At 35.5% G+C, this 72,089-nt stretch overlaps 4 protein-coding genes across 6 annotated transcripts; all 4 read right to left on the reverse strand.

The window, feature by feature from the left end:
• Positions 1 to 14,504: 14,504 nt before the first annotated feature.
• On the reverse strand, positions 14,505 to 16,421 carry LOC141706995 (septum-promoting GTP-binding protein 1-like). Its single transcript, XM_074509930.1, has 6 exons — positions 15,997 to 16,421; positions 15,786 to 15,894; positions 15,330 to 15,426; positions 15,187 to 15,226; positions 14,984 to 15,067; positions 14,505 to 14,900 (listed from the first exon to the last, which is right to left on the reverse strand). The coding sequence occupies exons 1-6, from the start codon at positions 16,321 to 16,323 to the stop codon at positions 14,736 to 14,738; spliced, it is 822 nt and encodes a 273-aa protein (XP_074366031.1). The 5' UTR covers positions 16,324 to 16,421; the 3' UTR covers positions 14,505 to 14,735.
• A 1,150-nt stretch (positions 16,422 to 17,571) lies between these two features.
• On the reverse strand, positions 17,572 to 22,997 carry LOC141706994 (glutamate receptor 3.5-like). 2 transcript variants are annotated; one of them, XM_074509929.1, is made up of 7 exons: positions 22,745 to 22,997; positions 22,004 to 22,349; positions 19,760 to 21,099; positions 19,003 to 19,280; positions 18,878 to 18,909; positions 18,352 to 18,761; positions 17,572 to 18,152 (listed from the first exon to the last, which is right to left on the reverse strand). In XM_074509929.1, exons 2-7 carry the CDS (start codon positions 22,281 to 22,283, stop codon positions 17,661 to 17,663), a joined length of 2,832 nt encoding a protein of 943 aa, XP_074366030.1. In that variant the 5' UTR covers positions 22,284 to 22,349; positions 22,745 to 22,997; the 3' UTR covers positions 17,572 to 17,660. The 2 variants fall into 2 exon arrangements, with proteins under 2 accessions (XP_074366030.1, XP_074366029.1); XM_074509928.1 differs by having other exon boundaries at positions 22,004 to 22,366.
• A 1,440-nt stretch (positions 22,998 to 24,437) lies between these two features.
• Positions 24,438 to 29,648, reverse strand: LOC141706996 (glutamate receptor 3.7). Of its 2 annotated transcripts, none has more exons than XM_074509931.1 (6): positions 29,261 to 29,648; positions 27,021 to 28,363; positions 26,436 to 26,713; positions 26,156 to 26,187; positions 25,319 to 25,725; positions 24,438 to 25,092 (listed from the first exon to the last, which is right to left on the reverse strand). In XM_074509931.1, the coding sequence occupies exons 1-6, from the start codon at positions 29,508 to 29,510 to the stop codon at positions 24,676 to 24,678; spliced, it is 2,727 nt and encodes a 908-aa protein (XP_074366032.1). In that variant the 5' UTR covers positions 29,511 to 29,648; the 3' UTR covers positions 24,438 to 24,675. The 2 variants fall into 2 exon arrangements, with proteins under 2 accessions (XP_074366032.1, XP_074366033.1); XM_074509932.1 differs by having other exon boundaries at positions 27,021 to 28,355; positions 29,261 to 29,397.
• A 2,665-nt stretch (positions 29,649 to 32,313) lies between these two features.
• On the reverse strand, positions 32,314 to 35,612 carry LOC141705819 (putative GPI-anchored protein At1g61900). Its single transcript, XM_074508708.1, has 8 exons — positions 35,317 to 35,612; positions 34,875 to 35,054; positions 33,923 to 34,528; positions 33,554 to 33,799; positions 33,402 to 33,413; positions 33,177 to 33,320; positions 33,020 to 33,067; positions 32,314 to 32,655 (listed from the first exon to the last, which is right to left on the reverse strand). The coding sequence occupies exons 1-8, from the start codon at positions 35,375 to 35,377 to the stop codon at positions 32,576 to 32,578; spliced, it is 1,377 nt and encodes a 458-aa protein (XP_074364809.1). The 5' UTR covers positions 35,378 to 35,612; the 3' UTR covers positions 32,314 to 32,575.
• Between the last annotated feature and the right edge of the window lie 36,477 nt (positions 35,613 to 72,089).

Genomic DNA, 72,089 nt, shown 5'->3' on the forward strand with positions numbered 1-72,089 from the left:
AAGAAAAGGGAAAAGGAAACCAGGGGTGGTATCTCCCTAGTCGCCACACAAAGTGTGGAGTTTGTTTTTATTTACCAAGTACATTTATATGTACTAGCTAGTAGTATAGTCGCCACATCTTTTTCCCCTCCCCCTGTCGCCACACAACCCTCCTAGTACTCCTGGTCACCACAGAACAATATAATTGGTCGCCACAGAAGTGCCTCTCCTCAGCCACACAATTATATTGGATATAAAGTCTACACAATTGCAGCAGAAGGATTCAGCCATTCATTTTTTGGATCAAGTTTTGTTCATCTTCTCTCCCAAAAGAGAAGTGAAAATGGCAGCATTGATTTACAGAGAAGCTCAAGCTTTTTGTATATCCGTTTAACTTCTCACTAGAGTAACGTTATAATGCCCGATTTAATTCTTGTATATTCATAGGGACATTATAATCGTTACCCAGTAATTAAATCCTAGACAAACAAAAGCTAGATCATTGTATAGAATTTGATTTGTAAATCTTTGTAGAAGCTAGGAACTTTATTGTTCTTAGATTGTAGCCGGTTAATTTATTTACCAGAGTGTAGCAACACCCCTCGAGGATTTATATACGAATATATATTTCCCCGAATATCTTGTGTTCCTTGTTTTTATCGTTCCAAACACTATTCCCCTCAAGAATACGAAACCACTAACCGAGCACTAAATATTTTATCCGCTAAAGATTCGAAAGAATTTTTAATTTAGTGATTATCGTATTCAACCCCCCCCCCCTCTTCTACGATAATTCGGGACCTAACATGCCCCCTGTGGCGATTTGAGGACCAGCCCAAATCCCGTTCCATTCACATACGAGGCTCCATCAGTATATAGCGTCCATGGTTCCATATCTATTCTTAAAAAGGCCTGTTGGAATTCTTGCTCAGTTGTGGTCATTCGGATTGGAGTAAAATCAGCCACAAAATAAGCTAAGGCTTGTGATTTTATAGTCGTCCTGGTATCATACATGATGTCGTAGGTGCTCAGACGTATTGCCCACTTTGCCATCCTTCCCGTCAAGTCGGGTTTGCTCAATACATTTCTCAAATGAAAGTTTTTCATGACATGTATTTTGTGTGATTCGAAATAATGCCTCAATTTGGTGGAAGTCATGGCTAATGCAAGCACTAATTTTTCGAGAGACGTGTACCTTATCTCCGCATCTATCAAGCTTTTGATAACATAGTAGACATGTGACTAGACACACTCATTTTATTTCACGAGCACTCCACTTACCGCATGATCTGTTACAGATAGGTAAACAACAAGGTCTTCACCTTGTAGGGGCTTGGACAGGAGTGGTGGCGTAGTGAGATAACTTTTTAAATCATTCAAGGCAGCTTCGTGTTTGTCCGTCCATAAAAATCCTTTATTCTTCCTTAATACATCGTAAAAAAGTTTACATCTGTTAGATGATCGTGAAATGAACCTATTCAAGGCTGCAACTCTTCCTGTCATCTTCTGGACTTCCTTGACATTTGTTGGGCTTTTTAATTCAAAGATCGCTTTGATTTGTTCTGGACTTGCCTCAATTCCTCTCCTGGTCACCATATGCCCGAAAAAGTTTCCTGACGACACAGCAAAATTATATTTGGAGGGATTCAGCTTCATGTTGTATAACCTCAATATGTCAAACACTTCTTGAAGATCGCGAACATGATTCTCAGCGTCAACAGACTTGACAACCATGTCGTGAATGTAGACTTCCATTTTCTGGCCTATTTGGTCCTTGAAAATTTTGTTGACAAGCCTTTGAAATGTTGCCCCAACATTTCGTAATCCAAAAGGCATGGCCAAATAGCAGTATATCCCCATGTCCGTTATGAAGACAGTCTTCTCACATTCAGACGGCTCCATTTGAATTTGATTAAAACCACTTGATGCAGCAATTCATGTCCAGCCATTGAGTCCACCATGGTGTCAATGTGAGGTAGTGGATAGGGGTCCTTGGGACATGCTTTATTCAGGTCTATGTAGTCGACACAAACCCTCCATTTCCCATTCTTCTTATGTACTATCACGACGTTTTCCAGCCATTTGAGATAATCAACTTCTTTAATCATTCCAGCCTTCATGAGCCTTTCCACCTCATCATTAATTATTTTGTTTCTTTCTGCTACGAATTTCCTTCATTTTTATTGAATAGGTGCATGACTGGGATCAACGTTCAACTTATGTATGATGACACTTGGATCTATCCCCGTTATGACATCATGTTCCCACGTGAATGCATCTAATCTTGTGGTCAGGAAACTTACCAAGTTTGCCTCAATTGTTGGGGAGAGATCTTCTCCTATTAGTACCTTCTTGTCTCCAGTCTTAAGATCGACTTTAGCTAACCGTTCAGGTTCGGTGACCGTAGCTACAGGTGTCTCATTCCCAAGATGTTGGATAGTAGGTTTCAGACAAGTTTTGTAACATTCACGTGCCATATCTTGGTCCCCTCGTATCTCTTGAGCTCCTCATGGTGTTGAAAATTTGAGAACTTGATGATATGTCAACGGTACGGCTTTCAAATTGTGAATCCAAGGCCTTCCCATGTTTATGTTGTACGTCGAGTCAACGTCTATTATGCAGAATTTCTCCAAAATATTGACTCCTTATGCATAAGTAGGCAATGTAATCTCTCTCAACGTCCATTTGGTTTCTCCACTGAATCCCACCAATATTGTCGATTTTTTAATCATATCACTTTCTGCCAGGCCCATTTGTTTCAAAGTGCTCAACATCATGATATTAGAAGCACTCCCATTGTCAACTAGAATCCTCTTGATCAGGCAATTCCCCACAGGTAGTGAGATGACAAGTCCATCTTGTTGTGGTTCTCGAATACTTCTCTTATCCGACTCATCAAACATCAAAAATGGTAGAGTGTTATTATTGACTCCCACTTGAGTAACTCGTATGTCTATATCTCTAGCTGCCCTTTTAGCTTGTGAATACATGGATACACATACTTCAGAACCACTGTAATGAAGTTAATTACTTTATGATGTGGTGGTGGTGGTTGCCTCATTGGTGTCACGTTGTCTCTTTTGGGAGACCCGTCTCTCCTGACATAAGCTGTCTTCTTCGATGTCATGAACTCTGTTAGGTATCCCTTCTTAGTTAAAAATTGTATTCTTTTCTTAAAGCCACACAATCATAAGTTTATGTCCGTAATCTCCATGATAGTCACACCATAGCTTAGAATCTGGATTCGCCTTAGGCTTGTTGCTTTTTACTGGCCACTTGACTATACCTCCCAACTTGGTGAACTGCTTCATTATGGCTGAAGGTGTTATCGTGAAGCTGTAACTATTATAATTTGGTGGCAGGTCAGGGTCCTTCCTCCAGTCACTGCGTTCCTCTTTTTTCCATTCATTAGACTCATGTGTCGAGTTAACATATACTTCATCCCTGAACGGCCTTGCATATGGCTTGTATTCCCTAGATCTTGGTGTCGTAATCTTTCTTGATGGATTATAATACTTCTCTTCTTCCTCCATCCTGTCTTCTTCCAACCTCACTTGTGCCATAGCTTTGGCTTGCACGTCATCCATTGTTCTGCAAGGATATTTTGTCAACTCTTCATATAGCGGAGATTCCCATTCTAATCCCCTTCTGAATGCTTCAATAGCCGTAGGGACATCACAGTTGGTGATGGTAACTTTTTCTCTGTTAAATCATGTCAAGTAATCACGCAATGGCTCTCTGTATCGTTGCACAATTTTGTATAAGTCACTGGTGGTTTTCTCGAAAACTCGGCTACTAGCAAATTGCATATTGAATGTGTCTACCAAGTCGGCAAACGTCTTGATGCTCCTATGTGGGAGGTTTACGAACCATTGCAAGGCTGGTCCCGACAGTGTGGAACCAAAATCTTTGCACATACAAGCTTCCTTCAGATTACACGTAATTGGCACCGTAAACATTCGTTGTTTGTATAGTGCAATATGTTCCAATGGATCACTAGTTCCATCGTATGGTCTCATTTGTGGCACCGTGAAACGTTTGGTATCTCAACCAAAGCGATGTTGTCATGAAAAGGCGAGTCTGCATAGCATGTGGGAGTCACCTTCTCCAACGGTATTGGGAAGCCAGAAATGCTTTTAATTAAATCCCTTACTTCTTTCAGTTCTTTTTTGAATTCCTCCGCAATTTGGTTTTGAGGTCTCGTAATTCTGTGGAAAGACCTTCTTCTGTCAGTATCTCCTTGTCGATCATCATATCGTTACTCATCACATTGCCTTCCCATGTCATCATCGTTATTTGGCACGTCCTCTATGTCTTCTATCTCAATGATATCATATGTCCTGTTTGTTGGCCCTTCATGTTGATCGTACTCCTCTGCGTCATCCATGTCCAAATATATAACTACACTCGGGATTATCTTTTTTGTCGCTATCTTGGTCCTGGATTTGGCCGTAGTTAATTCTTTCTTCAATTTTTCATTTTCGGAACGTATCTTTTCCATCTCCTCTTGTAATCTCTTCAACATTTTTTTGCCATCTCCTTGTTTCCCTCATATTCAATTTCTTGATTAGTAACTTGTTCCTCCAAGTTGTCACCCGCCATCGTGATGTAATAACCAAGTTCTTAGCAAGTTTCCCACAGACGGCGCCAATTGTTTTTACCAAAATTAGTGGGTTAAATGCTAAGTATGATTGATTGTATCGAATATGTAGTAAGACTAAACTAAAAGCAATATAAGTAGAATGGACACAAAGAATTGTTGACGCGAAAAACCCGTAAATGGGAAAAAACCGCGGGTGGGATTGGTTACCCAACCTAAATGTGTTTCACTAGACATAAGAAGACGGTTACAAAGTGATTTGCACGATACATCATATTGATCTAATGTTATTATAATAGAGACAGGCTTTGTTCTCGGCTAATGCATTTTTCTTATATCTTATAAGTTGTGTTCTCTGATGTAGAGGCAGACCAACTCAAGTTGTATGATTTTGTGTGTTTTTCTTTGTGTAGTGTTCTTCCTCCTCTTATCTTCTAGTTTGTTTCCTTGTTTTTCTCCAACTCCCCCTCTTTTCTCTCCCATTTGGAATTATGGTTATCTTGTTGCATTGTTTCACTGGTTCTCCTTCAAAATCGGAGCTTGGCTTGACGGAGTATACTGGCTCTTCACGCTGTTGTCATCATGTTTGTTATCTTGCAAGACACCTCCTTACTCCTTTTGTCTTGACTTGTCCCCAGCTAGCTTCTTGTCAACACGTCGATTTCGTCTTGTCATGATAGAAAAATCCTCACATAACACATTCTGGTCTATAATTCGGAGTAAAGTGATGGGTTTCAGTTCTAGATAGACAATGTCAATGTCTAGCTGCTGCAATATTGTCCAATGTTCCATCAACTACTGATTTCAACAATCTATGTAAGTAAATATGATTTGTATTATGTAAGTAAATAATTACTAACTAGTACTAAGGCAACTTCATAGTAGCTTCAATAAAATATGGTTCATTTAAAGTGATGTCAAGCCCAGATTGGAGAGGAGGAATAGAAAAATTTGTTGGGAGAATGGTGAACTTCTTTTCTGGGATTACTGGTCCAAAGGGTGGAAGATGGACTAAATTGAATTGGAATTTTGGTGACGATGTTAGCTTAATGATGGATGATCCTGGATTAAACCTTAGTAGTTTGCTAAGTGTTTCTACTTCCTTTTTGTTGTCAGATTCACCAAAGACGGTGTTTGATTTTTTGCGTGATAACAAAAGTAGAGGGCACTTCGGCTTTTAATTTATACTTTATATAATTTGTATGGAAATTTCTGAAAGAGTATGCATTACACAAAATAGTGTAATCATCTCACATTGAATAACTATATAATATGGTATAGATGTAATATCCGAGGATTTCGCCACTTGTATAAAGTAAAGATGTGACCGATAAAAGATATTGGATTTTTGTGTATATATATCGAAGATGGAAAATTGAGAATATTTAAGATTTAATATGAAAATTAAGTGAAAGTATGAGGTTTAGTCGTGGAATGTGTGATTACGTGATATATGAATTGTACGTGTGTGATTATGTGGTCGATGCATTTTTAAATGATTTTAAATATTTTATTATGTGAAAATATGAGAATATGAGCTTTTAAATATTTTTATAAAATAATTGGGAACATATAAAATTATGAGATTTGTTGTATCATTTCTAGAATATCCCAAAAGACTTTATAAAAATAATAGTTGAATTTAATTTTGGTATCATTATTTTAATTTATGAGTAGTAACTTGTAAAATTCATATAAAATAATTTATATGCTCAAAAATTCTTTTAAAAATATGGGGAGAAATGTAATTTAATTCTCTAAATTTTAAAAATAAAATTTGAATTGTTCCGAACCATTTCAGAACAATATTAAATAGTACAAGTTCATTTTTTTAAATTTCACAATCAATAGATAAAAACAAATCAAACAAATCATTTTTTTATAAATTTACAGAAATGCCCCTGGGCTTTAAAGCCCCAAAACCATGCCTGAGGTCCATTTGCTCTCTCTCGATGCTTCTTGAAATCTCTCGGCTTCTCTCGATCTCTCTCTCGCCTCTCTCGCCTATTTCTATCTCTCTCTCGGTACTACAGGTTCACCATCATTCTCGTTTGTTTTCTTCGATTCTTGGCTCGATTTGAGTCTTATTCTTCTCCTTCTCCTTGATATGTACCTGGTTTCATGTATACTTGTATGAATTATTGATTTTGAACCACCCATTTCGGGTCGGGTTTGGAGTCTTTGATTCGTTTCAATTTTTACTTCCTTACTTCTCATACATGACGATCTGTACCTATATATATATGGTTGTATGTATCGATCAATTTTGTGATGAACCCATTTCGGGTAGGATTCGGATTCTCTGATTTATTTCGATTTTTGATAAAAACAAGTGACGAGTATATGTGTATAAGTGAATCGGTGAAGTTTCGGTTGGAAATCCGATTAACGGGCACCACCGGAACTTTGCCGCCGTTGGCGATGAGCTCCGGGGAGCCGGTGGTGGACGGTGATGTTAAAAAAACTAAGTCCTAAAATTTAAAACTTTTGTTTCGTTAATCGTAAGCGAGATTTAGAAATTTTCAGTTTGTATTCTTAAAGTTTAGACTTCGTTTTATTGAGAAATATCGATTATTAAAAGGGATTAACTGTTTTGTTTATATATTCGAATTTTGTACAAATTAATAGAATTTTCAGATTTAATTTATGTTGATATTTGATGAATATTGATGAAATTGATGGGTGATCGTTAAGTGTTTCGTAAATATATTATAAATTGGTTGATGTTGAATTCGGTTTTCAGAATTATTTACTTAAAATTGTTGTGAAAGTTAAATGATATTGTTTGTTAAAATTGAGATTTTTCGGATTTGATTTCAAGGGATTAAATTAAGTTTGATGATGTACGTGTTGTTGTGTAAAATTTTAGAATTCTAAATGATTAAATTATGGAATTCTGGCTCGGTTTCATATCAATTAAAATGTTTAAAGCCTGGTTATGTCAAAACTAAGTATTTAGTAATAAATATAAGTGATTTGGAGAAACAATGTGATAATTATTATGTTGATGTGTGACTGCAAGATTGTTGATCGATTAAATTGAATTGATTGTTGTTGTGTCGACTTGAGATCGACTGGTAGCTAGTAAAATAGAGGAAGTGATGCCCAATTTTTATAAAAAAATAAATGATATAATATAATGATTTTAATATTGGAAACAAGAGGCGCGCTTTTATATTAACTTATCGGTTTATATTAAATTGTTTTCAAAAATGGGTTCTTTACTCAAATTGACTTGACTTTGTCGACTTTAAATTATATTTAAATAATTCTTATTTGATTTAATTGATCGGTTAAAAAGAGTTAATCGATTAATTTTATCGACTAGGATATATTTAAATAGTAATTGACTTCAATTAAATTACGTTATATTCAAATATTATTTTCTATACTTAACAATGTTTTATCAAGATAAATATTTCCTTAAAATATTTTTGGATTGTGTTTATATAAGACTGGTGTGCCTGTATGCTATTTGGTAAGTGTTACTAGTATATGTGTTTGAATTGATATGTGTACGTGAAGTATATATATATAATACTCGTATAGGTATTTTACATAAAGCGAATGGGTAGAATAGTTTTAGACGTTCAAGGTGAATGAAGATTGACTATGAGGATACTAAAATAGTGTCTTTATACGTGTAGATTCGGAAAGTGAAAACGCTCGGTTAGGAAAGAAAAGGCCCCACTAGGTGACGGGAAAGTAGGTTTTGTGATCAAGAAAGGAAGCGAATAAGGCAAGTAACATTTCAACCCTTGCCTCCTATGTTGTGATTCTATGTTATAATTGAATACCTACTGTCACTTTTTAATTAGTCTTGAAATTGACATAGCATGTTTCTTTCCTTCCTTCTGAATATTAGACCTTATTTCAATTGCAAATGCTTTCAAGTTAATAATAGCTTTGATTAACTAAATGATGATTCTTTTGGTATACCCTACTCTTACAATATGACAAAGTTTATTGAATTGAAATTAATAATGATTTCATACTTGAAAGAGTCTTAATAATTTCAAAGGGGTGATAAAAAATTTAAAATAAAAAGTATTTTGAAAATGAAGGATTTTAATCCAAATTATTTTTATGAATTTCCATTAATTGGAAGTGTAAGTGGCCGAGTGACGCCGGTCCATTTTAAAGACCAGTGAGGGCTGGAAAATTATGAAGACCGGTGAGGGCTGGCATTTGAAAAGATGAATACATAGCCTTATGGGTACCCTATTCACGTCCAGAGGGGCTGTAAAGTCTGGTATGAGGATTGTATGCGGCTTATCACATGTGCAGTCCAGAGCGTCATGCACTCCAATTGAGTAAAAATGTTTTGTGTAAAGAAATATCCAGATAACTGAACTATTTTCTTAAAAATAAGATGATTTCATGAGTGAAAGAAAAGTTTTGATGAAAAGAACTGTTTCGAAAAGCATTTTTTTGATAAAGGAAAGTTTTATGAAAATTTTGGAGAAAGGAAATGTTTTTATAAAGTAATGGTTGTAAAACGACTACCTTGGAAGAAAGTATTAGCTTGTTTGTATCTTATCAACAGAGTCATGGAGTGACAGTGACGATAGGGAATGCTAGTGCTGCACAAGTGCTTGGAATAGGAAACGTGGACCTGAAGTTTGCTTCTGGGTGGATTCTATCTCTCACTAGAGTGCATCATGTTCCCTCTATTCGTAGAAATATTATAAGTGGAAGTTTAGTTAAAAATGGCTTTGAACTTTCTTTGAAGTATTATAAAGTAGTTATTACTCATACTGGTGCATTCTTTGGCAAGGGTTACTTGTCTGATGGTTTGTTTTTAATAAATGTTGAACCCGTTTTTGGTGGTTTTATTAATGATAGTGTTGCACCTTCTGTTAATTGTGTAGAATCATCTGATTTGTGGCACTTACGACTTGGTCATTTAAATTTTGGTCCTCTAAAGAATATGATGAATTAAGTGTTGATTCCAAAGTACGCCATTGATAAGAAATCTAAGTGTCAAGTGTGTGTAACTGCTAAACAAACAAGGAAACCTTTTCATAATATTGTTAGGGATTCAGACTTGTTAGATTTAGTGCACTCAGACATATGTGAATTTGGTGGAGTGTTGACTAAGGATCACTGTAGATATTTCATTATCTTTATAGATGATTGTAGTAGATATTATTATGTTTATTTGCTTAAACATAAGGATGAAGCACTAGATAAATTCATTATGCATAAAAAATGAAGTTGAAACACAAACTGGCAAAGTACTTAAACGTTTGAGATCTGATAGAGGTGGTGAGTATACGAGTACCTTGTTTAATGAATTTTGCGCAAGCAATGGTATAGTTCATGAGGTTACTCCACCATACACACATGAGTCTAATGGGGGGGCAGAACGAAAGAACATAACTTTTAAAGACATGATTAACAGTATGCTAATTAATTCTGGGTTGCCTAAGTACATGTGGGGAGAGGCTCTGAATACGGCCTGCCATATTCTGAATAGAGACCCTCTGAATATGGATAAGACACCATATGAATTATGGAGAAAGCTTAGGACAAGTTTGAGTTATCTTCGTGTGTGGGGGTGCCTTGCTAAGGTGCTTGTCCCTAAACAGAAGAGAAAGAAACTGGGTCTGAAAACTGTTGATTGTATCTTTATGGGCTATCTTGAAACCACAACTGCTATGAGATTTTTAGTATTAAAATCTGACATAGATGGTATTGTGGCGAATACGATAGTTGAGTTTCGTGATGCAACTTTCTTTGAGAAAGTATTCCCAATGAAGACCGGTATACCTTTGGATAGTTCTGAGGATGATCCCACTCACACATCGACTTCTATTCCTGATCATGTGGAAAAGATGATAAATGTGGGGGTGGATCCTGGTAGTAGCTCTACTCCTAACGAAGTAGAGGAACCTAGAAGGTGTAAGCGTGCAAAGGTAGTCAAGGACTTTGGAAGTGACTTTATCACTTACAATGTCGAGGATGAGCCTTTAACTTTCCGTCAAGCCATGGATTATTCGGAGTCAAGGCATTGGAAAGGCGCTGTAAAGAGTGAAATTGACTCAATTATTTCAAACGGAACATGGGAGTTAGTGGATCTCCCTCCTGGGTGTTCTACTATTGGATGTAAATGGATCTTCAAGAGGAAGCTAAACCGTGATGGCTCAATAGATAAGTACAAGGCCAGGCTAGTTGCTAAGGGCTTTAGGCAAAGGGAAGGCATCGATTATTTTGATATATATTCTCCAGTTGCCCGAATGACAACAATCAGAATGCTTATTGCATTGGCTTCTGTACATGGTCTTATCATCCATCAAATGGATGTAAAGACAGCTTTTCTTCATGGTGACCTTGAAGAAGAGATTTATATGTATCAGCCTGAGGGATTTGTTGCCTCTGGTAATGAGAGGAAATTATGTAGACTAGTCAAGTCCATCTATGGCCTTAAACAAGCACCTATAGACTGACATAAAAAGTTTGATAAAACTGTCTTAGACTTTGAGTTTTTAGTTAATGAAAGTGACAAGTGTGTCTACTATAAGGTTAGAGGTAATGATTGTGTGATCGTGTGCTTGTATGTAGATGATATCTTATTATTTGGAACCAATATTGAGATTATTAACGAGACAACGAGTTTCTTGAAGAGGCACTTTGAGATGAAGGATATGGGTGAGGCTAGTGTGATTCTTGGGATCAAGTTGACTTAGTCAACTGATGGAATAACTTTGTCACAGTCTCATTATATAGAGAAATTTATACTTGAGAAGTACGGTTATTCAAATTTTAGAATCGCTAGTACACCATATGATTTAAAAGTTGCCTCAGTCAAGAATAGTTCAGGAGTTCCTGTGTCTCAGTTAAGGTATCCTCAGATTATTGGGAGTTTGCAATATCTTGCTAATGTGACTAGGCCAGATATTTCTTATTCTGTGTCTAAGTTGGCTAAATATGCAAGTTGTCCAAACAAGACTCATTGGGAGGCACTGGATAGAGTTCTTAGATACTATTTCTCTTGGCTTGCATTACAGGAGATTTCCAGGGGTACTCGAGGGGTACAGTGATGCAAGTTGGATAGCTAAGAAATCTGGTTCCAATGGAGTGAATGGATATGTGTTTACCCTTGCGGGTGGAGCTGTGTCCTGAAAGTCTTCTAGACAGACTTTGATTACTCGGTTTACTTTTGAGACTGAGTTGTGTGTACTTGATGCCACGGGGACGGAGGCTGAATGGTTACATGGACTCATGAGTATGTTACTTGTAGTAAGCAAGCCGCTTCCTGCCATTTTTGTTCATTGTGATAGCCGTACAACTATCGACAAAGTCAGAAGTGTAAAGTATAATGCTAAAACAAAGAGGAATCGGTAGCATGAACAACTGATTCAGCAGACACACCCAAGTTAGACTAAAGTCTATAAGGGGTCTTGTTTCTGATAGGATTATTGCTATAGAGTTCATAGGAACTCAGGATAATATAGCTGATTCGCTGACTAAAGGGCTTGAGCATGCTATAGTCCTTAACTCGAGGTTGGGGATGAGACTGGTAACCCATCATAATTCATCAACAGCGAGAACCCAATACACCTGAGAGGAGATCCCTCGAATTGTATTCAATGTGGTAATAACAAGTTATAAGGATGAATTGGTAGTACCTCTACCATATACATTTAGATACTTATGTATCTAAGTCTATCCCCAATAAACCTTAAGAGGTACTTGAACTGCTAGTTAGCAAGAGTTATTTGAACTCTGAATGGGGTCAATTCGTTTGACGAGATGATAGCAGTACATCTTTGGAGATGCCCAGTTAAGCAAATGTAATTGTGTGGTCGTAATTAGAGGAAAGGGTTATTCCTCGAAACATTCGACAAACAGGATCGAGACATGACCATTAACGTCTCAAAGCCGTAGATTGGCACCATAGCCTTTGACTTGTCGTCGTCTATGGAGTGTGGTTACACCCAACGGATAAAGAATTCAAGGTGAAACATTCCATCTGTATCTGGTAGCCATCGAAGTAGAGGACTGAGGAGGGTTCAAACCCGGAAGGGTACCGACTCTGAAAAACATGTCATGTATAAAATCTGGTATGCAATTTAATTATGGATTTATGGGGGATTGTTAGAAAATGGAAAGTTTGAGGCATATTTTATATATGTTCTTGATATGATTTCCGAAAGCTAACACTTGGAGGTTGTTCCTTGACATGAGGACTTAAACTTTCATATTTGGATCTAAGACATTTTCTTAGTGGAATCCATGAATATATTGAGACAAAGTTGCTTGTTTGAAATGGGTTATAGGGATTTTGTCCCACATTGATATTGTAAAAGAAAGATATTGAGTTTATATAGCATCTTGTGTTAGTTTTGTTTACAACTACTAGCATAAGTGTAATGCTTGTGTGGCCTAATGCTAGTGGGAACTCTTATATTTTTCTTTTCTATTACAAGTTTAATTATTTATATTGATTATTTAATTATTAATATAAAATATATTGATTAAGGATTATTTTAATCATACTCTGAATATATTTTGTAATATTAATTAATCAGGATATAATATAAATAATAAGGAAAACCCATTTTGTTTACTTTTTCTGTTTTATTACTTGGTGTACCACATCGAGTAAAATAGAAGAAGAGTAACTTGAGATGCCTATATATTGAGAAGTACACTTGAGATAAAAATAACACAAGTCTCGGTACCTATCTCGCAAACATATATGAGTTGCTAAGGTTTTTTTTTGGGCAAACTGAGGTGCGAGTCGCCGTTGATCATTGCTGGTTCTGTGGCCAGATTGATATGTTGTTGTTTTATCCTGGAAGCGATATTGCTGCATTCCATCACAACTTAAGTGGGGGCAATAATCTCTTCAAGAACATTCAAGTCCTCTTGAAGGGTTTGGCGACTCATAGTGTTCTTCTTATCATAATTTGGAAAGCGATAAGCGATAAGTATTCTTTACTTTCTTTGTCAATTACAGTCTTTATAGTTTGTTATTGCCTTCGTGTTTTGTTTCGCTAGTTGGTTATTTGACTTGTTCTTGTTAGTATATATATAACTGTCAATTGTTGCTGTGTAGTTAGAATTATACCCAACAGAAGGCACCAGTAAAACTCTACTAACCGTGTCTTTTGGTTAATAAATCTCCAGTGGCAGACATAACTTACGAAAATGCTGTTAGAGTAGTATAATTCCTCAGATATACCTGTGAAAATATCAAGCAAACATTGAATGCAGTTGATTCTAATGCATTATTAGATTTTTTTTTAAAATCCAATATTTATCAGATCAAGGATATTCATTCAGCGCTCACAGGTTGCAGGTCTGCTGAAGAAAGCATGCTTGATATGAAAGAAATGAAGAATGCACTACTCAAAATGTAATTATGTTAGAACATTCTCATATATGCTTGGAGCCGAGCTGATACTTTTTTGCTATTGGTTATGAGAGGTGGAGTTCAACAATGTGTATACAAACACACATGCGCGCACACTGCTTATCATAGAGTTCGACGGCATTATAAGTTTTTTTCAGCTAAGACTTATTTCTTCACCATTTTTTTGAATTTGAATTTGGATAAAAATTTGAAGGAAGTGATTTTTCACAACATATTTTGAATTACTTTTGGTTTGTTTCATTTTACACACGCTCTTGATTTTGCTTAAGTCTATGTTTTATGAGAAACTCTATCTATAATTTTATAATTTTGCTTAAGTCCAAGAGTGCCCTAAAAACTTGTCCTAAGTTAAAATTTGAGGTGCCTCATTTTTAAGGCACCACTAAGCATGCCATATCTCAATTATTTCAATTAAAAAATTATTTCCCTCCCTTTTTATACATATCTCTTCTCTCATCATTTACTTTCCCTTCTCATTATAATTCAAATATATTATTATTTAATAATAAGGCATAAATATAAGGTATATTGTTGTAGTTGATATATAATAAAATCGTATTAAATCACTAGTATATTCAAAAGTAGTCATTTTATTATATGAAAACGAAGCCAGGTGCTTATCTCTCTGCTCCACTATAATTCTAGAAATCAAAAAAAAACTGAAAAGAACAACTCAAGCTTGGACTATGAGGTTGAGCCTCCGAACAAACTGGTTGACGATATATGATTCCTAAAATGAATATACATATGGGACTATGGGAGGGAGGGTGTAGACTAGAAATCGATAATAGGCTCTCCAATGGTCAAATTACGCTTTATGGACCAGGGTAAGTTGAAGAGCTTGGCAGCAATGAACTTGAATATCTTATTCACGTTTATGTTGTAGTTTGCACTTGAGAAGAATAGTGTTGCATTCAGCGCCTTTGCATATCCTCTTGCCTATTCATGATTACAACATTGTGTCAGGACACATTATATACAATGAAATATAACACAATATTTTCTTTTTTTGTGTTGATTACTTGATTGGCGATTGTCCATTGCAGATCTAGTGGTAACTGGACAAAATCATCGAATTTGGTTCCGACTAGTACTGGCATTGCGCTCTGCAGATACACTTTACTTGTAAGATAAATCTATATCTATGCTTAAAACAAGTGGTTCAGAAGTAGGAATATGCATAAACAAAGAACTTGGACAAGAAACAGATATATGTAACTTTTACCTGGTTCCATTTTCGAGCTTCTTTATACCAGTTGATGACACTGAAAAAAATAGAAAACAGTCAAGTCGAAGATAACAAAAGGATATTCCGATCATACAAATATGGAGAAGAGATTGCTGATATGTTTGAAGTATTGAACAAACCTATTTAATGTACACCGACTAGTTAGATCGAACATGAACAACATTGCAACAGATTCCTTGCAAGCAAGTTGAAGGTGATTCTGTGAATTATCAGTTCCTACAGAACAATGTAATCAGGTTTAAACTTACAAGTTAACAATTTCATTTAGTTCTAAAATAAATTTTATATCAAAAATCGGGCATCCAAAATTAAGTTGATGGGAATAAAATGAAATTTGTACTGTTGATCAAGATTAATGTCATATTGTATTTATTATTAAGTTACCAAGTTTTCTAAAATTTTAAGTTGTTCAAGAAAAAAATGTCCCCTAATCTTATGTCATATTATACTAATTCTCATCGTAGAAATAGTCCGTTTTAATTTTCATTACATCCATTCCAACCAAACCGAGAAATACCTTTATAACTTGTATCCAAACCAAAAGACCAGATCACAAAAATGAAATGGAACATTACCTTGCACTTCGCAGATACTAAATGCAATCCGAACTTCACTAACGTACATTATCTTATCCATCTGGTTCAATCCTTTCCCTTCTTCTTTTTCTCTTCCTACATATTTCGTCTTCAAAAACAAATGAACATCATACAAGATTTCAGTTAACTTTCAAGAAAACAAATACATAACATGAAATAATCTAAACAAACATAAGTACAATTGACTTACCAAGAAGCTGGTTTTGCCAATCTTGGGATCACCCAAGATACATACTTTAATGGAGACTAAATCAGCATCATCTTCAGAACTCGGTGACATAGCCCCATTGATGGAAGGAGGAGGAGAAGAAGAAGCAGGAGACGAATAAGTTTTGAGGTGATGATGATGATTATTATTATTATTGTCACTATTATGATGATTATTATGAGCAGAAAATTGCATCAAACAACCTATAACTCGTTTCCAACTAGATGTAACACATTTTTTCAATGCAATCATTCGCAACAGAATTGTCTTCGTTTTTAGACGAATTTTTCTTCTGCTAATCGGACTCATTTATTTATCCTATTGTTATTACACTACTAAAATTATATATACATGTACTAGTAAAGAAAAGGGAAGAAACTGGAAACTAGACAAATCTGCAAATGTGTTATGGGGTATTTTTAGAAATAATCAATGAAAAGAAGTGAAAGCTAACAACCGCATAACGGGGACAGTTAACCGGTATTTGTGGGGCCAATATTCATTTTCTTATGGTCTGAAAGACCACCAGCATTTTGGTTACTACCTAATGCTTCCACCTGCCTGTTCCTTTTCTAGATCACAAAACTTTGCTTCCGCTTATATACAAACTGTTAGGTAACGTAAGGAGAGCTCGAACCCAAGTCCACTCCCTAAATTAAGCTTCATCAAGTAATTCGTCAATTTAAAATCTTAGGATCCCAGCATGATTTTTATGCTAATCAACAAAAGCAATTTTCAATAGGACGTTAGTCAAGTAAAATTTTGGTTATCAAGATCATAGGGAATATAAGGTTAGAAAAAAAAATACATTTAATGAAGGAGCAATCTATTATATTTCATTAATCATTCTTTTACAAATAATTTCATCCTACATTCTCACAAACTTAAATGTTGGTATATAATGGTTTAAATCTAGAGTTATTTGCAAAATGCATCCCCGTGGTTTGACCAAAATGCATGTTTTTACCTGTACTTTAGATAACTGCATTTTGCATCCCCTTACTATTTCGGCGCAACAAATTGCACCATTTTCGTTAAATTTGTTAAAATTCTCAGGGGCATTTTAGAAAATTAAAATATTTAATTATAATTAGATCATTATTTAAGTTTTTTGACCCTCTAAATGATAATTTTCGAAAAAATTTAAAGAACGATAATTATAGAGAACGAAAAAAAAATTTCAAAACAATAACATTCAAAATTATCAAAAAATTTACGAAGCCAAAATTAAATAAAATATATACTTATTGAATTTATTAAAAAAAATTATAAAAAAAATATTTCAATTTTGAACCTTTTTATTTCGAGAAGATCTTTTTATTCTCTACAACTTCCGTTCTTTAAATTTTTTCAGAATGTATTGTTTAGAGGGTTATAAACCTTAAATAAAGATCTGAAAATAATTTAATATTTACATTTCCTAAAATACCCCTGAAAATTTTAACAAAATTAACGAAAAGGGTGCAATTTGTCGCGCCGAAATAGTAAGGGGATGCAAAGTGCAGTTATCTAAAGTATAGGTAAAAAAATGCATTTTGGTCAAACCACGGGGATGCATTTTGCAAATAACTCTTAAATCTATTAAAGGCTTGTACTGTATGTGTTAATGAATTACATAGAGCAGGAGCATGCAATTTAAAAAAACATCACTGTCTAGTACTAATCAAATTTGGGGAAGGTGGGCTTAGTTGCACGTCTGAAACTTGGGTGGTTTGCTGCTTGCCGTTGCTATCACCATGCCTGCTATTGCCGCTCTTTCGCTTAAGCATATCCTTAATCTCGGCCTCTTTCTTGTCGACAAACTCCTTGAAGCTAGTACCACTAGAGGTTCTCTTACTACAACCTACAGATTCAGGGTCCTCTAATATATCATCGTGTTCTGGGGTATATCGACGGTATTGACAGTAAACTCTAAAGAAAAATAATGTCAGAGAAACAAAGCAGGCAATGCCACAAATGAGGAATAAACCCCAGAAGCTGTTGAGGGAGAGCCGGTTGTCATCTATTTGGTTGCTTTGCGCAGAGCATGTATCTTTTGGTAGCCATTTGTCATGGATTCTTTGTAGATCACCATTTTCTGACAGTTGAAGGATTGCGGTTGATAAGTCAACTGCAAGAGGAGAGTCCCTCTGGAACGCCTGAGGCAATGTGCAATGCAAATGTTAACTCCCACCTTAAATAATATTTAACAAGCACTACATTATAATAGTTCAGCTCTATGTCCCAATATGCTTCGTTTAGATGTTTGTAAATATCTTATTAGTGCTTTATCTGCGCGATCTTGTATGTAAAGTTTAATTAGGCTCAGCTAGTAAGATGTAAAGATAATGTACTTACAAATCCCCATCCACTTCTTGTAAATTCCTGTCCCACTATCTTGAACTCGCAATTGACCTTGGACAAGAAAAGCTGAATATAAGGAAGCTCATCAACAATGGCAGATATACCGCCACCTTTAGAACCTTTAGAAAGCTCCTTAATATAATCATCCTGGGTTTTCAGAATTTTGATCCTCGAGACAGCTATATGGAGCTCATCGATCAGATAATTTAATGCAAATGATCCATCTTGAACTCCGATTGGTACATTATTTGTGACCAAACTGTCTATCCCTTCAATCTGTGATGACAATTGCTGCACTGTGAGGATTGATGTCAAACTAGCTGTGTAGCTCGAATTGATAATCAAAACAACAAAGAGCCATAAGATAAGCACCAGACGCCCCAAAGTGCTTACAGTGTTCTCTCCTGCATTGGTTCCGAGCAAGGAAGAAATTAACAACATCAAGCATGAATATTTCCAACAGCTTAAGATATCATTACGATTAAGATCATCGGGTTGGCAATTGGTATGTGGTACTTACTGTGAGCAAAAAACATTGTTGAGAAACTAAACCTGCAACAATGAATACTGAATCATTTTGCTGAACCAAACTAGTTGTCATATAGTGTCTGCCTAACATAAATGGACAATAAGGACACCACTAACCAGAAGACCGTAATAAGTTGTTGCCTTGGGGAACCACGAAATTCTTCGTTTGTCCGATGCTCAAGAATCCAAACAACAGATCCAACCAAAAGAAAGAAAACACCAGTGACACACCACATTGCCCAACTAAATGGTTTAAGAAAGGCCCAAGCAGAAGATTTTACTTTTTTAACCGGAACAACCACAACGAGTCCAGATTCCATGAAAGGCTGTGTGAAGTCCACAATTCTTGTCCGATTGGTGACTATGGTAACATCCCCCACGGCTGCATCAAATTTCTGGCACATGAAACAACTAGATGTTGAGCACCACAATAATAAATAGAACAAATTACACAATGAGAAAATCTGAAAGATGAAAAAAAATCATATCAAACCCCAATTTAACAATATAAAGGTTCAAAACCTCAGGAAGGAAGAATAAAAAGGCATAAGCAAAGGAGCATAATGAAAATGACATCAGAATAACAGATAGTTCGAACAATCTACTGAGACAGAGATTATGGATTGCACTTCGTCATTCGCTCCAATATGCATATAAAAATTTCTAAGATCACTACAAAAAGGCTCGGTGTGTTTTATGCATATACAATTTCTAGCTTTTTTTCCCTTTTTTGAAGATGGTTCAAGGAAGTTGGTGTCAAGGATTGTTATTAATTGTGCATATGTTACAAGACTGGTTACAGTACCTGACTAAGACCACTCAACTCATGTGTTTTCTGTGGAGTAAAATTGAAAACCTGAAGTTAGAAACTCACATGTTGTGAAACATCATAAACAAGATTACTGAAGCTAGGGTTTCTTTGACCATTTCCATATAGTATATATGTGCGAGGGACTGGATAAGGCAATAGGTCCACTGCAGCTTCAAAGACATCAATACAGTATCCTTTCACCCCAACAGGACCTTTGTCTTTTGTAACAAATTCTTTGTAAGTTACCCGATAAGGCACTGCAATTTGCAAAGGCTTCCCATTGTTAGGGAACACCCATCCTCGAGGAACTTTAATAGTTTCACCAGGCCATATCACATCATATAAATGCTGATCTTTAGCAGATTCATTTGCATGCTTCATGTATGAAGTTTCGGGAGTTGTGACTGCAAGACCAGAATGATTTGACCAGTAACCTATTCTGCGTGAACCTGTTCCACCTATGTTTAAGATTTCATACGCTGGATGAATCAGATTCCTCTCTAGATCATATTTAATCTGACCACTTCGCCCTGTGAAGTTCATTGTAGTTAGTATCTTGAGTAATTTATCTCCTTGATCAAATCTACGAAGTGTTGACAAATGTAAACTACTCCCTTTCATGTCCTTCAACTTGGGGTCAAAGGAAAATGAGATATTTTCACCTTCACTAAGAAAAACATCAAGTGCACGGGCAAGTAACCAAACAGAATCGTAAGCATAAAGTGCATAGGAGTTGAAGTTCAAAGATTCCTTATCTTTGATCTGTTTCCACCTATTTGAAAAGCTTTTTTTAAGATCAGTATCTGGGGTGTAATGGCGAAGTGCAACAACTCCCTGCAAAAGATCCATTTTCTCAGGATCCATTGTTTCTGATGAATCCATAACAGAACAAAGCCAATCTGTAGCAATCCATACATAGCCATTTGACATCATTCCAAGATGCTTTGCTACATCAAATACTCTGAGACCTGTGTCGGGATTTACATGTACAACATACACCCGAGACTCCATCAGATCTACCCGAACTAACAAATCATTGATGTCGCTTGTAGGGGCTCCAGGAGTAAAGGCAGCCTTGTAAGAAATCGAGGCACGATTCTTAGCAAGTGCATCACCCAGTGCGGAAATTCCACTCCTACCATAGTTGTCATCAACAAAGATAGCTATTACTTCTCTCCATTTATAGAATTCAACTAGATCAGCTACAGCCTGCATCTGAAAATAATCGCTTGGTATGGTACGGAGGAAATATGGAAATTGTAAGGCAGAAAGAGTGGGGTCTGTAGCTCCAAACGAGAGCAGAGGTACATGAAGTTCATTCACGACATGAGATATAACATGAGCTATCCCCGATGACTGTGGACCGATTGCAGCAACCACGTCGTTCACCATCAGTTGCAAAGCTGCATGATTAAGAATGCACACTAAAGACCTCTTCTGTTATATGCATATTATGGGAAATAAAGATACATACTGCAATGTTTACCAGAGATGATGTGTTTGGACTTTCAAGGGGATTTCAAGATTTTAGGCTATTTTAGTGAAAAGATTTATAGTTGATTAATTGGTAATTACTATACTCTAAATACGATTCACTTTTCTCAGTGAGAGTGAGTGTAGAATGTTTAACAAAACTTTAAAAGGTTATTATTATTAATGCCTCAAGTAAACTAAAGGTCCCTCAACCTTTAAGTTCTCATCCAATAAATTTTCCAATTTTGACAAATTATTACATCTAAATTTTGTTTCTGCATCAGGAACTGTTTAACAAGTAAATGATGGTTATCCAGAATTACAGAATGCAGCAAGCCAGTGAAGTCACTAGCTTTGGACTTCTGCTCGAACACAATACCTACAATGCTCCACATTGAAAGTACTATGCAAATATGACTTCTCCTATTACATGTATACCTTGTTATGGAATTCTATGGTAAAAATTGATAATACCTTGACAAATCCAAGCTCAAATATGAACAAATACTGGAAAAACGCATCAACTTTTGAAAACAAGGATCAAAATTTAGGGAACGTCAAATATACATGTTGCAATTTTAGATAACGAGAGAACAAACATTGATCTATCTCTAAAAATGCAACCAAATATTTCCAGACATTTCCCAAAGTCTGTCCAGTGTAAAAAAACAAATAACAAGCTGAGCTCATGTTAATTAACACTTATCGCAGAACATGTTCATGCAAGCAACAGAAGCCCAGCTAACATAACTTGAAATACTAATACTAGTATTTACCAGCAGAAGCCCAGCTAAAAAACAGTTCATAACTGCAGTTTGTTCCAAAGAAAAATACCTTCTATGGTACCTAGAAAACCACTGCAATTTGTATCATGCATAATCAAGTTCAGTTGCTTTCCTTGTAGAATGCCTGAATCAGAGTTGACATCATCTACAGCAGCCATAATTGCTGGCTTCACTGATCTACCAATCACTGAATTTACCGTAAACAGGGCTCCAATATTGACAACGTCTAATTTTACAGACGAACCATTCCGACCCATGACTTCCACAGGCACTTGCAAACTGAACATAAGTATATAAACTACTGCTCTGACAATGCCATGACTCTCCATGTTTCAGAAAACGGCCAATCGAATAACTGATTCTTCGGATCAGTTTAGCATTGCTTGAAAATGAAACTACTAACAGCATAAGCCTGAGTTAAAATCAAGATAAACCAAAACTCAATCATATTGCTCACACTTCTAAAGTAAAAGACAAAGATCAAACTTAAAATATCAAATTCAACACCACAGTACAATACACTGCTAAAATAAGTAAATCATTTTCAACATGGACTATTAAACTAGAGCAAGTAACACCCAAAATGGAATACATCATTTTTTTTAAAAACATGTACTAAACAGAATCAAGCTCAAAATTCTCAAGTACACATTAAATAGTCATAGTTTCCACTTTCCATCAGCAAAATCACACTTACATGCTTGTTTTATTCATAATAAAATTAAGTAAACAGAGCAAAACATATTTCAAGAACAAATAGATGTGGAAATGGTGGGGGAAGTGAGATTACCTGAACTCATCTAAAGATAGAAACTTGAACTGTTGCAAATAGTACTACCATCCACAGATAATACATGTGTGAGCATTGGTGTCTCTACTTTTCAGTTGAATAAAAGTTGGAAAAAGTGAGAACAATCTTGATAAGTAGGAAAAGAATCGTACTTGCAAGTCTTGAAACTTATAAAAATATCTACTATTGCACTGCAGTTTGTCTTTTATCATCTTAAAATTAGTGAGTTTTAGTCCTAAACTCACTTAATCTAAGATAATACTCCTACAAAATTGCTTATACAAAGAACATATTTTATCATGCTTATTTTTTTATTTTGCGATGATTTAGATAATTATATATTTATTTATGCAAATATTAAAAAGATTTTTTGTTCTAGGCACGTTTGAGGAGAAAGTTTAAAATTTCACATTATCATCTTAATAGTGTAATAATACCGTTACATGATATATTTCAACAATCATTTGTCATGTACCGATCTTGTAACAAATATTACAAGTTGGAGTATTGTGAAAGGAGAGTGAATGGTGGGTTGACAACTAGTCCAAAGACTCCAAAGGGAGAATGGGGAAGATGATTAAAAGATACCTAGACGCTTAACAAGGCTACAAATGTGTGAATGACTGAATGGTCTCCCGTTTGTCTTGTTGGACCACTTGTCGAATCTTATTTCTTGATAAGTAACACGTGGTTATTAGATTAATATTTGACCTTTCGAATATTTAACAGTAAGAAGTAAGAACGCTCATACTAAAATCAAGACTTTAAACTAAAGCGAAACAGACCTTGACTAGAAACATAGTTATGGTGAAAACCTGAATTATTGATTTTGAATCTACCCCATATTGTGATAATGACTGAACCAAATTTAGAGGTGCCTGTTGGATGTATAATTACCATGAAATTTCAGGAAATGGATGAAACATTATCACTTTATTGTCCCACCATAAAGTAAAGGTATTTAGAATTATTTTGGTCTCATTTTATGTGATTTGGCTTGAATAATATATTTTTTAAGAAATTAAAAATTGATTCTAATATAAATCACACAAATGAAATAATAAGTTTTAATATAAACATATTATATGAATGTGTGGTTGTGATAATCTCAAATAAATATTCTAAATATAAAAGTTATTTTTTTTTTGAAACATCCAAAACAGGAAAGGAGGTCGTGTAAAATAGGACTCAGGGCGCGCATGATAAGCACAGTGCTTGAAAAATCACTTAAATTGGTGTAATAAAGAGTCTGGCTCCACCCCCATTCAATAACAACAACAACCACATAAGTTCACTATCAATAACTGTTTTTAGACCATTAATGGTCAGTTTTCATAATGTACTAGCATAAGAACCCAAAGTTGACTATGTAAAGATACATTCAGCTCAGATTTTTTTGAAATCATCTGCAATTATATTGTAGCTAGAATTTGATTTAGCTCATTTCAATCAATTTTAGCACTCACAGGTCACAGCTACTAATACTAACTACTCTCCCCCGCCCCAAAAAAAAGTTTTTACTTAAAGAAATATGAATATTAGCAAATTTTCGAACCTGATCTCTCAGACAGCATGAGCTTTAAGCTCTGATATTATGTTAAGGAACCAGTTCCTCTAAATCTTAAGGTATTAGAGGAAAGCCTTTATCGGAATCTTATATTAATATTAGTATTCTAACAGTTTCGAACATACCTTCAGTTTTAATCCCGATTCGAATCGATTCCTGTATGATTCTACTTAACTCGTGAACAATGGTACAGAGCTATGAAGTGTTAAGAGTAGGTTGAACAGCCCTTTAAAGAAAGTTATCATAAGATAATTCTGCTTCATAATGGAAGTATGGAACTACAGTTGATAAAGTGAAATATATACACATAAAATTTTGCCTAGACCAGTATACTGTGTAATTGTGTCATCTTTAGACTTTACCCTTATGAGCTGCTGCTTATCGTTTGAGGGGGAGGTTGATCACCCCTAAATCTGCGTTTGATCGCTTCTTCCTTTTCATCGATGAAGTCAAAGAAGTCATTTAATCCCTTATAGAAGCTGGTCTTTGCTGAAACTGGACAAGAAGGATCCATTTGTTTTTTTATGTACCGGCTATACTGACGAATAGTCCGCAACAAGAATATGGTAAAAGCTAAGAGAGTAACAGCACCAAATACTATGTACAAACCCACGAAGCTACTGAAATTCAGCTGATTAGGTTCAGCGGCTTGTAGCCTACTCACTGCACAACCTTTTTTACAGAACCACTTATCGTGGAGTTTTTGAAGTCCTCCGTCCTCGGCAAGCTTCAGAATGGCGGTGGACAAGTCAATTGCAAGAGGAGAGTCTTTCTGGAAAACCTGTTTTGTTCGAGAAAGCTTAGGTTGAGTCTCGCCATGAAACTTTGTGGAATTTTTAAGATGCTAGATATAAATTCCTTTGCAGTTATGGAATTTACAACGAGATTAAAAAAGACTGAAGCTTTGATGTGAAAAAATTAAGAAGTCCGGAATAATTTTATAACATAAACTGAAGCTAAAAAATATGCATGTTTTAAACTAATATACTGGTAAAAAAGTTACTTACAAATCCCCATCCGCTCTTTGTGAAGGACTGACCAACAACTTTAAAATCAGTCTGGTTTGACAGAAATAACTCAACATATGGAAGCTCGTCTACTATAGCTGCAACACCTCCATTTCTTGGCCCCTGCCTTAGTCTTCTTTCATAATCTTCCGGGGTATCCAAACGAATAAGTCTTGATGGAGATATACTAAGGCTATCTGTCATGTAATTATAGGCAAATGAACCAACTTGGTAACCAATTGGCAAATTACTTGCAATTAAACTGTCAATCCCAGTTATAGATGACGGAAGCTGTTGGACTGTTAGGATTGATGTCAAGCTTGCTGTATAGCTAGAAGTGATCACCATCAACAAAAAAAGCCAGACTACCATTACCATCTTTCCAAGTGTACTCACTGTGTCTTCCTCTGCCATCACAAAAGAAACAATAAAACTACACATCAGTTTACCAAAAAATAAAAAAATAAAACTACACATCAGTTATTATTATATTTATAGAATACAGTAGTATCAATTATCTTTTCGATAGATAATGTCACAATTCTTTTACTGCAGGTGAACTTTGGTTAGAAATTGAAACAAAACAGTCAGATTTGTTGACGTGCCACAAAAGACTGACCAATTATATATATAAACTCAAGTTACAATTAATCACGATTTGCAATTGGCACTTTATTTATAATACAGTGAAATTTTAGTCGCAATAGGCTGTGTCCATCCACTCTCCTTAAATTGCCAGAATCAAGAAAAAAATATAAAGGCTAATGGCGCTTTAGCTGGTTTTCCTATCCACTTTATATAATCATATAACTAAAGATGAAGATACTTTTCACTTACGGTTAGTCTTGAATAGCGTCGACATGCTGAACCTGCATAAAAAAACCGTTCCTGGTTAAAAACCTTTGTATCAATGGATTTCCTAGATTTCTGAAGCATAAAAATTGTGAAACAGTTTGCAGTGGATCTATTGTGCATCCATCATTCCAAAAATCATAAAGATAATCATTTGAACACGGGATGAGTACTCCAATAGAGGTGCAGTATATATTTGGAAACGAAAAATGCAAATGGAAACTGATTCAGATGAAAAATCACAAATAAGAAGAAAAGGACTAACAGAAACATTGTTATAATCTGTCTCTTTGGAGGACCACGGAAATCATCATTAACACGATGTTCGAGTATCCAGATAACAACAGCAATTATCACAAAGGAAGCTGCAGTTACAGCCCACATCTCCCATGTAAAAGGTTTAAGAAAGACCCATGCACTTGAGTCTGAATTTCGGATGGGAGCTACAATTACAAGTCCGGTGGAAATGTATGGCTGAGTAAAGTCAACAATCTTTGTCCTGTTTGTAACGATAGCAATATCTCCAACTGCTGCATCATAAACCTGACAGCAGAACTCCAACTTTAGTATATAAAATATGTCTAGTTGGTTATGATCATTTTACAATGGAATACTGGAAAGCAAATCCGTGAAAGGAAGAAAATGGTATTTTGATGATGCAAATAAGTTTTATGTACACGTGAACCGTGTAGAGTCCTCGGAATACTATTTATAAGTCTTATTCTATATATACATGTGGACCCTGAAAAGTCATCGGCGGCATACTACTTAAGTCTTATACTTGTATTTCAGTAGGCAATCCTAAAGCCATAAAAAATAAATGTAATGAAAGGAAACCTAAATGTCTTACTTCACTTGCGACCAATCTCACAATATCATCATAATGGGGATTAACCAAACCAGCTCCATAAGGCACAAAGTTGAAAGGAAGATCATATGGGACTAACTTTAGTACTTCACGAAACACATCTATGCAATATCCTTGTACAGTGTGGTTTTCCAATTCAGTTACAAAGTCAACAAAACTTGCTCTTTTAGGAACTCCAATTTTCAACGGCCTCTCATCATCCCCTATTACCCACCCTCTTGGCCTTTCTTTCTTTCCGCCAGGCCAGGTAACATTTCCAAGTTTCTGATCCCAACTGGAAAAGCTAGTGTTTTCAGGTTTCACAAATTCTGGAGGTAATATGGAGACACCCGTAGTGTTAGACCAATAACCGACATTACGGATATGCACTTGCACAATATTAATGATTTCGTAACTGCAGGGCACTAAATTCCTGTCGGAATTAAACTCAACTTTTCCTGTCAAACCAGTGAAGTTTGTCTCTAATAGTATCTTACGCAGATTATCTCCTCTTTCAAAGGTTTTAAGCTTTCCCAGCTGTATCTCACTTTCTTTCACATCTTTTAGCTTATCACTGACAGCAAATGTAATATTGTTTCCCTCATCCAAAAATTTATTGATAGAATGTGCCACCGTCCATACTGTATCATAAGCATACATTCCATAAAAATTAAACTCCGAGGATATCAATCCATCATCCTGCATTTTTATCCATCGTGATTGAAATGCCTTTTCCATGGTTTTCTCAGGTGTGTATTGACGAAGACCTACTACACCTTGGAGCATTTTCAGAGGGACTCTATTTTTTGGGGACAAGGAACCTAAAGTGGTACAAAGCCAATCTGTTGTTAGCCACACATAATCCTTAGTCATCATATGAAGCTTTTCAGCTATATTAAAGATTCTAAACATTGGGTCAGGATTAAGATGAACCACATAAACCCGTGGACCAAGTGGTTTAGAGCTATTTAGGACATCTGTGATATCATTGAGATCATATTGAGAGGGCAATGCTAGCTTGTAATGAATCTTTGCTTTTCTCTTCTGAAGCTCATCACCTAAAACAGTTACACAATTCCTACCGTAATCATCATCAACATAGATAGCAATAACTTCTTTCCACCTGTAAGATTGGATCAAATCAGCCATTGCAACCATTTGGTACATGTCACTTTGTGTTGCACGTAAGAAGTAAGGGAACTGGAGGGAAGATAAAGTCGGATCAGTGGCAGAAAATGAGATAAGAGGAACTTGGAGTGCTGTAGAAATCTGAGATATCATGTGAGCTACTGCAGAAGACTGTGGGCCAAGAACTGCAACTACTTCTCTATCAATCACCTGAAATGCTGGCAACGTAAATGCAATTACACTACACCGTTGGTGAGAATGAATGTACATGCATCACTTGTATGCTTTCGTTCGTGGACAAAATGCAAATTATAAATTGTTAACTGTTCAATTATGTTTACAAGAAAGTACTAGCACATGTTACACATTTACAATGTTTAAGGCCTTTTTGTTAAGGTTTCTCGGCCAACTTACATAGTGACTAAGTACAGTAAGTTCAATGTTTAGCTGACTTGGTGCCACCACTGTACTAAAGTTTAGTCATAGGAGCACTCACAAGTCACAAAGGACCTGAAAACTGCAAAGGGGCAAGTAGACTTTCGCCTGTTTGATTTCACATTTAATATTTTTCGAATAACATATGTTTCTCGTTATCATAAAGTAAAACAAGTCTAATGTAGGACAATAAACCTCTTTATTTTATTGCTATATGAAGTGGATTAATAGACTCTAGTATTAGTCTTTGGTTCTCACTATAAACAAAAAAGTTCTGCTTTCTATTTTTTAAAATAACAAGAAAAACGTTTCTTTGCTGCAAATGAACAGTAACTTTACACTCAGAATATGCAGAACCAGAGTGATGGATGAAAGAAGCTGTTAAAAACAACAAAATAATAATCTATAGCATTATGGCCTCAGGTAATTTATATGTAGCTATAGAATCATATAATATTTCGAGGGTCCGATGATTGTTACAGCATATCTTACCGCATTTACCGCACTTATTAACAAAGTGAACATGATAAGTATACTGTAACAATCATCTGTCGAACTCATGTTCCTATGCACTTAATACATATAACATATACATATATACACCTAAAATTATTAGCCATGAAATCATAACCAAAATGTTCAACAAAAAAGAGAAAGAACAAGAAAAAGTAGTGGATTACCTTTCACAGAACCCAAGAAAACACTACAATTAGAGTCCTCCATAATCAACTTAAACTGAGTCCCATTGAGAATTGTTGGATCTTTATTAACATCATCAACAGCCATTTCCATGGCTACCTTTGCAGCCTTCCCAATGACTGTATCATAGCTCAAGACAGCTCCAACATTTACAGCATCAGGTCTTCTACAGCAAACCAAAGTGTTGTGAAGAACCAAAATCAAAAGGGTAAGTGATACAGGTGACATCATTCATGAACTTAGCAGTTCATAACAATTTAAGAAATTTAAGGAAGCCACAAAAAAAACCCATGTGTTTTTTTAAACAACAGTTTCAGACTTTGGTGTGGAAATGTGTCTGAAGGACAAGAACTACAGTTAAGTGCATTATTGACTTAATAAAAAACCATAACCTTTTAAATTCAATAAAGAAAACAGAACTAGATTCTTTTAAAAAAAACATTCTTTTTATAGAATCTTGGACTGGTGTATATCTCAATTTTTCGCCAAGTATATATTCTAATAAATTTTAGCGGTGATCAACAATTTAACAATAGATCTACAAAAATTATGAGCTACAGTTTGGCGAAATCGAAACATAAAAGCATTTGATAAAAAAAACTTTAAATTTTCAATAGTTGAGGTTGAAGATATTATTTACTAAATCACGAATTAAATTATTTTATAAAATTTTGAAGATCAATCAGAAAAGCTTGGGTAGGAATTTGCATAATCAATCAGAAAAGCTTGGGTAGGAATTTGCATAAATAAAGCATGAGAATATGAGATAAGTTTTTATAGAAATAAAATAAGTTGATAGAAATTGGAAAGTGTGGGTCACATCACATAGTGAGGAAACGTATGGGAAGAATCAAATGAAGAAAAAAAATAGAGAAACAGTAAAATTAAATTGCAAGTTGCAATGACAGTAATATTATTAAACAGTGTACTGTCTATGTTCAATTAAATTATATACATTACTTTTCGATATGTTCTTTTAAATCATAAGTCCATAATATTTTTAAAAAAAGAAAATTCTGAATAAAAATTTCATGTTTAAACTTTTATTAAAAAAAAATTAAAAATATTATAAAACTATACTTAATAGAAATCTCGAAATACGTGCAAATAGTAAACGTATATAATCCATGAAAAGGGGGTAATATGTTTTAAAAGAAATAAATGCTATGTTCGACATGATGAAATTAAATTAAAATACAAGGTACGAAAAATAAAATAAAAAGCACACCTGGAGTTGGATAAAGACTTTAAAAAAAAGGACAAAGTTAATGGGACGTACCAAAACACTGACCTGTTTTCTAACTAACAACAACCACATGCATTTTTTTATGCTCCCATTTTGATAATTGTAAGTTGTAGATTGTTCTATTTCAGTGTATTGGTTTTTGTTCTCACTTTTTTGGATATTTATGTGAAGTTTCCTTTTCTTTGGTGATAAGATCCATTTGATTTTTATAATATTTCTGTAATAATTTAAAATAAAATACAAAAGATTAAAAATGATTGCTAAAGCTAGTAATTTTAAATAAATATCACAAGTTATGGATGCACTTTTTAATATGAGTATGAACTACCTATATTTATATTTATTCTTCTCCTTATATTTAATAAAACTTGAGATTGAAATAAAAAGTTATAATTTATTAAATAAGAGCTACGTAATCTTGAAATTAATTAATTACTACTCAAATAATACAACAAAAATATGTAAATTATGTCTTGCATCTAAAATATTGTATATAATATATTATTTATGTGTCGGGTTTTAATCGGGTTTCGGATTTGAATCGAGTTTAGATTAAATTTCTGATTTCGAATCGGATATTAGCTCGATATCGTTGAAATCCAAATCTAAAATTTCGAATTCTGTATATTCAAAATTCCGGGTTTCGAATCAGACTGAATATCGATTGGATTAGATTATTTTGTCATCCCCAGAAAACTATAGAAAGAGCTGAGAGTGAGCCTCTAAAATATTTATATGAAACAATATTGAGAAAAAATGGAAAGAGCTTCTTATTTAGTTCTAATAATGATGACTCAAAAAGAAGAAAAATTGTAAGTTTTTCACAATTTTTTTCCCAAAAAACTTCTCAAATGCTGATGTGTCATATATTAGATTACAAGGTCCAGCATATATTAATATGCACCCACAAATTAAAATAAATTATTTATCATGTTATTTGATAAAAAAATTGGAAAAGATTTTTGATAAATTTAGTACTGCTCTGACTAGGGGTGTACGCGTTTCGGATCAGATCGGTTTTGGGGTAAAAGTCGAACCAAACCGCGAAGAGCGGTTTTAGAAAATTATCATCCGCAACCGCATTTGTGATTGCGGTTAACCGCGTTAATTGCGGTTGCGAATTTGCAGTTATTGCGGATCGGTTTGCGGTTCAACCACTTATTTTAAAATAATTAATAATTTGCAAAAAAATAAATTCGGAATATTAAAAAATTCAAGTTTAAGTTACGTGATAAATTTACATTCAAAAATAAAATACAAACTAATATTCTGTGTGGAGCAAGAATTTTAAAAACATACAAAAATATGGAGGTGACAGAAAAGAAAAAAAAATCGGATAAAAATAAAATTACATGTTAATAACATTTTCTATTTATTTTAGTTATATATCTTATAATAATTGTGAATATTATGAATGAAGTCTTAACATTAATCTAAAATTAGTTAATAAATGTGTATACTTATTAATTTATATGATATCAGCTATATTTTTGGAAATATATTTTATTATAAATATATGTTGCGAGTTGCGGTTGCGATTTTGCGATTTCAAAAATTTAAAATCGCATCCAAACCGCGAATGAGCGGTTTTTAAAATTTGAATTCACAACCAACCCGCGTATCACGATTATCCGCAAAATACGGTTCGATCCGGAGCAGTTGAGTGGTTGGTCTGTACACCCTAGCTCTCACAAAATGAAAAGGGTATAATTCTCGTCATTCATTATGCATTTAGAGGAAGCTTCCTGTTGAAAATCAAGAGGTAATATCACTGTCAGGTAGAATAGATGCCCCTACCTACCCCTGACACACTTAAGTATCATATTTCACACACAAAAAAAAACTAAAAAATGTGTACACAGAGAATTAAGAAAAATATATGTAGTACTTTTAGTAGTACATGTACATCAACCCTCAGCCATTACCCACCATTAAGTTTTGCGGCTTTTGCCACAAACAAGATTTTGTGCAACTCCTTGTATGCAGTATAAGATTGAAGTCAGTCTGTTGTACTCCCTTTGGAAATGTGAATTATGAGTTGGCCGTATGATCAAGATAGTATTATATTGAGGAGCAGCAACGAACAAAACGTCACCAAAGAGGGGTACTTCATGCCTTTTATGCTGATACCTGCACATGTGAAAAGATGTAGGCTTCTGACTGAAAGTGAAAGGGGACAATCTGTGTTTGTGTGTGTGTGTGAATGTGCGGTTGATGTGTATTGCCTTTTCAAATCAAATGCATTATTCCCCGTATGTCTCGCTCGCAAGTAAATACAAGGAAGGTGAGATTTACTCAAAATTTACCTATGCTCATGTTTATAGTGAAACCTTGGCTTTTTTACTTGAAAATCTTGAACTTTTTGGCGTTATTACTAGAATATAATATAAAGATTTAGTTCGATCTTCCTCTAACACTTGAGGTTTTAGAGTGAGACCGGTTACTTAACAGGAGTATCTTTCGTATTCATCTATTGAAAAGAAAAAGCACTTACCACTTTGTGCAGATGTTGCTTTAGGAATAGCTGGTATTTGTGTAGCTGCTGCAATCACATTTAATTCATAAAACTATCATTCTCGACATATTGTAGGTGCAAAGTAAAATCTCTGAATTGCAGCAATGTCTATGTAGTGAGTTGTATTGAAGCTTACTTTTGTTGCACAAAGACGCGGGTAAGGACGAAGTACTAGGCCAAGAGGCTTCCACATTGTCATTAAGATCACATATGAAACTTATTCCGGTATTTTGATCATACTTAACGTCTGATGGTAGGCTTGGGAAGAGGCAACCAGAGTCTAATAGTGATAATTTGCATAAGAAATTGTTGTTAAATAAATACAAATATGATAGACTTTAGTCTGATAGTGATAATTTACCTTGTGATCCAACTGGTACATGGTAATGACGATCCACCACGATAAACAAACAACAAGAACATCATCAGTTTTGTCACGACTAAGAACATAATACGAATTGTCTAGACATTTGTCTCGCAACTTTGAGAAGTATGCAGGCATGCAGCACTAACCTTGGAGGGAGAAGTCCTTAAGCTTTATACGGCAAAGTGCATATACATTTTGAGAGATATTAGCTGTCTGCAGTTTCTTTCCAAGCAGTTGAGCACAATTTGTAGCCTGCAAATTGGTTATGAAGCTCTGCTCTTGAGTCTCAGACATATAACTTCTCATTGCCTTGCAACAAGCTGTTCGATTACTTCTCGTAATTCCACATTCTTTTGTAACTTTTTTTACATCAGGAAAACCCAGAGGACAGACTGAAACCAACAATTTTAAAAGTAAGTTCAGAAAAAAGAATACAATACTTCCTGTATAGACTATAGAATCTTATTTTCCTATTATTCATTGCACTAAAAAAAATCATCGATTTAAAGGTTAACCTCGGTTGATTGAACATTGAGAAATTCCCCTTAGAAACACTACTGAAGAAGAAAGATCAAGTTTACTTGCAAGCCAACGAATGACAATGTCTCGGCAATCATCTATTATACTCGACTTTGCAGGCAAAATATCAATCCCATCCAAACTAACTCTATCACGATTATCTACAGCAATTTTATCAGCAGCATCCAATATTGCATTCTGGCAAACTTGATTGCAGCACTCATCGACTGGATCAACATCCTTACAAACAGAGGAAAGTCTAGAATAATTAAGAATTCTTTCAATCTCATTAACATCTATATTAGGACAAGAAGCCTTAGTGAGGTTGGACGGATGCATTGAGCACATACTCCGAATGTTCCTATTGGCACCTTGACTCTCGAGAATCTGTTCAATATCAGAGAGGCAGCTTGTGGCATGAGTTTGATTCAAAGAAAGCTTCCCTGAGGAGCTACCTGACTGCCCTATAAGAGTCTCCACGGTGGCACGAAGCTGAGGACAACAGACCACATTTTCCAAGTATGGAGCTAGCGGATCCCAACAATCAATAGCAGTTGTGCTCAATATAGTTCCAGCACCAGAAAAATTCAACTCACAAAGTCCTAAAACGAGAAAATTACGGATTTTAAGCAATTGTTATCAAATCCTACAACCTAATCAAGAAACAAAAGATAAAAAATGCAAGTACAAATTATATTAAAGACTTTTTACGCCTCTACTTGAGCTTCACTATTATTATCTCAATTATGTATGCAATTTCCTGAAAATTTGAATTTCAGATGTGATGCAAAGTGCAAACAAATAGCAAAAATTAGACACTAGTAAAGAAAAGTGATCAGACCGCTACAAGCATTCTAGATACGGTCAATTTCATTGCAACAATGGATGCCTTGCTAAATCAGAAAATCAAAAACAACAATGCACCTATGCAAACCTGTTATTAAATACCTGATAATGCTGGCGGACTACTGTAATTTGTGAATGGCAATAGCGGTGAAGGCGCTAAAAGAGGAAGAAAAGGTCGAGGATCCTTAGGAGACACTCCCGGAGATGATGCATCTAAATTAACTTCCAATGAATCTGAACTTGCAGAATCCTTATCTAGACTACAATGTATATCATGCAGACCTGCAGCAAACATCAAAAACAACATATCACATCTTGCAATTCTGTAATTTAGTCCTATTAAACTTGCAATGTAATGTATATTTCAATTTCGTCATGCAAGTACATGATTTTAGCCTGGCTAACAAAAACTTCATAAATTTACATCACATGCATTACATTTCTTTTACATACTCATCGAAGACAATTACGAAACTAGTTTCACCAAACATCATACTGCAAAACTTCATTATCAATAAATGAAGCTATACCTTAAACAACTTACATAGAGAAAATACTAGTAGTAGCAGAAGAAGAAAAATATTACACCCTGCAGCTTCTGTCATGGCGTGATTTCAGGGAATGAGACTACAAACTAAGAAGTAGTGTTCTAACTTTTCGTACAATGCATATTGCATGCATATATAGAGTTGAAATTTTAGAGAGGACTTTGTGTTATTGCAGTCTCGTTGCCACCAAATTTCATATATTCACACGGTGAGCAGAAAAATTTAAATTTCACGTGAGATCGCTTTGTTGTGAAGGATGATCATGTGCAACATTTGCCTGTTTTTGAGGTATTCAAACTTGGATCTCTATTATTTTTCTTTTTTATAAATTGAAGTCCATGTTAAGCTAAGAAAAACACATTTGACTCCTCAAAAATTGAATATTTAAAATATAAAGATTTCTTATTAACATATATATAAAGAATTCTTGTTAAATTTTGCGTTTAGATTAAGGAAGTTCAATGATTTTTATACAATGATAAAATGAGGTGTCTTTGATTAACAATAGATTAAAACTTAATTAACTTAAGCACTACTCAGGCGCCCATGTCCATAGGAATAAGACTGTCAGTGTCATCTGCAAATTACCTTGATTATTTATTAAATTGTTGTTGTTTGCTTCGTCAAAAATGAATTATTGAAACACTGAACCAAACTTTCTAGCCCACACTACTTTAGTGAATGGGCCACAATAAATAAGTGCCCAACAAGACTTTTTCTTTTGGTAACAAATTTAGCCCAATTGAGGCCCAAATCACTTGTTTAGAATCTTTGCTTTTTGTGGTTTAACTTTTATATATGGCCAATTAAAATCTGGGACAAGACAAATAAACAAATGATAACCACTCCAATATATATCAGCAAAATATAGTGACTTAAGTAATACCTAACCCCCCATGTGATGAAAAAAGATGTATCATGAAAAAAAATCAATTTTACGCGTGAAATGCCTCATATATTTCAACTGTCCTTAAATTATGGGGCACTAGTAATACTATACATGCATCTCAGTTGCTCAACAAATCAATCCACATGCAGAAATTAGTGGTGCAGTCACTTGAGATGTCTTTGTATTTTGTAACTCTCCCTGCTAAAATACTGGTATGAATTTTAAATGATCTTGAGTTTTTAGTGCTTCTGCATCATTTGTAATCGAGGTCCAATCGACATATGTTGCAACATACGTTTTCCAGTAAATTTTTCTGAGGTGCAACAACTAGTATCAATAACCAAAACACCTTATGAGATGACTAATCTCCAGTTTTATATGATTTACAGAAGATCCAGTATCAGCTAAATATATTGTAAATTTGTAATGGATGCTAAATTAATTGGAGCCATGTAGACTATTAAAATATAGTTGCAAGCAGATATAGCTGACCCAGATTAGGTGCTACAACTGCCTTGCTACTGCAAAAAATTATAATGATATCACAGAGTAGGTGTTGGAGCTGCCCTACTACAGATAACAAAATTTAAGTTAACTCCAGATTTAAATTTTTAATTATTAACTAAAGTTTCCAAATTGAAGTTGCTAATTATCATAAGATTATAGTACTTTATTTATAAGATCATATCTGTATATAAGTTTAGTGTTGCTGCCATTATTTGTGGTTATTGTAAAACTATGTCCCAGCACCAATATTGAAGCAAATGTTTCTCAGGTTTCCAGCCTGTTTTTTCTGCCCTATACTCTGCATAAAACATTGATAAATTTGTACTTCAACCCTCTACAGATCTAAACAATATATAGTATATATAACTCTCTAGCTATCTGTTTCATTACTGATTTGTTCATAAAAATGGGGAATTGCATGATGACTAGGAGAACAAGTTTATTTCAGAAGAAGAAAGGTAAGCCCGCTACAAAAGCAGTACCCGATGACCAAACGTTGAGATCAACGAGTTCAACTAATCGAGCACTGTCTTCCAAGCTAGAAACAGCTACGAGGTGCCGTGATCATGTTATTGTTGGAAAAAAGTTAGAAATACCTGAAAAAAGAACTAGTAATGACAATCGTGATGTGAGAAGTGGAGGTACTAGGGTGATGCGGATTAGAGTTGTGGTGACACAAAGCCAGTTGAGTCAAATTATGAAGGAGTCTAAGAACTCGGCTTCTTTATCGGCTTCTTCTGCTGCTGTGCAGCAAATGTTGTTGGCTAGTGCGCTAAAGATGAGACCTGCAGAGAACTCGTTAAGTAGTAGTACTCGTAACAAGCAAGGAGGCAGCACGAGTGGCAAGTGGAGGCCGAGATTAAAGAGCATTTCGGAGGACTAGACATCAATGAAAATATATGCCTACGTAACTTGTGATTGTTGATTAAATTCGTATGTACAAAGGTGCTTCATCTTCAGAAGTTCTTGCATTGGTTGTAAATTGTAACAGTAATCCCCCTGCAGTACAGAGTATTGTAAAGCTTTTTCTATTATTTATTGTGCTTAACAATGATCAGTGCTTAACTATATTCACTACTCTTTATTTCTGCAACTACATCAGATCTTGGTTGTACATAATAGCATTTGATTGAGACACCATGAACACTACAGATTGGTGTTTCCTGGTAATTTAAGAAATAAAGTACTTAAAATTTGCTCGTTTCATTATCTATAAAATTCTAATCCCCAAGTTATCATAACTTGTGGGATTATATTAAGATAAGAAAAAGATGGGTGCAAATCACAAATAGAAAAGGGATTATTATGATAGTAAAAATTAAGAGGAGACTAATTTAGCTAAAAACAGGACAGCTATAATATATAGTCCATGAAAAAAAAGCCTTGTTAGTCCCTAATAATGCAACAAGAATTACAGAAGGGTTAAATGAAATTTTTGAACATTTTTCAAGAATAAATTAAAATGTTATATCTTAATAATATATAAGTATTTGATTTGCAAAAAGCGGAATAAGAAGTTAGTAAAATCAAAACACAATTAATTAAAAACACACGTCTTTAAAACTTTCTGGTGGATTTGAATGTATCCACCAGAGATATATATTATATTAAGAGAACTCTGTGTAGCAAGATTAGCTCACAGCTTCTTACAAATATGAACAACTAAGTTTACAGAGAAATGCTAAGGATGCAGCTTACAATTGTTTCTCTGAGATAATATTCTTAGTCTTGTTCTTGTTGTTCTATTTGCTACTTCTTGGTTTATATATCACCAAGATTACAAAGTAATAAGACATGATAATAAAACAAAACATATCAAGTCTAATACTATGCTACTTCATTACTCTATTCCAGCATCTTTGAATATCTTCATAATAGCATGGAAATGTCAATGCTTTTTTATTCTCTAAAACCCAGTTGAATAGGCTTCTACATTCCTTTTGCATACACTCGACGCATGTGACTGTGTTATCACTGTCAACATATGTTTGAATTGATTATCCGTCGGGTACATGATCATCCGTCGGGTTGCCTTGTTGATCATCCGTCGAGTGGCATTGTTGTTTATCTGTCAAGTAGCTACTGGCACTTGACTTCATTTCATTTATGCAGAATTACAAGACATCATCTATGTACAATTAATCAACCTATTCTGCATATCTAATTAAGGTCAACATGACTTGAGTGCTACTATAGAATCTAAACAAGGTGTATGCAGAAATGTGCTACAGACTCATTATTACACAAGCTACTTACTCGATGAATAATTAATCATCACCCGTCGGGACTATATTGAGTCATCCGTCGGGACTATATTCCTTATCCGTCGAGTGTTACATTTTTCACTAAGTAAAATCAACTAAGGTGTTTTGTTAATAAAATCATCAAGTTCGCAACATATCCACAACAATCTCCCTCAATTTATGTCTACTGGAATTGTAGTCATAAATTAAGAGAAACTTGATGATAACAAAACACCCTAAAAATACAACTTTAAAAGTAAGTAGATAAAACTGTAAAGTGCTTCAAATAACAAAATGCACAAAGATTAGCTCACAGTCATTTTCAAGGTGCTCCTCTAGTCTGAGCAGATTAATCTAATTCCTTGAAGATCTGGATCTCTTTCCAAGCTTTCTGTTATTTTCTTCAATCTGATTTTGGAGTTGTTTGTGGAATTCCAGTTCATTAGATTCTGAGAGATTTAGCTTTTCTTGCATTTCCAAAAGAGTCTCATTGCTAGAGATGCTCAATTGGTCTTCTAATCTGAAAAATCTTTTAACTCCTTTGTCATCCATGAACTTCATCATCTAGTAGGGCCTTAGATGCACTCTACTCTCTGTGTAAGGAATAGTTAGAGTTTTCGGGAGTGCATCTTTAGCTCTAATACTCCTCAGTTCTTTGATCTTCTTTCGAACAAGTCTTCTTGCAGTTACATTGAATCCAAAGTTCTTCTTGAATGATGAATAAACCTTTATCAGCACATATTGGCTTTCTTGAAGGATCGTGTGAAGTGGCGATTGAATATCCTTTCCTCCCTTGTACTTGAAAACTAACCATTCAGGTACATTCCTGTAGGCATCAATCCCTCTAACTTCTTCCAGTTCATCTAGATAGAGGTTTAGATCAGAGAATTTCTTGATGTCATATAAGTACATGTAATCTCCCTTGTTGACTTTGGATTGAGCTTTGGTTAGAGATTTGAATTTGAGAGGTGACAGCTTCACTTTCTTGACTGCTCTTGACTTTGTTCTCTTTGGCTTGTTAAGGATTGGCAAATTGAAGTCAGGAATTGGTAGATTTTCCCAGTATATTGGTTCATCCTTAGGCATAATAGGTTTACCATGAATGTTCCTGTAAGGATCCACCACCTTAATGTCTTCAAATACCACTGAGGGTTTTGATGCTTAAGTTGTAGTTGGAATGGATTCCTTGGGAAACTGATTCTCCAATTCCTTACCAACAAAGTTCAATTTCCTTTTGGTTATTTTGGCCAATTCCTTGTATCTGTGAGATTTCTTCTGTTGTGGTTCAACTTGCTTCTTTGGATCTTGAGATTCAGTGATTTCAGATGGCTGAGCAGGAATTTGTTGTGTTGGTTTCACAGCTTGTAGCTTGGCCAAGATAGCAGCTTGCTCTTTCTTTTGTTTAACCTTTTTAGCATCTAGAGTAGCTTGCTTCTTTTCTTACTTCAATCTTGCCTTTTCTTCTCTCTTTGCTTCAGGAAATTGAGGATGTCCAGCCACCACACAAATTTCTTTACCATTCCTAAAAACTTTAGCAATTCTTCTTTTCAAAGCTGAATCAGCTGGATCCTTGTAGAAGGCAATGGATCTTGACAACAGTTTCTTCTCATCAGGATTTGGTGTCTCATACACTGTATCCAAAGGGTTCTTTAGTGATAATGTTGGATAGTTCACCCTTGGCTTCAAAAGTACTTCAGCCTTTGGAGATTTGATGCAGGATGGCTGTCCTCTTTCCAGATAGTTTATGCTCATTTCATTCACAGAGATTTGCATGACTTGAGAGTGATGAATGACTGACTTTTCTGGCTTCTTTGCTAGCCCAAACTTCTTTTGAATATCCTCATCAATTTTCTCCCATTTGATTGGATTCAACTTCTCCTTTTCAACTGCTTTCAAAGTAGTTGATGCTTCCTTTATCAGATCAATATTGTCCTTAGCTGGTGGCTTTGAGATAGTAATTGTAGGCACAATTACTTTGCTAACTTGAAAGTTGAGCACTTTTTTCTCCCCCTCACTCCTAGAACTCTCTTTCTCCCCATTTTTGTTATCATCAAGCTGAGTAGAGGAGGAGGTTTGTGCAACCACCAGTTTCTGAAGCAAGTCTGTTTGTTGAGCTTGGTGTAGATGAATTGTTGTAAGAGATGCTTTCATTATTGTCATTCTTGTTTCCAAGGCATCTATCTTTGTGGCAAGATCATAATTTTTCCTGAGTTTTCTCTTAATGTCAAGCATTGTAGCTTCTGAAAGTTTAGAGTCCATCTTGTTAGAAATGGCCTTTTTCATCTCATCAATATCACCTTTGATAGTGTTGACATCTTGAGCATGTTGAAAACCTTGCATTTGTTGTAGTTGCAGAGAAGCAAGATGTGCTTGAAGGAGCTTTTTGGTGCTGGCATTTGTGGTGGTTTGAAGAGCAGAATTTGTCTGATTTATGAGTTGAATCAGGATTGTCTTGAAGTACTGTTCATTACATTGCTTTGAAAATTTCCAAGATGGCATGCCTGATCTTAAACTAGAGCCTACTTCTCCCCCTATGTCCAATGGCTCTTCTTCACTATCTCCACCTTCACCTCCAAAGAATTCTTCTGAACCACTAGTCTCATTATCAACATCACCAGCTGTAGAAGGCAAAGCTGTGATGGCATCCTTAGCTCTTTGCATGGACTGTGTGGTGTGCACTGATACATGATCAATTTATAGATATTTTATGTCATGTTATACTTCTTTTAAACTTGTTTTGTGATGCTTTAGTCCTAAATAATAAGTACTAGTTGTTATTTATCTTGGATGAATGCTAAGTCTTAATTTTCTATGTTTATAGGAAATTATGAAAGAACAAGGTGCAAAAGAGAAGAGCATATGATAAAGAAGAATTTAGAGGAGTTTAGGAGCTGAGCTGGGAGGCTCAGGGCCTGAAGGAATCAGTGGAGAAAATGCACTTACCTCAGGGCCTGAGCTTGTGAGTTCAGGGCCTGAGAGAAGCAGATTTGAAGAATAAGGAGTTCAGGACCTGAACTCTTCTGAAGAGGCCCTGAGGACATCATTCAGGACCTGAGGTTAAGGTTCAGGGCCTGAACCTGACGAAAATTGTAATCAAATAGCTTTCCCAACTTATTTTGAATTCTCTTTTAATTACCTTGTATGGCCTTTAAAAGCCCATCCAAGTATATATAAACAGATGTATTAGGGTTTTAATAAGAAGAGAAGAGAATAGAGATTTCCATTATTCTAAAGAGAGAAGGGAGAGAGGCAGCTAGAGAGCGAGATTGGGAGAAGGAGCGAAGGGATTCATCCAGATTTCAAAGGAACTCTTCAAGTTGTATTCTCTGTATTTAAATTCTTAACTCATGATTTGTGGTTTTAATATATATATATATATATATATTTGTTTTCTTCATATATCATGAGTAGCTAATCCCTTAATCCAAGTGTTGGGTAGTATTCTTTGGCTTGTTGTGTTTATTTAGTTGTATTGTGATTTTCTTGTGATGGTTAATCTGTCATTGAGGGCTTAACACAATTGAGGGAGTCGCGAACCTTTGATTGTATCTATAGGAATTATAACGAATCGGGAGAGGAGTTATAATTCTAGTACATGATATGATAGACACAATTTAAGTATTAGATCAGGATATTGATATGAGAATTGTGAAACTTATAATCCTTGGTTTTAATAGTCTATAATTGTACTTTGTATGACCATGGGAGTGGCGTTCAATGGATAGTTGTAGGCACTATTATCTACCTTGGGAGGGGATTTTATAAACATTAGAAGGATTGTTTTTAACAAAACAAGAGACACAAACTAGACATTCATGATAGCCATTGAAGAACCCTTATTCTTAGATTGTTTCTCTCATATATCTTATATAACTTTTATTTATTTGTTAGATTAAATTAGTGGATAATTAAAACACCCATAAAATTATTCTCCACACTTTTGAACTGTAAGAGATAAAAGACTTGAAATTGGTGTTGATATTAGTCCTTCCCTGAGAACGAACTTACAAAAATACACAATCAACATGCACCAAGTTTAGCATCCTTTTTACATTGTCATTGCCCTGTCCAGCTAGAAGTTGGTAGGCTGGAACAGGGTGAGTAAATGTCTCAGCATCTAAGGAGGTGGAATCTATAACAACTTGAGTTTGCTGAGATAGTCCCTCCCTGTCTGCATCCTGGACATTCATTAACTAACTTACAATAACATTCACCCTTATATCTTCAGTACCTGCTTTTCTCTCATTTTCTCTCATTTCTTGCATCAAGGTCTTACCTTGGCTCACCACCCTCACACCCTCACCTTCACCATCTAAGGTGGGACTCCTCACACTCTCTTTTGCCAATCCTGAAGAACTGGATTGCATATTTTCACTCTTTTCCTCTCTTTTTTCCTGGGAGCAACCCAGACTCTCACTCAGTTCACTCCCTTCCCTCAATCCTAGGAGTGATTGTACTACCAATAAGTCTTCTGCACTTGAGATAATTGATGAAATTTGAAGCTGTGCAGAGACACTCGACAAATAAGGGATATCCGTTGGGTTAGCAGTTTGACTATCCGACGAATAACTGTTGTTAAGCTTATCCTTCGGGATACAGTCACTACTCAATGGATGAGCAGTATCCATCGAATGAGTAGAAATGAATGTGTTTGGAGTGGAAACTATTGTGGACTCTGTGCAGATTGATGAGAATTTTGGCACAGATGTCTCAATAGTTCCTGAAAGAATTGGCAAGTGAGCCAACAAATCATCCAAAAGATGATGCTCACTTGCACTAGATTTTGGCTTCCCCAAAAGAGTTAAAGAAGGGGAATCAAGAATTGATGTGTTGATCATATCCACATCCAGAGAGTTTGTGGGAGAATTTGGTGTTTGAGGTGCTTCTATAACTAAAGATTTTGGCTGTGACTTCACATTTATTGGAGCCACATCAAACTGACTTTGAAAAGGTGCAGTGACTGTGTCTTCAGCACCAGTTTGCACAGTGTGTGAACCCTGTGCATCCCCAATGGTTTTTGGTTTCTTCTTTCTAGTATAGGTTTAGGGTGAGCTTGTGTCCCTTACCCTTTTGGCCTGTGCTCTTGGCTGAGAGCTTTGTTCAATAGTCACATCTTTTTTGGAGGATGCAACTAGCAATGAGCTTATGTCCTTATTAAGCACTGCAGTTTGTTGTGAAACTGCATTGTGGCTAGGCTGGGAAACACTCACCTCTCCAACCTTATCCTTAGGGTTTCTTTGATGTTCACCCTGTCCCTCACCTTTCTTACCCACCTTCACACTCCCCTCTTTTGGTTTGGTGGATTTTGCAACTGACATCTTTTGAGAGATACCAGAGGGGGCTTTCTTTGACTTGGATTTAGAAATTTTTGATGGTTTGGTAGCTTGGGTAGGAAATTGTTGGGTCATTGACACAGTTGCCAGAGCTACACTATAAGACAAAGAAATTTGTGAGGTTGGAAGAGTAGGGACAGCTGGACTTACCTCACTTACCTGAGGTGCCTCCATAACAGAAAAATAGAAGAGTGGCACCTTTTTATGATGGTTTGCCCTGTTCAAATCTGCAATAATCCTTCTCTCTTGAACCCAACAATCTAATTTATTGGTTGGGTTCTCAAGCACAATATCCTCAGAGAGGTGGTTAGCAATCATCATTAAAAATCTAGCATAATAAATATTTTTACACCTCTTATTTAACTCTCCTAACTTAAACCCCAACTCAATTATGATAAGATCACTAAAGTTGAAAAATTTATCAGTAACAAGCATGTAAAACATGTTAAGCATAGAGATATTGACAGAATTAAAATTACTGATTTTACCAGAAAAGACCTTGGTAACTACATCACACAGATAACTCCATTCCTTTCTAAGACCCAATCTCCTAATTTCACTTAATTTAGAAGTAGAGAGTGCATAGTTCATGGAGTTAAGCATGTTAATAATGTCAGTGTCTGTATATGGTGAAGTTGCAGTATTATCAGGAATCTTGAAACATGCTTTAACAATGTCACTATTAATACATAATTCCTTACCTTTAATAGTGAAAGTGATAGTCTTATTAGCTGAGTTGTATGTAGCAGTTGTCCACATCTCTTCAACAACCTCACAGTAGATGGTGGGTGATTCCAACATGGCATAGTTAAGTTTGCAGTTCTTCACAAAATCCATCATCTTGTGGTAGTCACCAGACTGTTGAATCCCCTTGTTCAAAAGAGCAGTGAAGTTGTTCTTCTCATAAATAAATCCAGTTTGAGACATTATCTTGATGACAGGTGCCATTGTTAGAGAGTAAAAACTTGCAGAGAGAGAGTAAGTGCTTTTGAGAAAGAAAGAAATTAGAGCTGATGATTTGAGAATGATAAAAGAAAAGTAATGAAATGAATTAAGCTTTTATACTATCTCAAAAATAACTATCAAAAGTAATAAAGTAAAATAAAGTAACCAATAAGAATTTCCCAAAATAGCCGTTAAAAAAATAAACTGTAAAAATTCTATCAATTATCCGTCGTGTTATGCTTACAAACTGTAAGTATACTCGATGGATAATGTTCAGAGAATCAACGGCTAAGAATAAGACAATTCGACGGATGAGGATAAATCAGTTATCCGTCGAGTCATAAAATATTCCAGAAAAGTAATTGATTTTATTAACAAATAGTATACCGACGAATGATCAAACTCGATGGATAGTGATCATCCATCGAGATATAAATTTTGACTTAGCCAAAATTTCATCCATGACTGAAAAATCAATTAAATTTCTGGCTGCATTACAACTTGCAAACAATCTATAAAGATTCAAGAGTAATTTAGCATACCTAACTCACTTACCAACCTTGAAAAGGTGGATTCATCTAGTAGCTTGGTAAATATATTTGCAATCTGCTTTTCACTTGGAACAAAATGTAGTTCCATAGTGCCATTCTTTACATGTTCCCTTATGAAGTGGTACTTGATGTCTATGTGCTTTGTCCTTGAATGTTGTACTGGATTTTCAGTGATGGTAATTGCACTTGTGTTATCACATAAAATGGGAATCCTTTCAACTTGCAAACCATAGTCTTGTAATTGGTTTTTCATCCACAAAATTTGTGCACAACAACTGCCAGCAACAATATATTCAGATTCAGCTGTAGAAGTAGAAACTGAATTTTGCTTTTTACTGAACCAGGACACAAGCTTGTTTCCTAAAAATTGACAGGTTCCTGTTATACTTTTTTTCTATCAATTCTACAACCTGCATAATCTGCATCTGAATAACCAGTTAGATCAAAACCAGAATCTCTAGGGTACCAAATGCCAAGTTTTGGTGTTCCCTTGAGATATATCTGAAAATTCTCTTAATAGCTACTAAGTGAGATTCTCTAGGATCAGCTTGAAATCTAGCACACAAACATGTAGCAAATATTATATCTGGCCTACTAGCTGTTAAGTACAGAAGTGAGCCAACCATGCCCCTATAACTTGAAATATCCACAGACTTTTCAGTAGTGTTTAATTCAAGCTTAGTTGCAGTGGCCATGAGAGTTTTTGCAGATGTGCAATCCATTAGATCAAACTTCTTTAAGAGATCATAAATGTATTTAGTTTGACTAATGAATATTCCATCACTAACTTGCTTAACTTGCAAACCAAGAAAGTAAGTTAGTTCTCCCATCATACTCATTTCATACTTACTTTGCATCAATTTGGCAAACTTTTTGTAAAGTTTTTCATCTGTAGAGCCAAAAATAATGTCATCTACATAAATTTGAACAAGTATACTAGAGCCATTAACATTTCTAAAGAAAAGAGTTTTGTCTACAGTAACTCTAGTGAAGTGATTCTCTAAAAGAAACTTTTAAAAAGTGTTGTACCATGCTCTAGGTGCTTGCTTCAGTCCATAAAGTGCTTTCAAAAGATAGTAAACATATTCTGGAAAATTTGGATCTTCAAAACCAGGAGGCTGACTGATATAGACTTCCTCCTCCAAATCTCCATTCAGAAAGGCACTTTTGACATCCATTTGATAGACTTTGAAATTGACATGGGCTGCATAGGCTAAGAAGATTCTGATGGCTTCAAGTCTTGCAACAGGAGCAAATGTTTCATCAAAATCTATTCCTTCTTGTTGATAATAGCCCTTAGCAACTAATCTAGCTTTATTCCTGACTACTATGTCATTTTCATCCATCTTGTTTCTGAATACCCATTTGGTGTCTATTGGATCCTTTCCTTTAGGCTTGGGCACCATCTTCCATACCTTATTCCTCTCAAATTGGTTTAACTCCTCCTACATAACTAAAATCCAATCAGGATCCAACAAAGCTTCTTCTACCTTCTTTGGTTCTTCCTTAGAAAGAAAGCTGTTGTATAGACATTCTTCTTGAGTTGCTCTCCTTGTTTGAAATCTAGAAGATACATCACCAATGATGAGCTCAAAGGGAGGATCCTTTGTACATTTCCTTTGTTGAGGTAGATTAGCTCTAGATGAAGATGCCTCATTATTGTTTTGATGTGTGATTGAGTTTGGATTATTAGAAACTCCCCCTGAGTTAATGGATCTTTGATTTGAGAAAGGGGAACTTTCTGTAAGTGATCTATTCTGACCTCCAGCTTCTTTTAATGACCCGACGGATGGTGAATTTTGAGTACCGACGGATGAAGCTGGTTGTCTCCCGACGGATAAAGCAGATTGTCTCCCGACGGATGAAGTATTATGCAACTTGAAAGATGTTGAATTTTGTGCTTCATTGGTAGTGGATTTTTCTGCATTATCCTTTGATACTATTTTTTGATCACTTTCATCATCACTGTCATCACTAACCATCTCCACATTGTCAAAATTGAAGCTCTCATGGTAATCTCCATCTTGCAGTCCTTCAATCTTTTTATCATCAAACACAACATGTATTGATTCCATAACAATGTTGGTTCTTAGATTGTAGACTCTATATGCTTTACCAACAACATATCTAACAAAAATTCCTTCATCTGCTTTAGCATCAAACTTCCCATTCTGATCAGTTTGATTTCTCAAGATATAACATTTGCAGCCAAAGACATGAAGAAAATTTAGAGTTGGCTTCTTGTTCTTGAACAATTGATAGGGAGTCATGCATTTTGCTTGATAAACCAGAGAAATATTCTGAGTGTAGCATGCAATATTTACAGCTTCAGCCCAGAAATATGTTCGTAACTTAGACTCTTCAAGCATTGTCCTTGCAGCTTCAATAAGTGATTTGTTCTTCCTTTCTACTACTCCATTTTGTTGTGGAGTTCTTGCTACTGAAAACTCATGCAAAATCCCATTTTCTTCACAGAATGCTCTCATCACAGAATTCTTGAACTCAGTTCCATTGTCACTCCTGATTCTTCTAACTTTGAAATCAGGATGATTATTGACTTGCCTTATGTTATTGATGATGATTTCACTAGCCTCATCTTTAGACTTTAGGAAATATGTCCAAGAGAACTTTGAGAAATCATCTACAATTACTAGGCAAAATCTTTTCCTTGAGATGGACAACACATTGACTGGTCCAAACAAATCCATGTGTAGCAGTTGCAAAGGTTCTTCAATTGTTGAATCAAGCTTCTTTCTGAATGATGTTTTGATCTGCTTTCCTTTTTGGCAGGCATCACACAATCCATCCTTAGAAAACTCCACTTGAGGAATACCTCTAACCAGTTATTTCTTTACAAGTTCATTCATGGTCTTGAAGTTTAAATGGGATAGCTTCTTGTGCCATAACCAACTTTCATCCTGACTTGCTTTGCTTAGAAGACAAGTAACAAATTCTGCATTTGATGAGTTGAAGTTAGCTAGGTATATATTTCCTTTTCTCACTACAGTGAGAACCACTTTGTTGCTCCTTTTGTTTGTCACAACACAGGCTTCAGAGTTGAAATTTACATAATTGCCTTTATCACATAGCTGGCTGTTACTCAACAAATTGTGCTTGAGACCATCCACTAAGGCAACCTCCTCAATGATGACATTGTCTTTTGAAATCAAGCCATATCCCACAGTATAACCCTTGCTGTCATCTCCAAAAGTAATACTTGGTCCAGCTCTCTCCTTGAACTCTGTGAGCAGGGTAGAATCACCAGTCATGTGTCTTGAACAACCACTATCCAAGTACCATAGATTCTTTCTGTTTCCCTGCACACATCAAAATCAAATCAAGTTGATTTTGGTACCCAAGTTTCCTTGGGTCCTGCCTTGTTAGCTTTCTTTTTCTGTTTCTTAGGTTTGATCTCATTTGACTTGGGGATATCAGATTCATCCTTAGTCATTTGAGTTGGACCTTTGAAACCATTTATTACAGCAGAATTATCATGCATATTTTGATTAACAGGAAATGACATGCTACTAGTAAACATGTTATTCCAGTTGGCATGCTAAATGGCATTTGTGGCATACTAAATGCAGCATAATAAGGAGTAGGTGCAAATGGCATATTAGCAAACTGTGCATTCATATTCTGTGTAGACATAGCATTCATAGGCATAGAAGGCATGGCATTTATGTTGGTAAAATGAGGTGGCACATATATGGAAGTAGGCATGGCAGTTTTGCAATTAATAGACAAATGATTTACACCACCATACTTGACACAGATTTTTCTAGGAGCATATTTATCAGGTGTGTAGTTGTTATGCTTGTTAATTCCTACTTTACCATTTTTATTATTTTTCTTTTTAGCCTCTGTTTTAACCTCAATATTTTCCATTCTGTCACTCAATTGATTGACAGCCATATGACCAACATTAGCTTTTTTCTCCTTCTTCACTTGGCTGGATTCTTCTGGAACAAAATTCTTGGAAACTGATCCATATTTCTCATTTAACTTGACAAGTTTGGCTTTACTCACAGGTTTGCTCACAGTCGACGGATGAGGATTTATATCACTCGACGGATAACCCTTTTTGTTATCCGACGGATGACCCTCATCATCCGTCGAGTCTACATCTATTAGCAATCATTCAACCAAATTGGATTCCAGCTTCTCCTTATTCTTCTTCCAGGCTGCATCACAAAAGGACTCAATACCTTGAACTTTGGTGATTTGAGCATGAACATCTCTATATGTTTTCCATGCCTTAATCACCTCCTGTTCTAGTTCAATCTGCTTCTTCAAGACCTCTTCTTTCTTCAAGGACTCAGTTAATTCATCCTTAGCAATTTTACACTCAATTCTCAATTTTTCAAATTCAATGAACTGAGACTCTAACACATTATTCCTCTCACTTAAAAACAAATTATTTTCTTTGATTTTATCATTTTCCTTAGTAAGAAACTTAAGTGTAACACGCAAATGATATAATTCTGTTGACATGTCATTTATTGCATCATTACACTCAGCTTTAGATAAATGTGCAAGGTTAGTGGTGAGTACCTGATTACTTGAAGAACTTGTCTCTGTTTCATCAGACTTGGCCATTAGGGCTAGATTTACATAGCTGACATCCTCATCCTCATCCAGACTATCTGTTGCCCAGTCATTTTCTTGTGTAATGAAAGCCCTTTCCTTTTATTTGAGCAACTCAAAGAATTTCTGTTTATAATCCACATGCTCAAACTTCTTTTTGCTGGAATCTGACTTTCTACACTCACTGGCAAAGTGCCCTGCTAAGCCACATTTGAAACATTTGAATTTTGAATTATCCACCATGTTTCCATTTGGCTTAGCTGCTCCAAAGTTCTTCTTAAACTTGAGCTTGGAAAATCTTCTGGAAAGAAATGTAAGATGTTCATCAATATCCTCCATATCATCTTGGCTCAAAGAATCTTCATTTTCTGCTACCAGCCCCTTGCCCTTGTTTTCACAGACCTTTGAAGTTGATTCAACAACTTCCATATTCATCTCCTTCTCTTTCTCTAACTCAGCAACTAGTGTAATGGATCCTCCTTTCTTCTTTCCTCTCTCCATCCTCTCATCTTGCTCTATTTCAAGCTCATAAGTTTTCAGGATGCCATACAGTCTCTCCAAAGTAAACTCCTTGTAATCTTGAGAGTTTCTCAATGAGACTGTCATAGGTTTCCATTCCTTTTGAAGAGATCTAAGGAACTTAAGATTGGAGTCTTTTGTCTGATAGACCCTTCTATGCAACTTCAGAGCATTTAGTAGTTTTTGAAATCTACTAAAAAGTCAGTGAGAAACTCACTATCTTCACTATGAAAGTGCTCATATTGTTGAATTAACAGCTGCATCTTATTTTCCCTGAACTGTTCAGTGCCATCACAGATAATCGGTATTGTATCCCAAACTTCCTTGGCAGTTTTGCAATTGATGATGTTGTTAAACATGTCACCATCAACTCCATTAAACAGAATATTTATGGCCATCTTATCTTTCTAGACTTGTTCAATATCAGGATCTAACCAATCATGCCTTGGCTTGGGAACTGATGGCTCATTTCCAGTTGCAGCTCTCATTGGTACATGAGGGCCTCTCTCTATGCAATCTACATAAGCCTCATCTTGAGAAAGTAAGTGAAGATGCATTTTTACCTTCCAGTGATGGTAATTATCTTTGTCCAGAAAAGGAATCTTGACTCCAACATCCTTCTTGTTCATCTTGCTGTTTGTTGTGATCTTTAAACTCTTTGTACTTCAAGAGCTTGCTCTGATATAAATTGTTAGTCCCTAACAATGCAACAAGAATTATAGAAGGGGGGTTGAATGGAATTCTTGAACCTTTTTCAAAAATATAAAATGTTCTATCTTAATAATATATAAGTGTTTGATTTGCAAGTGCGGAATAAGAAGTTAGTAAAATCAAAACACAAGTAATTAAAAACACAAGTCTTTAAAAACTTTCTGGTGGATTTGAATGTATCCACCAGAGATATATATTATATCAAGAGAACTCTGTGTAGCAAGATTAGCTCACAGCTACTTACTAATATGAACAACTAAGTTTACAGGGAAATGCTAAGGATGAATATCTAATACTATGCTGCTTCATTACTCTATTCCAGCATCTTTGAATATCTTCATAATAGCATGAAAATGACAATGCTTTTTTGTTCTCTAAAACCCAGTTGAATAGGCTTCCACATTCCTTTTGCATACACTTGACGCATGTGAATGTGTTGTCACTGTCAACAGATGTTTGAATTGATTATCCGTCGGGTACATGATCATCCGTCGGGTTGCCTTGTTGATCATCCGTCGAGTGGCATTTTTGTTTATCCATCGGGTAGCTATCTGGCACTTGACTTCATTTCATTTATGCAGAATTACAAGACATCATCTATGCAAATTAATCAACTTATTCTGCATATCTAATTAAGGTCAACATGACTTGAGTGCTACTACAGAATCGAAAAAAAATGAATACCCTTTGTAGTAAGAAAATTCAAAAGCCTCCCACCTTGTAATCCTACGAGTGAGAATTGTTTATGTGTTTAAATACATTTACTGCCCAGCCCCATGATCTTGGACACATACAAACTCCAAAGCAATGTGCAAGTGCAACTGTAATCCTTCATAAACTGCCTAGAGTTACTCAGACTAGCCAAACATGAAGTAGAAGCTTAATAATTGTCCATGCACTTAAGCTAGTTTCATACTAGCCAATAAGTTGCTGTCTATATTCTAGATAATCAAATGGTCCTAATTATATCTTTCAGCTAGATACAGGGCCGTTTGGCCTCCCCTATACTTATTAACTTAAAAGCATAAAAGCTTTGATAATGAAACTGAATGAACTAAATGTAGGAATATAATGGGCAAGACTGTAAATGTCACAGCCCGCACTTTCGGACTATTAGTTCTGAATCAAAACTAAAATCAAATACAATTTCTTGATCAAAAAGTCTATTACAAAGGTGACTATTACAACAGCGCAGGTAACAGCGGAAGCCCAAAAGGTCAATCTACTCAAATCCTAAGTCCTCGAACTCCAATGCTATCCAACTCGAACTCTTAGACGAAACCTGGAATTATAAGTAATGAGCTATACAGCGCGGCAAGTACAAATTGACTAACTATTTAACCGGAAAACAATGGGTGTTTTAATAAAGCGATTTTTCTCAAAACATTAATAATTTTGTGAAATATTTTCTAAAATAAATCTAACCCAAAGTTTTATATTTAAAAATTCAGAATTTAAAACTAAACAGAGCAGATTTTATAATAGAACAAATTTTATAACAGATCAAAATATAATAAAATAGAACGAAACGATAAATCTTATAAGTACCACAGTCTTGATCTACGACTAGACTTTGCCAGTAGCCGACATCTAATTCTTATTCTTATTCTTTATACCACACTTTGCCAGTGGTTGACATCTAAAATTCAATAATCACGCGCCCTTAATAGGTATCTAAAGTTGCACACCTGTGTGCCTAATAAGGATATCTAAGGCTAGTTCCGGAACTATAGCGTAAATTATGAACGGGTTCGAAAACGTAGAGACTGGGTTTCAAATGATTCTCGTATCTTATTTTTTATACATTTTGAAACAGAATTCTTATATCTTATACGAAATTCGAAAATCGGAGTATCAAAACTTTTCCGAAAATAAAAGTAAGTCAAAAAGTACTTACCTCAAAGCCTGATCAGATCTAAAAGTAGCCTTTTTGACCCTCTAAATGACGTTAACTTCGAAAACATGAAGCACAAAAGTTGTAGAGAATGAAAAGTGCTTTCCGAAAAGACCAGGATCACTGAATTCTCACTTACGATGAATTTTCTACGAATTTTACAACACTGCTGATTTATGCTGAGAAGAGCCCTACGAATTTTGATATTAAAAATGAGGAAATACGAATATGGTGTATTTATAACGATACAAAACCCTATAACTTAACCTACAAGTTATCCATATTAGAATCTGATCCAAATTTTAGGTCCATTAGTCTAATTAAATTTTAAATCCTAATTCATATCCAATTTTAATCCTTTTTAATCTATTATTCAATTATTAATCTAATTCTAAAAATTACGGGATATTACAGTAAAATAAATTTCAGATTATGCCAGAATGATGAAGGAGAAAAACTTACTCATTTCATTAAGTTGTTGTAGTTTATATACAATGGAAAATGACAAAGAAACTTCTAACTAACTTTTGGCGGGAAAACTAACTAACTCCCTAAGTTTGACTTTTCTAAAAAGCTAAACTAAATAATTAAGTTGACTAGTTACTAATATAACTAATACCCCCCTCAAGTTGGGCGGTGAACAAGGAGAAACCATCCCTAACTTGAACAATAAATCTCTGAATTGAGGTGAAGGAACAACTTTTGTTAAGACATCTGCTAACTGATTCTTGGTAGGAAGATAGCTCAATTGGAGAAGTCCTTCCATGACCTTATCTCTTGTAAAATGACAATCAATTTCTATATGCTTAGTTCTTTCATGAAACACTGGATTTCTAACAATATGGAGAGCAGATTGATTATCACAGTTGAGCTAAACTGGTTGTAGACCCTGAACACTTAATTCTTCCAGCAACCTAACTGTCCAAACTACTTCAGAAGCAGCTAAAGCCATTGCTCTATATTCAGCCTCAGGAGAAGACCTAGAAACAGTAGATTTTTCTTTGATTTCCATGTTATAGGAGAATTGCCTAGCATCAAAATGTAGCCAGTGACAGACCTTCTAGTATCAGGACATGAGGCCTAGTCTGAATCAGAGAAGGTCTAGAGAGTTATAGCATTGGAAGCTTTAAGCAAAATCCATTGCCCTATAGTGACATTTAAGTACCTCAAAGTGTGCAATAGTGCATCATAATGAGATTTTCTTGGATTCTGCAAAAATTGACTCAGTACTTGAACTGTATAGCTCAGATCAGGTCTTGTATTTGTCAAGAAATTTAATTTTCCAACTATAGACCTGTAGAGTTCTGCATTTTCAAAGAGAGGACCATCATCTGCTGTTAATCTAAGATCCAAAGGTAGAGGAGTAATAGCCTTTTTAGACAAATCAGCATCACTAAGTTGCAGAATCTCCTTTGTATACTTAGTTTGACTAAGTACAGTCCCTTCAGGAAGATAAGACACTTCAATTCCTAGAAAATAGTGTAAAATACCAAGATATTTGATGGTGAATTTGGCATGCAGATGCTGTTTAAGAGCTGTAATCTTTGCAAGATTGCTCCCAGTGACAAGAATGTCATCCACATACACAGCTACAATGGTAATATCAGTATTGTCTTTGCAAATAAACAGGCTATAATCCAACTTAGACTGACAAAACCCTTGGTTAATCAGCTCATCAACTAAAGTTTTATGCCACTCCCTAGAAGCCTGTATTAAACCATAGATTGATTTATTAAGTTTACAGACTTGATTAGGAGTATGGAATATCCCCTCTGGAACCTTCATATAGACCTATTCTTTCAATGTGCCATGCAAGAAGGCATTATTGACATTTAGTTGATATAATTTCCAATTCTTATGAGCAACTAATGTTATCAAACATCTGACAGTGCTCATCTTAACAACAGGGGAAAAAGTTTCTTGATAATCTATGCCATATTTCTGTGTAAATCCCTTAGCCACCAATCTGGCTTTACACCTCTTAAGAGATCCATCAGACTTTAACTTCACTTTGTATACCCATTAACATCCTATTGGTTTCTTTCCTTTTGGTAGATCAATTAGGGTCCAAGTATTATTGTCTTGTAAAGCCTGTATTTCTTTTTGTATAGCAGCAGTCCAAAGTGGATCCCCAGAAGCCTCTAAATAAGAAGTTGGTTCAATGATGTCTACAGAATTAGACACAAAATGTGAATGACTTTCAAGCATCATATCTTTGGATACAAGGTTGCACCAATGTTTCTCAGATTTATAGCTCAATAGACACTGATAATTTTTTAAGTAAGAAGGAACAGTTTTAATTCTAGTGAAATGCCTGAGTGGTATAGACTCGGAGGAAGAAAAAACCATGGGAACAGAATCTTGAGAACTCTGTGAACAATGACTGTTATTGGATGTGGAACTTTGTGAAATATCTGGTGAATTAGTATTTAAAGTAGAGTTGGATGGTAGAACATGATTTGAATCAAATTTAGGTTGAGTGATAATAGTAAGAAATAAATAATCAGTGTATTTAGTGATGGTAGATGCAGAAATCAAATGGAATGGAAAGGAAGTGAGATTCATAAAACTTGACATCTCTACTAACTGTGATGGTGTTAGTCAGAAGATCAAGGACTTTATACCCTTTTTCATTGACTGGATAGCCCAAAAATACAGCTGGTGAAGCCCTATTATCAAATTTAGATCTGTTGACTTTGATAGTAGAAACATAACACAGGCACCCAAAACACTTAAGATCTGACAGAATAGGATGAGAATTGTACAGCTTGTAAAAAAGAGTTAAAAAGTTGATGCTTTTTAAGGGCATCCTATTAATCAGATAAGTTGCACAAAGAATACACTCACCCCAGTATTTATCAGGAATTTTGGACTGAATGTACAAGGCTCTAGCTGTTTCTAAAAGATGCCTATGCTTCCTTTCCACAACTCCATTTTGTTGTGGAGAGTATGCACAGGTGGTCTGATTAATAATTTCTTCTCTCAAATACAGTTCTTGCATTTTTCCAGCAGTAAGTTTTAATGCATTATCAGATCTGACACAAAATATAGAAGTATTGAACTGATTTTTAACATATGAAATAAAATTTTGGAATACAACAGCAACATCAGATTTGTGTTTGAGAAGATGAATCCAAGTATATCTACTAAAATCATCAACAATTGTAACAAATTGATTACAACCAGATGCAGTTTTGACCTTATAAGGTCCCAAAACATCTATGTGTAAGAGTTGAAAGATAGCGGTAGTCTTAATGCTGCTTGTAGGAAAAAAGTTTCTAGTTTTCTTAGCTAATAGACAAATTTGACATAGATGTTCTGAACTAAAAATTTTTACATCACACGAGGGAACAATTAAAGACAATTGATGAAATGGTAAATGTCCAAGTCTCACATGCCAGAGAGAAGCAGAATGTGAGTCTGGAATAAAATGTGTGTCTGGAATAGAAGAGGAAGATGAACTGAGACAGGCTTGAATAGGTTAAGAAGAATTCTTCAACACAGCTTTGTCCAAACTATACAAGCCATTATTCATTCTACCAAGAAGAGTTGGACCTTTCAGAGAATGGTCCTGAAGAAGGCAGCAATCAGAGTTGAAAATTAATTGACAGCCAAGATCAAGACACAATTTATGAGTAGATATGAGTTTAAATTGAAAGCTGGGAACTAGTAAAACATCTTTTAACAAGATATTACCATTCAATAGAACATTTCCAATATGAGTGACTGGTACTTTATTACCATTAGGAATAGTAATTGTATTGTCAGTATCAGAAACAATAGAATACTGACAGAAATCATCTATTGTATTAGTGATGTGATATGTGGCTCCACTATCAAGTAACCATTTTGATGTAGAATAAGAAAGTAAGCAAGTCTTACCAGTTAGAAGAATTGTGAGGATCATTAATAGATGCTGAAGCTTGAGTATCTGAAATATGTTGTCTGTTCAATACCTCCATGAGCTGATTATATTATTCTTGAGAAATGTTGTTAACTTGAGGAGTAAGCTGATTAGTTGTTGAGAAAAGATTATCATCCTTGTGCTCAGCTGATGGAATGAGGACATCAGAGTTTGGTGCTAATGCAGCAATTCTTTGGTCTTTGTTGCCTCTGAAGTTTGCTGGAAAACCATGTATCTTGAAACATCTGTTAATGTTGTGCCCTGGTACTTTACAATGAGTACAATAGTAGTTGGAACCAGGCTTGGTAAGAGATCTCTTGTTCCCAGTACTATTATTGCCATTGAGATTTGATCTGAACTGAGCATTACTGTTGTTGTTTCCTGAGAACTATCCTTGTCTATTAACAGACCTGTCATTATCAAAACCTCTCCTCCTATCAGCGAGAAATGCCATAGATTCACTTTGATTGGAAACATGAGAAATATCCTTATGTCTTTCCTCCTGAGAAAATAGTCTATAAGCAGCTGAAACTGTTAGATATATTTAATAATGTCATGCCTAATATGATTTATGTTTAGTTTCAGATCTTACTTAAACAGGACAAATCAGTACTTAACTGAAATCAACACTTATACTGAAGTCAGAACTTAAGTTATCAGTACTTAAGATTCAGGAGATATTTATCAGGAGATAATATCAGGACTTAAAGGAAACTTTCAGATAAGGAAGCCGGTTGATTGAAAGGAAAGAAGATCAAGACAAACGTAAGAAGAGATATGCTTGAAGAAGGAATTCTATGAAGAATAGAATACTTGGAAGAAAAGATAACTGATTGATATATTTTAGGAAGCAGAATTATATTCCATATCAATAAGCGATTGTAATATCCGGGATATCGTGTAATTATTTTTGCTATTAAATAATTATTATGTGTGTTCAATATCTATTCTGTGAATTAACTGTTAAGTGTTATTTCTATTTGAATATTCAAAAATAGTATTAATTGAGTATTTCAATTTTTATATGTCCAAAATAAAATATAGATAATTGTCATATCTTCCTAATTATTATTATGTTGATTTATGAATTTATATGAATCATATGAAATTTATAAAATCTTTTTCCGAGTATTTAAAATCTATTTTATAAAAGCGGGAACCAACCGACGTCGACCGTTGTTACGTTTTTGGAACCCGAAACTCTTCCGAGAACTCCTTCCTAACCTAATTGTAATATTCCGAGCATTTTCCATATTTCGACTTTTTCGATCCGGCTTACGGTTTGTCCTGCGCGGGTCCCGGCAAAACATTTTCGATACAATATTCGTTTCGGTAAATCAATAAAACCCGTATTTTCGATAAACAGGAGCTTTTTATTAAACTATCACAATTATCACTTCGTAATACGTGTAACCAGGCGCTGAGACCAAGACCGCAGTATAAATTGTGCTGATTTGGATAATTATCCCGAAAACCGATACCGTTTGGATCAGTTTTTACAAATAAACGTACCGTTTTATATCCGGAATGATCCAACGGGATACTAATTTCCCGTAAATATAAATAGCCTTTTACCGTATTTTATTTCGTATCAAAATCATTTGCAGACAGATAATTATATAATTTTACAGAGAAAAATCATATATTCATAAACCTTTCTGAGAATCAAACCACAAATTCAAGGTGTTAGTGAAATCCGTTTGGAAAGTTGGAGTAACCAATTTGAAGGTCTCAAGGAGTACTATCAGATTCCAGGACCTGTTTTACTGCAGAATCAAAGGTTGATTTTATATAAATTTAATTATTTTCGAATTATTTTTATGAAAAATATGATTTTTTGTTCGGATGATTGTTTGTATGATTTGATGATTGCATGTGGCAGAGCTTGTTTTCCTGATGATTTTGATATATTATACGTCTGATTTAGAGTTCAATAACATGCTCAAAAATAGGTTTAATTTTCGAATTTCAAAATTAGGGTTTATAGCCCGTATGAATGTTTTCAATTAAAATTTGGGGGTTTTTGATCCAGGGGTTATTAGCTGTTGATTTATAGTGGGTTGTGTTCCTAATGAAATTTGCAATCGATTGGTATATAGCTCGTTAACAGAGGATTAATGGATCGAAGGGAGTTGTGTTTTGAAAATTTTCGATGTTCGCCGGAAACCGGCGATGTTCTTGGCCAATTTCCGGCCAGAACAGAGACGATTATTGAGTTTTGTTTGCACGAATAAGTTGCTGGTAACCTGTAGATTTAATCTGGACAGTTTGGTGGCCTGAGGTGGCCGGAATCGTGTTCTCCGGCCACACTCCGGCGAGTCGACGGCTGGGCTGGCAAAATTGCAAACAGGCCCCTGTAGTTTTGTAGATGATGAAGTTTAGTCCCTATAGTTTGCAAAGTTTTCAAAAATAGGATTCCTGTTTATAAAATGTTTAAAAATCATTTTTCCTATTTATTTTTATTATAAAAATTCATTTTTAATTTCTGAAAATTCTAAAAATTAGTATTTTAATTCCGAAAATTATTTTTAATTCAAAAATAAATCTGAATTAATTAGTTAATTAATTTCAGTTGATTTTTAATTGATTAATTGACTTAATTAATTATTAATTGATTTTAGTTAATTATTTAATTAGATTAAATTATTTAAAAATGATTTAAAAATTCCGAAAAATAGTTTCGAGCTTTAAAATATTATTCTAAATTATTTCCAAGGCTCGATAATTATTACAAAATTGTTTCGAAGCCAGAATTGGCCAACCGAACCCTGTTTATTAACCCGAAATTGATCCAACGACCCGTATTAATTCTGAAAAATACTTTAAAAATCATTTTAAATACCCGAAAGCATATTTATGACCCGAGACTTCTTTATAAATGATATGTCATTGATTACGTGATGTATTATGTGTTATACGTGACTTGTTGATTGACTATCGGTCTATATATTTGGTGTTTACTTGGTTATTGCATAACTTTCAATCCGTTAATCGGATTTGGGTGAAACGAAGGGTAGATAGAAGTATGTGTTGAATAGAATCATGTGAGTTGATGATTGATAGATGCTTATCATATATGAGCAGAAGAGGCAAGACGTAGGAAAGCGAAACAGGTAGTTGAGGAGTAAGACGATTGTGATTAGAAGCGAGTGCAGGATATTAAGCTAATACCAGGCAAGTGTTCTGAATTTTCTCGAGATATTGTAGTACTTGATAGTCTTATTGACATTACAAGTGCTTTAAAGCACGAAAACCTAAACCCTGATTTCAGTTATTGTTCTTGAGCTATGAACCATATTCTTTCTAAGCCATTGATTATTGTATACCCAAACATGAACCACAAATCTACGATACTACTCCACAAATATATACAAACTAAATACCAGACACTGAACTGAGTTATTATATACTCAACCCATGGTATCTTATGCTTTGAAAGACCAAATTCTTAAAACCCTGAAACATTGATTCCTTTGTTATCCAATTCTTTCATTACCCAACATCCAAGCCTTGAAAGTACCTTGTTGATCCACACAAGGGTTGAAACCCTTTTATTGTTAAACACTCACTGTTGTTAATGATTCTGATTATTGTTTATTATTGTTTAATTTTGTTATTATGTTAGAATTGGATTTTTTTTATAAAATTGTGGACCAGATTCGTGGTCAGACCAGATTCGTGGTCAGACCATATAATGGTCAAGTTAGGCCAATGTATGCCTTGGATCCAGTAGTTAGAGCAATGCTGTGTGCTTTGCTCGGGGTTAGTGCGTGACTGATCAGCAGTCTAACCTTGGTTTTAAAATAAAAATATAGTATCCAATTCTAAATCATAATCCATTGTTCACTTGATATCATAACCATATTCACTTGATGATCATTATTCTCAGTTTTGTCATTATGACTTGCTGAGCTAGTTAGCTCATTTGTGCGATGTTGTTTATACTCTTTCCAGTTAAAAATGAACCAGTTGGTAGCAAGGATCCCCAGTCCAGTGCGAGAGCTAGGGATTAAGGCTGTTGAAGCTGAGCTAGTAGGCTTCTTTTGGAATAATATAAATTGTAAAAGTTTGTAATATGTTTAATACTCAGTTTGAGTTTGAATGGTTGGGATTTAATCGGTATGTAATATATTAGTGTGTTTGGCTTGTGTGCATACTTTTATCTGTTATGAGCCGTGGTAGTTGGTAAGTAGGGTCATTGCATATTATTATTATCTTTAATATTGTTATAAGCAGGTTATAAATAAGGTGTGTGTGTGGACCCCAAACTTTTGACCCGGGTTTGGAGGGCGCCACAGTTTTGGTATCAGAGCTACATGTTATAAGTCACTGACACAAGCCTAGGTTGACGGGAATGGGTAGGGGTTAGGATTAGAAGTAAGGCATAGGATGATAGAACGTCGAGAGGTTGAGTGTTATGGTATAACCGGTATTAGTATAGTTCGCGTCGTGGTTTGAGATTCTTATATTGCAATATAATTTCAGATATCAGCGATGGCCGACTCTTTTATTCCCGTATCAGCTGATCACTCAGAGCCTTCAGTTGGAGCACCAGCATCGGATCCACGTCCTGTTATTCCACCAGCATTGGCTATTCTACCTCCACCGGTGTTGCAGCCCGTACCACTGTAGGCTATTCCACCTCCAGGCATGAGGCCACCTATCAGAGGACCCCCACCAGCTGATTCAGATTCCACTGGACATTCAGTTGTGAGTGCCCCATTTCAGTCTACATTACCCCCAGTTCCTTATTACCGGTATGAGGCTCTTCTATTGGAGCGTGACTCCTTGTTGGCTCAAATCAGAGAGTTACAGCATATCATCAGGACTACAGATGTTGATCGTGGTGTGAGGGAGCTTCGAGAGGAGATTCATGTGACACGGAGGGTTCTTGAGGCTAGGCTACATGGAGCTACACTACCTGGCAGAGGCCCTGATGTACTGATGGGCTGGGCTACTGAAGTGATGGAGGACTTTGAGAGGCTGGCAGGACCAGAGTTTCCTTGGAGTTGAGACAGAGACTCAGAGATGGAGATGCGGAGCAGTGTTGTTGTGATTGTATAGTATGTACAGTAGTGTGTAGTGTGTATTAGTAGACTTTTGAGTTGTTTTTATAGACTAGCTATGCTGACTAGTGAGTAGGTTGTTGTACCCTTTTGCTTTTACTTCCGAAGCGTCTTTACGCTTGTACTACCCTAAAACTTTTGATCTATATATCAGTACCTTCTCTTTTCCAGCACTGTCATTTACTTTATCGCTCCTGTTTTACTTTACCTTATCTATTACACCAATTATACCCCTGTGATACCATGTACCCTATTTTCCATGACTGTTTATATTCTGTAAAGAAGCATGCAATTTACTTAGTTACAACTGTTTTCAAAAAAAAAAAGAGATACTCCTGTTTTATAAAACTTTCCCTTTATGCAAAGATTTGATTCAAAAGCTAGATAAATTGATTGATTCTTTACATAAAATGCCTCCCAGAAGAAATACCCGCACCAACACCCAGAATGAAGAAACCAACAACAATAACAACCAAGATGAGACAAACCAGAATGTGAACCCAGGACCCATAGACCCAGCAATAGCCCAGATTCTCCAAATCTTGGCCCAACAAACAGTTCACCTGGCACAACAACAACAAAGACAGACCAATCCCCAGGTAACTTTCAAAACTTCTTAGGCAGTAAACCCACCAGAATTCAAGGGTTCCCTAGAGCCGATTGAAGCAAATGTGTGGTTAAAAGAAATAGAGAAGGCATTTGCCTTAGTGAAAGTGAAAGAGGAACAGAAGGTTGAGTTTGCAAGTTACTATTTGAAGAATGAGGCCACCTAATGGTGGGAGATGTTGAAGATATTGGAAGGTACAGATGTTATTACTTGGGAGAGGTTTAAGGAATTGTTTCTAGAAAAGTATTTTCCTCAGTTTGTTCAAGATCAGATGGAGCTGAAGTTTTTAGAGTTAAAGCAAGGAACTATGTCGGTGGCAGATTATGAGAGTAAATTTGAAGAATTGTCAAGGTATGTGTCGTCGTATGTTGATACTGATAGAAAGAAAGCTAAGATATTCCAGCAAGGTTTGAAGCCATGGATCAGAGGGAAGGTAGCTATTTTTGAGTTGGAGACATATGCAGGGGTTGTACAGAAGGCTATGATTGCGGAGACCGAAAGTGAGATGTCACAGAAGGAAAAAGAGAGCAAGAAAAGGAAGGTTGAGGGAAGTGAGGGTCAGTTACACCCAGGGAAGTTTCCAAACTTTAAGAAGGGCAGGTTTCAGCCAGGGAGAAATTTTAATTTCAGGAGACAAAATGCAGGAGACGGAGGCCAGGGCAACCGTCCAGCTAATATGAATCAGCCGAATCAGTTGAGATTAACTTTTCTAGATTGACAAGTTTGTGGAAAGAAGCATTGAGGAGTTTGTAACAATTTGAATGTGGTATGTTTCAAATGCAACCAGAAAGGACACTATTCCAGGGAGTGCCGAAATCAGCCAGCTAGAGAGCCAGCAAATAAGGATCAGCCTATCCGAAATCCAGCAGTAAAGGTTCCAGCCATTGGATTTACGTGCTTTAAATGTGGAAACCCAGGGCATATGGCCAGGGATTACAAGACATCAGCCCCAGTCAGTAATGCATTAAGGATAATGGGATCTACCCCAGCAGTAAATGAGGCTCCAAGGGCTAGAGTTTTCGACATGTCAATGAAGGATGTTATCCAGGACACAGATGTCATAGCAGGTACGCTCAATGTGAATTTTTTATATGCCAAAGTGTTAATAGATTCGGGAGCAACTCGATCGTTTGTTTCACAAGATTTTGTTAGCAAGTTAAATTGTCCAGTAGAGTATTTAAATGAAATAATGACGGTGGAATTAGCAAATCAAGATCGTGTAACTGTGAATCAAGTTTGTGGGAATTGTGAGGTTGAGATTTCTGGTAGTAAGTTTTGTGTAGATTTGATACCATTTAAGTTAGGAGAATTTGACGTTATATTAAGGATGGATTGGTTATCTAAGCACGATGCCCAGATAGATTGTCGAAATATGAAGATAATGGTGAAGACGCCTGACGAAAAGATAGTAACGTTCAAGGGACAGAAGTAAGTAAAGAAGTTCTTAACAATAATTCAAGCTAAGAAGTTATTACGGCAAGGATGCGAGCATTTTATAGCATTCGTAATTGACAAGAGTCAGGAGCCAGCAAAACTTGAAGATATTACAGTAGTGAATGAATTTCCAGACGTGTTTCCCGATGAATTGCCAGGACTTCCTCCAGATAGAGAAATTGAATTTGCGGTCAACTTAACACCTGGAACAGAACCAGTATCTAAGGCCCCGTACAGAATGACGCCTGTTGAGATGAAAGAGCTAGCGAAGCAGTTGCAGGAGTTGTTAGAGAAAGGAGTAATCAGACCCAGTATATCCCTGTGGGGAGCACCGGTATTATTTGTTAAGAAGAAAGATGGAAGCATGAGACTATATATTGACTATAGGGAGCTCAACAAGCTTACAATCAAGAACAAGTATCCGTTACCCAGAATTGACAACTTGTTTGACCAATTGAAGGGAGCCAAGTATTTCTCCAAAATCGATTTAAGATCGGGATATCATCAACTGAAGATCAAGCCAAAGGATATACCAAAGACCGCTTTTCGAACAAGGTATGGACATTATGAATTTCTAGTAATGTCTTTTGGATTGACCAACGCCCCGGCAACATTTATGGACCTGATGAATAGAATTTTCAAGGAATATTTGGACAAGTTCGTTATTGTATTTATAGACGATATGTTGATTTATTCAAAGACAGAAGAGGATCATGCGGAACATTTAAGGACAGCTTTGGAGATTTTAAGGAAAAAGAAGTTGTATGCTAAATTCTCGAAGTGTGAATTTTGGTTACAAGAGGTTCAGTTCTTAGGACACATAGTTACTAAGGAAGGGATCAAAATGGACCCGGCAAAGATCGAGGCAATTACGAATTGGGAAAGACCGAAAACACCCACCGAGGTAAGAAGTTTCCTAGGATTGGCGGGATATTATCGTCGATTTGTTCAAAATTTCTCAAGGATTGCCACACCATTAACAAAGCTTACACGAAAGAATGAGAAGTTTATATGGAACGACAAATGCGAGAAAAGTTTTCAGGAATTGAAGCGATGATTAATCACGACACCTGTTTTGTCACTTCCAGACGATCAAGGGAATTTCGTAATTTATAGTGATGCTTCTCACAAAGGATTAGGATGTGTTCTTATGCAGCACGACAAGGTGATTGCGTATGCGTCAAGGTAATTGAAACCACACGAACAGAAGTACCCTACTCATGATTTGGAGTTAGCAGCCATAGTATTTGCTTTAAAGATTTGGAGACATTATCTGTATGAAGAGAAATGTGAGATTTATACGGATCACAAAAGTTTGAAGTATATATTTACCCAAAAGGAACTTAATATGAGGCAAAGGAGATGGTTAGAATTGATCAAGGATTATGATTGCTCGATTAATTATCATCCCGGTAAGGCGAACATTGTAGCAGACGCGTTAAGTCGGAAGGAAAGGTTAAATGTGTTATCCGTACCGGAAGAGATATATAAAGAATTTTAGAAATTAGAATAGGAGATTAGAATTTGCAAGCCTGAGGAAGCAAAAGTATACGGTATGATTTTCCAACCAGAGTTATGGGAGAAAATAAAGAAATGCCAGAAAGAGGTAATGGATCAAGATATAAATCATTTGGTAGGTGAGGAATTATGCACGCAACAAGATGACCAAGGTATTCTGAGGTTTTCATCTAGAATTTGGATTCCACCGGTGACGGAGTTAAAGAATGAAACTCTACAAGAGGCACATAATTCAAGGTATTCCATCCATCCAGGAAGTACCCAAATGTATAGAGATTTAAAGAAAAGTTATTGGTGGCCAGACATGAAGAGGGAAATTGCGGAATGGGTTAGTAAATGTTATACCTGTCAGAGGGTTAAAGCAGAGCATCAGAGACCAAGCGAATTGCTACAACCATTGGAGATTCCAGAATGGAAGTGGGAACACATTGCCATGGATTTTATAGTTGGATTACCAAGGACAAGGGCTAATCATGATGCCATTTGGGTTATAGTGGATAGACTTACCAAGTTAGCTCATTTTCTGCCTATAAATGAAAGATTTTCGCTCGACAAGTTGGTCCATATGTACCTAAAAGAAATTGTAGTTCGTCATGGAGTTCCAGTGTCTATCATATCTGATCGAGATCCAAGGTTTAACTCAAGATTCTGGAAGAGTTTTCAAGAATGTTTGGGAACAAGATTGAATATGAGTACGGCCTATCACCCGCAGACGGATGGCCAAAGTGAAAGAACGATCCAGACAATCGAGGACATGTTACGTGTTTGTGCTATTGATTTCAAAGGAAGTTGGGACGAGCATTTACCCCTGGTAGAGTTTGCTTATAACAACAGTTATCACGCCAGCATTGGGACGCCACCCTATGAAGCCCTTTATGGACGCAAATGTAGATCTCCAGTATATTGGGACGAAGTAGGAGAACGCAAAATACTCGGACCTGAATTGGTGCAACAGACAAAGGAAGTTGTTGAAATTATCCAGAAGAGATTAATAGCCGCACAAAATCATCAGAGAAAGTATGCAGACCAGTCAAGGAAGGACATGGAATTTGAAGAAGGGAGCTTGGTATTATTGAAAGTATCATCATGGAAAGGACTAACGAGGTTTGGGAAGAAAGGGAAGCTAAGCCCAAGATATGTCGGACCTTTTGAGATTTTAAAGCGCATTGGCAAAGTAGCTTATGAGTTGGCGTTACCACCGCACATGGAGCACATTCACAATATTTTTCACGTATCAATGCTTAAGAAGTATAATCCAGACTCCAGGCATGTAATAGAATATGAGCCAATAGAGCTTCAGGCAGATTTGTCATATGTAGAGAGTCCGATAGAGATTCTAGAGGAACGAGAGAAGGTATTGAGGAATAAAGTGGAAAAGTTACTAAGAGTATTGTGGAGAAACTCAAAGGTTGAAGAGTCAACCTGGGAATTAGAAAGTGATATGAGAGAAAAATACCCTCATTTGTTTTCTTAAGAGATTCTGAGGACAGAATCCTTTTAAGGGGGGAAGGATGTAATATCCGGGATATATCGTGTAATTATTTTTGCTATTAAATAATTATTATGTGTGTTCAGTATCTATTCTGTGAATTAACTGTTAAGTATTATTTGTATTTGAATATTCAAAAATAGTATTCATTGAGTATTTCAATTTTTATATGTCCAAAATAAAATATAGATAATTGCCATATCTTCCTAATTATTATTATGTTGATTTATAAATTTATATGAATCATATGAAATTTATAAAATCTTTTTCCGAGTATTTAAAATCTATTTTACAAAAGCGGGAACCAACCGACGTCAACCGTTGTTACGTTTTTGGAACCCGAAACTCTTCCGAGAACTCCTTCCTAACCTAATTGTAATATTCCGAGCATTTTCCATGTTTCGACTTTTTCGATCCGACGTACGGTTTGTCCTGCGCGGGTCCCAGCGCAATATTTTCGATACAATATTCGTTTCGGTAAATCAATAAAACCCGTATTTTCGATAAACGGGAGTTTTTTATTAAACTATCACAATTATCACTTCGTAATACGTGTAACCAGGCGCTGAGACCAAGACCGCAGTACAAATTGTACTGATTTGGATAATTATCCCGAAAATCGATACCGTTTGGATCAGTTTTTACAAATAAACGTACCGTTTTATATCCGGAATGATCCAACGGGATACTAATTTCCCGTAAATATAAATAGCGTTTTACCGTATTTTATTTCGTATCAAAATCATTTGCAGACAGATAATTATATAATTTTACAGAGAAAAATCATATATTCATAAACCTTTCTGAGAATCAAACCACAAATTCAAGGTGTTAGTGAAATCTGTTTGGAAAGTTGGAGTAACCAATTTGAAGGTCTCAAGGAGTACTATCAGATTCCAGGACCTGTTTTACTGCAGAATCAAAGGTTGATTTTATATAAATTTAATTATTTTCGAATTATTTTTATGAAAAATATGAATTTTTGTTCGGATGATTGTTTGTATGATTTGATTATTGCATGTGGCAGAGCTTGTTTTCCTGATGATCTTGATATATTATACGTCTGATTTGGAGTTCAATAACATGCTCAAAAGTAGGTTTAATTTTCGAATTTCAAAATTAGGGTTTATAGCCCGTATGAATATTTTCAATTGAAATTTGGGGGTTTTTGATCCAGGGGTTATTAGCTGTTGATTTATAGTGGGCTGTGTTCCTTATGAAATTTGCAATCGATTGGTATATAGCTCGTTAACAGAGGATTAATGGATCGAAGGGAGTTGTGTTTTGAAAGTTTTCGATGTTCGCCGGAAACCGGCGATGTTCTTGGCCAATTTCCGGCCAGAACAGAGACGATAATTGAGTTTTGATTGCACGAATAAGTTGCTGGTAACCTGTAGATTTAATCTGGACAGTTTGGTGGCCTGAGGTGGCCAGAATCGTGTTCTCCGGCCACACTCCGGCAAGTCGACGGCTGGGCTGGCAAAATTGCAAACAGGCCCCTATAGTTTTGTAGATGATGAAGTTTAGTCCCTGTAGTTTGCAAAGTTTTCAAAAATAGGATTCCTGTTTATAAAATGTTTAAAAATCATTTTTCCTATTTATTTTTATTATAAAAATTCATTTTTAATTTCTGAAAATTCTAAAAATTAGTATTTTAATTCTGAAAATTATTTTTAATTCAAAAATAAATCTGAATTAATTAGTTAATTAATTTCAGTTGATTTTTAATTGATTAATTGATTTAATTAATTATTAATTGATTTTAATTAATTATTTAATTAGATTTAATTATTTAAAAATGATTTAAAATTTCTAAAAAATAGTTTCGAGCTTTAAAATATTATTCTAAATTATTTCCAAGGCTCGATAATTATTACAAAATTGTTTCGGAGCCAGAATTGGCCAACCGAACCCTGTTTATTAACCCGAAATTGATCCAACGACCCGTATTAATTCTGAAAAATACTTTAAAAATCATTTTAAATACCCGAAAGCATATTTATGACCCGAGACTTCTTTATAAATGATATGTCATTGATTACGTGATGTATTATGTGTAATACATGACTTGTTGATTGACTATCGGTCTATATATTCGGTGTTTACTTGGTTATTGCATAACTTTCAATCCGTTAATCGGATTTGGGTGAAACGAAGGGTAGATAGAAGTATGTGTTGAATAGAATCATGTGAGTTGATGATTGATAGATGCTTATCATATGTGAGCAAAAGAGGCAAGACGTAGGAAAGGGAAACAGGTAGTTGAGGAGTAAGACGATTGTGATTGGAAGCGAGTGCAGGATAGTAAGCTAATACCAGGCAAGTGTTCTGAACTTTCTCGAGATATTGTAGTACTTGATAGTCTTGTTGATATTGCAAGTGCTTTAAAGCACGAAAACCTAAACCCTGATTTCAGTTATTGTTCTTGAGCCATGAACCATATTCTTTCTAAGCCATTGATTATTGTATACCCAAACATGAACCACAAATTTACGATACTACTCCACAAATACATACAAACTAAATACCAGACACTGAACTGAGTTATTATATACTCAACCCATGGTATCTTATGCTTTGAAAGACCAAATTCTTAAAACCCTGAAACATTGATTCCTTTGTTATCCAATTCTTTCATTACCCAACATCCAAGCCTTGAAAGTACCTTGTTGATCCACACAAGGGTTGAAACCCTTTTATTGTTAAACACTCACTGTTGTTAATGATTTTGATTATTGTTTATTATTGTTTAATTTTGTTATTATGTTAGAATTGGATTTTTTTTATAAAATTGTGGACCAGATTCGTGGTCAGACCATATAATGGTCAAGTTAGGCCAATGTGTGCCTTGGATCCAGTAGTTAGAGCAATGCTGTGTGCTTTGCTCGGGGTTAGTGCGTGACTGATCAGCAGCCTAACCTTGGTTTTAAAATAAAAATATAGTATCCAATTCTAAATCATAATCCATTGTTCACTTGATATCATAACCATATTCACTTGATGATCATTATTCTCAGTTTTGTCATTGTGACTTGCTGAGCTAGTTAGCTCATTTGTGCGATGTTGTTTATACTCTTTCCAGTTAAAAAGGAACCAGTTGGTAGCAAGGATCCCCAGTCCAGTGCGAGAGCTAGGGATTAAGGCTGTTGAAGCTGCGCTAGTAGGCTTCTTTTGGAATAATGTAAATTGTAAAAGTTTGTAATATGTTTAATACTCAGTTTGAGTTTGAATGGTTGGGATTTAATCGGTATGTAATATATTAGTGTGTTTGGCTTGTGTGTATACTTTAACCTGTTGCGATCTGTGGCAGTTGGTAAGTAGGGTCATTGCATATTATTATTATCTTTAGTATTGTTATAAGCAGGTTATAAATAAGGTGTGTGTGTGGACCCCAAACTTCTGACCCGGGTTTGGAGGGCGCCACATCGATTATCTTGTAACTGTGTGATATATAAACACAAACATAGGGTTTACACTATAAGTGTTATTATAATCGAGAATATTATTAATTGTAACCCTAGCAGCTCTCATGATATTTGTTCATCACTGAGAGAGGACAGTTCCATATTGTAACAGAGTTTATTGCATTGAATAAAGTTTATTTTCTGTTACTTGTGTTATTTGGATTCGATTTGATTGTGTTAAACACTGTATTCAACCCCCTTCTACAGTGTGTGTGACCTAACAAGTGGTATCACAACCTATCTGTTAACACACAAACAGTTTAAGATCCAAAACAATCATGTCTGAAGCAGAAACTCCAACCAAGCCCACCAAAACTGAAGAACCACCAAAGACTCAAATCCATAGTCGATATGAGGCTATTAGAGTTCCCATACTGAAGCCATCTGAATATCCCATATGGAAGGTGAGGATGACTATGTTTCTGGAAGCTACTGATCCAGAATATCTTGACAGAATCCATGAAGGACCTCACAAGCCAACAAAACTCGTTGTTGTAGTTGCAGGTGAAGCAGCAAAGTCTGTACCAAAGGAGAAGAGTGATTACACTGCTGAAGATATCACATCAATTTCCAAGGATGCTAAGGTACGACACTTGCTGCATAGTGCCAATTATAATGTAATGTCAAACAGGGTAATTAACTATAAGACTGCAAATGAGATATGGGATGCCTTGGAGATAAGGTGACAGGGAACTGATTCGATTAAGAAGAACATGAAGACAATACTCACTCAAGAGTATGAACACTTTGACTCAAAGCCTAATGAGTCATTGACTGATCTATATGACAGATTTGTCAAACTCTTGAATGATTTGTCACTGGTTGATAAGGAGTATGATCTTGAAGATTCAAACCTTAAATTCCTGTTAGCTCTTCCTGAAAGTTGGGATTTGAAGGCAACAATTATAGGAGACTACTATAATCTTGAAGAAACAACTCTTGATGAAATTTATGGGATGCTCAAGACTCATGAACTTGAGATGGAACAAAGAAGCAAGAGGAAAGGAGGAAAGTCAAGGACAGTTGCTCTTAAGGCTGAAGAAGAATCCCCCAAGGCAGCTACCTCAAGGAAAGGCAAGGGAAAAGCGCTCATCATAAAGTATGATAC

The sequence above is a fragment of the Apium graveolens genome, chromosome 2, assembly GCF_009905375.1.
Source record: "Apium graveolens cultivar Ventura chromosome 2, ASM990537v1, whole genome shotgun sequence".
NCBI lineage: Eukaryota > Viridiplantae > Streptophyta > Magnoliopsida > Apiales > Apiaceae > Apium > Apium graveolens.

Bases quoted from the DNA above. Each gene is read 5' to 3' on its own strand.
- LOC141706996 (XM_074509931.1), bottom strand. From the start codon at position 29,510: ATGATGTCACCTGTATCACTTACCCTTTTGATTTTGGTTCTTCACAAC. The intron at 26,714-27,020 runs GTAAGACATTTA...TTCTGCTGTCAG, and splicing joins TGAGATTGGTCGCAAGTGAA to GTTTATGATGCAGCAGTTGG. The intron at 25,093-25,318 runs GTAAGTAACTTT...CGAACAAAACAG, and splicing joins CAAAGAGCGGATGGGGATTT to GTTTTCCAGAAAGACTCTCC.
- LOC141706994 (XM_074509929.1), bottom strand. From the start codon at position 22,283: ATGGAGAGTCATGGCATTGTCAGAGCAGTAGTTTATATACTTATGTTC. The intron at 21,100-22,003 runs GTATTTTTCTTT...TTAATCATGCAG, and splicing joins TTTTCTAGGTACCATAGAAG to CTTTGCAACTGATGGTGAAC. The intron at 18,153-18,351 runs GTAAGTACATTA...ACATTGCCTCAG, and splicing joins CAAGAAGTGGATGGGGATTT to GCGTTCCAGAGGGACTCTCC.
- LOC141706995 (XM_074509930.1), bottom strand. From the start codon at position 16,323: ATGAGTCCGATTAGCAGAAGAAAAATTCGTCTAAAAACGAAGACAATT. The intron at 15,895-15,996 runs GTAAGTCAATTG...TTGTTTTTGAAG, and splicing joins TTGGCAAAACCAGCTTCTTG to ACGAAATATGTAGGAAGAGA. The intron at 15,227-15,329 runs GTTTGTTCAATA...TATTTTTTTCAG, and splicing joins AGTCGGTGTACATTAAATAG to TGTCATCAACTGGTATAAAG.
- LOC141705819 (XM_074508708.1), bottom strand. From the start codon at position 35,377: ATGACAGAAGCTGCAGGGTGTAATATTTTTCTTCTTCTGCTACTACTA. The intron at 34,529-34,874 runs GTATTTAATAAC...TTCTCGTTTTAG, and splicing joins TAGTCCGCCAGCATTATCAG to GACTTTGTGAGTTGAATTTT. The intron at 32,656-33,019 runs GTAAGTGCTTTT...TCACATGTGCAG, and splicing joins AGCAACATCTGCACAAAGTG to GTATCAGCATAAAAGGCATG.